Here is a 72,089-nt window from a genome sequence, read left to right on the forward strand (position 1 = left end):
TAATGATATAATAATAGTAATAATAATGATGATGATGATGATAAGAATAATGATAATAATAATAATAATAATAATAATAATAATAATATTAATGATAATAATAATAATAATAATAATAATGATAATAACAATAATTATAATAATAATAATGATAATAATAATAATAATAATGATAATAATAATAATAGAATATTACAAATTCATTTAAAATGATTTGAAGTGAAGAAGCGACAGTGCATGAACATACCTCTGGACTTAAATAATGACGGGTCATTCATATCACCCCCTTCGACCCCCCCCCCCCCTTCAGATGCAAAGTTAACTCTTTAGTGTTTTTGAAAACAATTTTCAACAATGCTAAAGTTATTCATGTTTTTAACGATAATGACTTAGCTAATGAGGGAAATGGTGGGACATACATTCACGTACATGCTTACCGGCACTTGAATTATTATTAATCTTAACATCAATGTTATACCCTCTACCCCAACCCCAGCTCTTCAAAACCCTTCTACACCTCCGTTTAAGGACTGTGTGTTGCTAACTTGTATGATTATGACTACGATATTTCATTCGCGAAATTCCTACGTCGATCGTCCCGATCGCCGCGTGTGTCCAATTGTTCAGTCCGGTCCCGACACGCGCCGCTCACACTCACCCAACACTACGGCGCCGGACTACTGCCCAGATTTCGGCGGGCACGTCTCGCTGAGACCGACATGTACGACGCTATGCAGGGCTCCCCAAACCAGCGCATTGTTAAGACTGGAATATGAGGAAGCGTGTACACCATTTGATATAATTACACATGCTTGCAACGTACTTCCATGATTATAACGACGCTTACGATATACGTAACTGTAAAGATAAATTGACTTTTATTTAAAAAATGAATAAATTGATGAGTGTTCACACCTATATTTTTGTCTAAACATTCTTGTCCACCAACACCGTGTGTCTATTTTACACTCTTTTACACTATATTGTACCATATTGACCTACCACAATATTGCATTGTATGATTGAAAGCAAAAGTGGGGCAAATTTCAACTCAATCACTTAAAACATGTTTGATAAATCTATCATGTTCTTTCAAATATTTCTATTGTGAAAGAGTTGTATCATAATACTTCGTTGCTTCGCCTGAAAGCTGTAGAAATAACTTAAAAAAGAAAATCAGCAGTACAAAAAAAAACTGTACAGAAAATGGATGATGCGTATGCAAACTCTCTAACGTGTGTCAATTTGCCTTCTGTTCTGCATTTATTTATGTATACTAAAGTACCTTATACCCCTGATTATACTCGCTGTAGAGAATATAACATCACATAAAGTTATGTGATTTCCGACCACCTTCGAGTTTTCACTCCGATACGAGCTCTCAAGGGGCTAACATGCCTTGTCAAGAACTTGCTTGATAAGAAGTAGTTCCCAACACGGATGTTATCGTCAGTTTGTGCTCTCTGCTTCAGAACATCCTGAATTTGATGAGGAACGATAGGAATGGAACTTCGAACGGAAGTATAAGAGAGCAATAGATGAGTGACGGAAACGAGAAGAGAGCTCGCGCAAAATGAACAATTTCCTTAATTCATTTCATCTCGTTCATTTTGTGCGTTCTCTCAATTTGAGGACCGTTTTAAGGCTGATAATGATAATCAATGATCTTAAAGGATATCGATGAATTGGGACAGATTCTTGTAAGAGCATGGATGATAAAACTATTAAGTGATTGAGGAATCCGTTCATGATATCCTTATGTACTGCGCTTTTCTGATTAATCATAGTTCTTTGTTGATGAGCAGAGCGTTGCGATTTCAACTTCCTCATATTCCTTTATTTCATTGCCGACAGATTAGAAAATTACAGCACAGAATTTGCGTTTACAAAGTTATGTTATCAATGATTCTCATTTCATATAAGAAGGGAAAATAATATAGTGTATGCTGGAAACATGATCATGATATAATGTGACTTTAGTTCTTAAAAGGTTATGATCTTGTGGAAATGAATTGTGAGAGGATGTCATGTTCTAGTTCGACACAAAACGTTTAGCAACGAAAGGTTGGCCATCCGGAAGCTGTAGAAGAAGCCGACATGACCATGGAAGTATGGCGTGCACATGCCATATACAAGTTCGAAAGGTATAGCATCACTACATCAGTTTTTTTCTTAATATTGTTGGAGAAGCTGGTCTTCTGAACCACACAAAACGTCAATTCCAGCCGATTTATACTCACTTAATTTTTTCCACCTCCCACTCTGATCAAAAGTAAACAAAATGCGACGCTATCAAACCCATATGAATAGAATTCTAAGAGAGAGAGAGAGAGAGAGAGAGAGAGAGAGAGAGAGAGAGAGAGAAAGAAAGAGAAAGGGAAACAATGGCAAAACATATTCTTGTTCAACACAAAACTTTAAAAAAAAAAGTGATGCTTTATGATTAGAAGATTGTATCTATGCGCCCACTCGTAGAGTGCGCGCGGAAACAAAGCACATACAATATCTATCATTTTCACTAATGAATGGAAGACCTAGATGCGGGCATCACAACATAAAAAAAAAGTTTTAAAAATCTCAAATTACAGCCGTGGCCAGACCACTGCATGCAACCATAAAATTTTGCATCGCAGGGAGTACACAGATAAGGCGTAGAGCTCTGTCTACACGGCAGAGAAGCTACCAGGATAAAAAAAAAATTGTAGGAAAAGTAAAGTAAGAAAAAAATGGTCTCTTTGGAAAACATGAGGGCATATCTTTCTCTGGTCGCTTGCTCCATGAGCAATATCATTTTACAGCAACGGACCCGGTGATTCCGGAACTAGAGGAATGGCCAAAGTAATGGAGGCTAGGATCCCAACGTCCGCGACGCTCCCGAATAATTAGTAGTCGCTCACTGGAATCAAGCCATGTTCGACAATAGTGTTTGGAGTACAATGGAAAAGGGTCGAGCCACTATTACGCTGTTGCTTTAAGACTTCTATAATTCGCTTTCATTTCATTCCATTTCATTTCAACATATCTGAATGAGGGTGCTGAAAGATTATAGGGACTTGTTGAGGGAAGTCAATGATATCAAGGTGGAAATTCAGGATTTCCGATTGATAACAACATTTTGGTCTTCGAAACTATTTTGGATCTTTCTCGAGCTTGGGTCCTTTGTTCGCTTTTCCCCTCGCTTCGTTATTATCACACTAAAAGTTTAAGTGTATTTTTTTGTTGCTTTCCTAGAAAACGGTAGGTTGGTATACCTTATGTTGGCATGGTAGGTACTTCAGGAGACGAAGGTAGAAAAGAATGAAGGAAAAAAGAAGAAGGCGGAGAAAATGGGGAAGAGGAGGGTGAAGGAGAAGAAGATCGTGTACATCACCACTATTTAATTTAAGAATACATCGCAGTCGCTGCCTCGTCAATGCGTAAATCATAACTACGTGCGAAACCGTCATGATGTTACTATAGGTAGGCCCTATAAACAGTAAGAGTCGCATGATTAACAGACCCGAAGTGCAAAGACATATTTCGGAGATGCAAGATCATAGTACAAATAGTAATCTTTCTATACGCAACATTCGTTATACCGGTGGGTTTATGATTGCTAGAATTCGAAACAATGATTTAAACGGTGTGCTTGTATTTCATACCATATAATGATTATCTTTTCTTGCGACAACACGAGAAAGTGACAATTGAATACGTCAGAATGAGAAGAAATTATGGAAGTGTTATTTATTATATCAATAATCCTATTCGAAATGTCAGCGTTCAGGATTGAAAGCAGTGTTTTTTATTTAAAATGGAAGGAAACGCGAAACACTGTTGGATGTACACGGAAAGATGAGAAGTAGGCATAGGATGTAGGAAGTGTTCAGTAGAGCAAAATGACACGACTGTTTTCAAACTATTTAATATAAAAATCTGTTTTTTTAGATACAAGTTCGCTTCTTATCCTATACACTTAGGACTTTTTTTTTCTCGAAATGGTCATCGCAGCCGGGTCGAGGAAAAGGATTATGGGTTAATGGGGAATGTATCTTATTGCAAAAAGGACAGGATAAACAAAGGGGTCGGCATGTTCTGCGAATATTCTGCGACCGATCTCAGATAGCTGGATCCGAGCCTCTTCGGTTAGCAATAAATTATCTGCAGTTCGATCACGGATTTGAGGATCCGGTTCCTTGAACGAATACGACATCTCTACGACGCAGCACGACGGCCCTTTCGGTGTTTTTTGCTTTTGTTTTTGCTTTTGTCTTTGTTCGGTCTTGTTTTCTTTGTTTCCAAGACTTCGATAATTTGGTCTCATCTACACATATACATTGACAGCACGGGCGTTATCTTGAATTAAAAGCACAGTTCCATATCAACGTCGGCCGAGAGGGTGTTGAAAAACACACATAAAATTAAAATGCGGTGCAGCAGACACAATGAGCGTTGTCGCCGAAGTTACTCTATATAAAGTAGGTGTGAAGTGAATGGTGCTATGGCATTACCTCTGAACTACCAGCTACAGCAGAACAAGCAAAAACGTAGTCAAAGAAAATTATTCGTTTCATCCTGAATTCATTTGGGCGTTTCGTCGTTTTGAGAGTGTTTTATAATTATAAGATGAAAAATTAATGATTTCAAAAAGTCGAGATATATCGAAACAGATGCTTGGAAGGAGGTGGATGCTAGAACTAACATAGCTGATATATGCTCTCTGCTAGATGTTGAGATTTGTGTACATTTTGTTTGTTTATTTATTTGTTTGTTTGTTCGTTCGTGCTTTTTTTGTTGTTGTTGCATCATCTCACTGTACGCCAATCGTCTTATACAGCATTGTATAGGGTTGTTTGCACTGCACTATGGAAGAGGACAGATGAATGTCAAGTTGAAGTGAAAGTGTATTTTCTTGTTGAAATAGTGATAATGATGTTTAGAGCAAAACTCATTTGAGGCTACAGGAAGAGAATAAGAGAGGGGGGGGGGAGGAGAAAAATGTTGATTGTTCTTGACGAGAGTTCTGGGAAACATGACATTGTCTGATAGAAGGTTGGGCGGAGCTCCAGCGACCTGGTTAAGGGCGGTCGGCGTCGACCGCCTTGTGGCTATTTATGTTTTATTGTCTGTTTGCTTGCTTTGTTTTTAGTCAAGCAAATTGATCAAATATTTAAATTACTGTTTTCTTGTTGGTGGGTCAAACTACTTCTCTGTGATGTCGCGTGTGTTGGGAGAAAATGAGCAAACCCAATAGTGTTATACTTCATAACACTGTAGAACATAACAAGAACTTTTTCCAACCACGTCATCCAATTCAATGTGATCATTACGTGCGTATTGGTCTCAGGCAACATTTCGTACACTTGCTAGGATTTAATAATCTGGAAAAAATGTATTTCGTGAATGTCTGATAATCTTCTTTTGACGTAAACACACAATATTTGTCATTCACTAAAAATGTTGTGGAACATTCTACAGTCAGTTTGCAGTGTGCAGCCGTTACACCACGTTGATGAAATAAACTTCTATACAAGACAACCGTAAACTACATGTAGCTTTTTGTAATGTTCAGATTTCACTATGAAAAAAACCTGGTTATTTAGACATTCAGTGTGTAAATATATCTTTCATCCCTTGTCTTTTTCTTTGGGGGAGGGGGGTGGGGTTTCCCATCGTGAATGTTTATGTGCATGACATTCTACGAAAGTCCATGAAAAGCCCACGATACATCCTCATCGTGCTCATGGCGAGATCATCCCAAAGTCGGCAATCGAAAAATTCGAAGGGTGGTCTGACGATGATTGTCTAAACTAATGCGCTAATGATTACCTTCTTTTCAAAAAAATAAACGGGTAAAAACACTGACCATGAACCCGAAGATACCCACCTCCATTCTTCATGTGTGGGAGCCAGTACAATTCTTTCATGTCCCCCATTATGAAAAATCCGTTTTCACACCTTCGGTTTTTTAGAAGTTTTGCAAGAAGCTGCCCGCACAAGAACCGTGTAGGACGTGTGGCGACAGAATTCCCACACAGACAATAATCTTGGTGCATGCATGTGAGAACTTTTTCTTGAATTGTACCTAGATTATGGGGTTGCATTCACCATCTCCCTTGCCAATGACGCATACATCTCCATTGCACATCTGTTTCTATTCATTTAGAAGACAGTTAATGTCTTCCAAGTTCTCCAAGAAAGATTTGCATGTAGGCCTATACCTTGTTGTTTAAGGTCGTTCGGATTTCCGTTACGTAGAGACCCCCAAATCAGCGACAAAAATACACACACCCTTCGAGTGTTGTGTATATATGTTGATATTATTGTACATGTATATGCTGTTATATATGATGCCGTACGTTATGTGTATATCTTATTTCATTTAATGGCGATTGAAGCATTGTGTGTACGCAAACTATATCCGTGCTCACTGCGTGTGTATGCGTTTTGAGGTATAGATACAACAAACTTTCCCATTCAACAGACTGATGCTACATAATTGATATGAGAGCACCTGTACGACAGCGGTTTTGACAGAGGAAATGCGTTGCCATAGAAACGTACTATTCACAGACTTAACAAATAAATCTTTAGTTCCAGTATAAATCTAATGGAGAATGCTGCACACTTTTCGAGATCGCACTGGTTCGCAAAGACCAAACAATGGCGCAAAGTAGTTGCTGAAAACCACAAACATACGTTTAGTCATTCATAAAACGGCCGTGATAATGATAATGTTCTTTGGAAATATACCTCGATTTCATGTCAGAAATGGACAGATAACACATTGCTCTTCAAGCGCTTTTCTTGTCTAAGCCAGTCGTCTAATTATTTTCTACACGATGCCCCTCCCTTTTTTTCAATAAGGTAACTTCTCCACAGACACTTGAACTGCCAGATGGTGAGATCAGTTACGAAAATGGTATTGTTGACAAAAAAAAAAGTTTCAATGATTTTGGAAGCCTTAATGGTGAGAAAGTTAAAAGTCTGTGTATCTATATAAAATAGAGGTGAAAAGAAGAGATTCATTTTGTGAATTGATGACCATGCCCCCCCCCCAAAAAAAAGACAAAAAACAAAACAAAAACAAAAACAAAAACAAAAACAAAAAGATGAAGAAGAAGGAAGGAGAACAAAAAAAAAACAACAACAAACTTTACATTCAAGGGTACGATTTCTGCTATAGTATCTCAGGTATAAAATATGTCTATCCACCGGTTTGATCAGTATTTTTTTAGAGACAATAATTTAATTGTCTTGATCTAGTAGCCAATATAATGCAAGATGGATTGAGCTTTCAGAAAGCTCCTTAATTGCCTATTTTTCTTTTAACTGAATTCGTTAATTTGTTACATATTATTGTAAAAGATTACAGTCCCTGATTTTCCTCTATCCCTCTGATTCTTTTTAGTTTGCAAATTTGGTAACGTTATCAAGTTCAATCCGATAGGTCTGAAATAATTTATAAGATATACAGTGAAATGCATAAGGGTCAATGCAATACAGTAATAATAATGACTTTGCCATCTCTTGGAATATGTTCAAGTTCTTGTGGTCTAAACCTTAAAAGACATAATTTACTATTAGCACATGAAACAAAAACCAGTGTTTTAAAAATAATAGTTCTAAAATGTGTGTTAGGGATATATAGAAACAACCACTGTAAAAATATGATTCAGCAAAATCGATGTTAAGTATTGTTAAACATACAAAATGTGAATAATAGTTATAATAAAAATGCTTCAGACTAGTAAAACCGTTTACATTTACGGTTTATTGAGACGTCTATATCTCCTTATATTTTAGGTTTTATCGCGAAAATTTGTATATGGTAGGATGATTTGTGGTACAACAGACCTATACAATAATATGCATTAAATGTCATATCTTGAAATCTTTTTATATCACTGTTCTCAAAGGTAAACAGGACCTTTAACACTATGTGGATGGACTTTGTTGAATGAGTTCGAGCATGTAGAATTATAGAGGACCTGCAGAAAATGAAGGCTCTTAATACTGTAAAGATTATCCAGCGCTTTGCTAATTGACATTTCCTTAATTCAAATGAAAGACAACACAAGATATTGTCCAGATGGATTGGAAAATTGTATTTGTCATTTTAAAGAGATCCAGAAAGGCTTCTCTTGTAGTGAAGATGATTTTGTCCTTATAGGGAGCAGGAAAGGCTAGTTTTTAGCCTTCTCTTTTTAGTGTTCTCTGCTACCAACAACTGGTGTGATCGTTGTTTGGGCTCGGACTCACATATCTTGTTGCTAGGAAAAGGTGGCAGGGGCTTTATGAAATGTGATACAAAATTTTATTGTACTGTAAATTTTGATTAGGCGATTCTTTTCTCCACTTCATTCTGCCCATGTGATGAATGTATAATGCATTCAGAAGGCTCTCATTTCTGATCAGCCATTTTCTTCCAGCATGATGTAGCTCGGCAAGCACAATTTTATTAACGTCCAGAATGAGAACAATATTTGCAACAAGCTACAACGAAATCCCACGGTTTCATGAACCAAAACCATTCGAGTCCGTCTTCGCAGCATGCGTAAGTGGGTGTTACTCCTGACCAATGGGGAAGCGGAACGGAACATTTACGGCTGATTTTGGCACGCGCACTGGGCATAACTTCCCCATCCTCGCGTGTCGGTCACACTTAAAAGAACTCTAAGCCCCGCCCTTCTATTTTGTCCAGTGGGCGACAAGCGTAGGGCGTACTAGCCATTGAGATTAAAAAGCCTATTGTTGTCTGCTCGACTAGAGTGTTAATCCGTGTTCCCATTTCCACGCTCTCCCTCCCCCCCCCCCCTCCCCTTGGTGGTGGTGTATAAAGAGGGTGCCCTGTCCGGGATGGCTGATTACTTGGAGTCGAAGAGATCCAGCGAAGGGGATCCGGCTCACCCTCCAATCGCCTCACCTATCAACCCAGTCCCAGAGAGGCAAGAATCACCACCCCTCCTGGATACCGAACCATCTCTATCATCTCGGCTATCCCCTACTCGGCCATCTTCTGCATCACCCATACCACCACCTGCTGCGTCATCCCCCCGGGCATTACCCTCTCCAGTCGAGCGGAAACCCTTGTTGCCTCTATCGCCGGAGACCACGTCGAGCGCAACTCCGTCGGCAGCTCCTCACTCGAGCGCAGAGTCCTCCGTCGTTCAGTCTTCGTGGTCGTCCGCCCGGACGTCGATCAGCATGGTGCAGAAAGTCACGCCCAAGCACGAGATCGTGAGCGCGGCTGCGGTGGCCGCCTGTGTGGTCAGCGCACCGGCGACCGTACCAAAGTCGTCGGCTTCTACTCGCTGGCAGGACAAGGGAGCGAAGGGTCGCAGCAAGAGTGACAGAGACGACTGGAAGAAGGCTAAGAAGCTCAAAGTTGAAAAGGTACATTTCTGTCGCTTATTGCTTAAATCGATCTAATTTCATGATTTTCCCTCCCTTTCCGACCTTCCCTCCATTATACTCAATACATGTATTTTCTCATTAGCGCTTTATCTTTATCAGCTTCTAAGATTCACTTTTGTGCCTAAAGAAAGTTCGGTATTTCATTTTGCGCGAGTCTGTTTCATGGGAATGTTCCTTGCGAAATGATGACAAATTTGACGTGGTGTGACACCAATGGTTATTAATCAGTCATGATACAATCATTGATATCTGTCTATAGGTTAAAGCCCTTGACTAATATTTGCAGATGAAAAAAAAAATCCTAGCTTTTGAGCTTCAAAATGGTTCTAAAATGAGATTTAGGGATAAAAACGACCAACATGAAAATGTTGATCACTGTAATCAATGTTAAGAATCAATTATACAACATGTGAACAAGAGTTTTATCAAAAAAAAATTTCTAGAATAAATCGCCACGTTGACCGTTTGTTGAGAAATTATTGATATCTCCTTATATTCAACGCTTTATTGGGATTTTTTGCTTGTTTGTACGGTATACATGTAGGGTTCTTTTGTGATACAACTGAACTATACATATGCATCAAATGTGACAATTCGGACATTTCTTCTTTTTTTTTTTAAATTGCTGCTCCCTATGTTAAATGGTGGCTTTAAATGTGTCACTAATATAATCATTGCACTCAAATTGTCCAGGGATAGCCAAATGAGCATTTCATTTTCTAGTATTTAGACAGCATATACAATGTATCGCAAATTGAGCAGTTTCTCATTTTTTTTTCTTTTTATTCTCAATCTATTTGTCGATCAGTTCGATGACTTCCAAGAGTGGATCGATGGTGACCTCACAATGCGCTACCATCCCAAAGATGTAGACGCCCGCAAGCATCTTAGTGGGTGGGCCATGCGCAACACGAACAACCACAACAAGAAAGTTCTGAAGAAATCCTGTCTCGGTGAGTCTAACTTTCGATCAACTTCGTCTGTATGATGTGTGTGTATCGTGCTAATATCGCTAGTCTTTCGATCATTTCATTGCATCAACGACGTCAAGAATTCGCCATGTTATTACTCACAAGTGCAAGAGAACCATCAGCAAGCTTTATTTTCTGTGAAGTCCATGATGCCCAGTTGTCCTAAGATTTTGCACGGTGGCAAAAAGGTGTAAAAGAACGAAAGAAGATTTTATTTAGTACTGAGTAATAATCTTTAAAAAAGGACATTCACATAGCATAATATCGTGTGCCAAGAATCTCGCCATAAGTCAACACCAGACTTTCTCTAATTTTCGTCACAAATTATTGTTGAGACCAATGAGATCAAAGAAGAAGGCGTTTTTTTGTTTGTTTCAAAGATTCTAACGAAAGGGAAAGTAATCGTCTCGTGTAGTTTGAATATAGATTTTCTGGTTTGCCCACCGTTACCTAAAATCGCACTCTAGGAATATTCCCATACCCATTTATTCATGGTTGCAGCTCTACTATTCCAAACTTTAAGGTATTCGTGGGACTGTGTACGCAGGCTAAGACAAGATATAGCGTTTACACGATTAATCACATTAAACACAATGTACAGGGCACAGTACTATTTATCTGCCATTCTTGGACTGTATCAGTCGGTACTCTTGAAGATTTTCTTGTTGTGTCTGGGAGAAGGACTGGTCAGTCTGAGTTTCTCACGGTCAGGGAAGTCGGACCTTCTTTGAAACTCCTTTCATGCGGAACGGACAGGGAGCGCCCTTCAAACGAACAAAGAGCGCCCTCAAAGCCCATTCATGTTGGGCAAGTTCAAAGACTGAAAAGGCGCCTTAGAATCTCGGTTTCTTCTTTTTCTCTTTCATAATAGCATTGTGTCTCTCCCTTCACCTGGCGCATACAAAAGCGTGAGAACCGGGAACCTCTAAAACCGTTAAGGGACCCTAGGAAGCACTATTCACTGTTGTTTCGTTGTTTTCGAGTCTTTCTCCTTTTGTTATCAAGGATGCGATACTCAATAATAGCATGTGGTACAACACACATCAGCTTTGTCCAATTTTGCAAGTCGTTATAATAGCTGATATGGTGCGACGGTTAGTCAAGATGTGTCACAATTGGTAGGTTTGTTTATATGAATTCGATTCGGCGTTTCTTACATGTCTCATGAATGCTTGCCCTTAGAGAGCTACCAAGAAGATGTAACCATAGCAACTCAATTGAGTCGAGATTCTTTATTGACTGGCTTGTTTCGGGAGCCATTGCTGTAGCGGGCACTTTCTTTGGTGAACAGTCTTTGGGACTTTTCATACACACTGACTCAAAGATCCTGAAGATTTTGAAGTCTTATATAGTAGTCCAGTCTTTGTTAGGTTTGGCACATTTTCGCAATATTGTGTAGCAAACAAACAAGTGTTTGTAAATTTTAAGATGTGCCAATAGTCTGGCATGATCATCCTTTTTGTTTTTCTTCATTTACGAGTTAGATCTTCATTTACGAATTAGATCTGCTTATAATCATATACGATACTTCCAATATATACATAACGTCTTATACTTTTTCTGTCCTTGTGCATTTTATTTTCACCGTGATAAAGCAGCATTCTTTATTTCTTGCGCTGCTCCTTTTCCTTTTTTTTTAAATTTACAGTGCATAGACCTTGCCAAAGATGCATTAGATAAAATTGTCATTTATTAGTATCGTCTTCATAACCACGTGTCATTCTCAATTCTATGTATCATTATAAGTACTGTAACATTGTCGGACACGAAAATAATTAATCGATCTCTTCTTCTTTGTTCTTATCCCAGGGGTGTTCATCTGCTCAAAGCAGTGCCGGACCAGCACGGGCGATATCGTCACCGTACGCCCGGCCACCTCCGATAGAGCCCGCCGTAAGCAGGCGGACAAGAAGTGCCCCCGGACGGGCTGCGACGGGAAACTCGTTCACCAGATCTGCGCGGGGAAAAGCGGATATCCGGTCACGCACTTCTGGCGAGTCACGGGTAAGTTGTGATGCAGGAACTAGGAACTCATCTATCAGTGTTCATTCCCCTTAGGTTTCTTCTTCACGTATAGTTTGATTTCCCGTCTTCAGTTAAGTGGATGCATTATACAATGCGTTACTGCTAGGAGAGAACTGAATAATAATCAGTTTCGTCAAAACAAACAAACAAACAAGTGTCCCTTCATCTTCATACATTTATGTTATAGGTCGATTTTGCGCATTATTTCCTCTTTGTTCAGTTTCATCATCCACTTTTTTTTTGTCAGACATGACAATGATATAGACCTACACTGTATTTTCGTCTTAATGTTGATGACAGCTTAAACCGAAATTGAATGATATATTGCTTTGAGGGGACCTTGTGTTCGATTTGTAGAGAGTGTGTGATACGATGTTGTAGAGTTGTTGAATCCACAATCATTCACTGTCAACTTATACCCTCAATGGAAGGATTTTTTTTTTTTTTTTTTACCGCGGTAACAACTTAAAGCATATTGACATCGAACGGACGCACACACACACACACACACACACACACACACACACACGTATGGCTGAATGTTAATAAAAAGAGTTGGCGAGCTAATACCGTACGCCACCATTACGTGTGGACACGTGGCGAGCTGGTGGCGTGCTAAGAGCAAGTAACTTGATAGCGGGCGTGGGCATAATTCGTGACGATAACTCGAAATTTGTATGTTGCTGTAGCATGCATTCCGCCGCTCTCTCATCTGGGTTATACTCTATAAATATACCACTTGAAGCTTTACTACTGCACGGTGTTAAAAGGAATAATAAAGAAACTGTAATGGGAGGGTTAAACAGAAATATGCATGTTACGAATTGGACGGTAATACCATTTACAAGACAATGATTATTACCAGGGAGGTTGCATCCTCTTTTAATATCCTCACTGAGTTAGTAATTTAATATTATGCATTTGTCCTTTTTACGGAAATGTATTGAATTCCTCACACGAGATTTGATGACGAAAGTGCATCCTGATTTATCATGATACAATAATTTTGTTATGACATGATCTGTTTATAGTGTGCTTCAGTTTCAGCGTTTCACATTTTGCTCGCATAATATAACAAACATTCACTAAGTTTTACATCGCAGTTTATAACGAACGAATGAACAAACAAACAAACAAATAAACAAACAAACCCATATATATTATCATTATAATGCTTATGATGATGATGATGATGATAACTATGAAATTGATGATGAAGGTGATGATGATGATGATGATGGTGGTGATGATGGTGGTGATGATGATGAAGATGATGATTAATGTTCTCACTGTTATCATTTCAGACACGGTTATCCTCTTCCAAGCCAAGGGCATCCACGACCACCCAAGGCCTGACGTTGTCAAGACAACGTCCCAAGCCAAAATGGCGCTTCTGGAGTACCATCGCACACACAGACACGAGAGGCCGAAGGAAATCTGCAAGAAGGTGGTTAGTACTGAATTTCCCTCTCTTCGTTCATTTTCTTTGACTAATTTTCGTATTATTTTCATGCATTGGTATCTAAAATTCAGTAATATGGAAATAATACGAACGGTATAATCCCAATACACTCATACACTTTAAAGAGGTGTTATATAACATCGTTATTCACCCACTGATGCAGCTCTATCAATAAATAACGTGTGAATAAATGCACCGTGTTTAAGGGCATTTATATATTAATGTTTCCTTCTCGGCTATGCTTGTGTTACAAAATGAAGACATCAAAGAAACATTACACCACCAATTACTGTAATAATAATTAGGGTTCATCTCTAGGTCATCGCTAATTGATATTTCACAGTTGATATACTTTTTTTTCTTGGTTACATTACCCTTAGAAATAATTACAATATAATGTATCATATTGAGACCAGTCATAATCTTACATATTGAAGTATCCAAAGTATATTTGTTGGCATTGGAGTGAAGTAAGGAGTGTTTAGATACGCACTAAAGTTCGTCGTTTTCTTGCCAACCTTACAGGGCGTTCACATTCACAAGTCGTTCAATCGCGTGGACCGCGTTGCGCGGCAGCTGCGGGAGGTGCAGAACACCGATGGGGGAGAGGCCCCGATGGAAGTGCCCAAGGAGCCGTACACTCTCCGCTCGCACCTGCGCTCACTTTGGAGCGGCTCGGCCCAGCGGCAGGGGGAGGCGGACAACCATCAACTCATCATCGGACAAGGTGAGCCGAAAGATCCGCCTGCACTGTGGTCGTGTTTGGTGTCAAATAAATGAACCTGCCGCCTCGGTCATTTATTAGATAATATCTGTGATCAGTTCTTCCATCACTTAATAGGCTTACCCGTCTTCACAGTTTTCAGAAGGTTAACATATTCCAGGTTTACTTACCAGTGCTTACCTCGCGGTCCTACCATATATCACTTTTCCCTTCCCAAATCTATTTCTCTCTCGACACACATTGACCCATTGCTGTTGATGGCACAACCACATTTTTTTTACTGCCTGTCTGTCTGTTGAATTATATAATTATCTATATACCTGTCTATACACGTCTATTCATTTCTCCCAGTACCTTTCATCTCTCACACATCTCTACTATATCTCTTTTTTCCCTGCTCTCATTCAATGCTACTTTCCATACTTATCTAAATATCAAGATTCCCGACGTTTGTTCGCAGTGCTTTTTCTATTGTTTTGGATGTTTTGTAATCAACAACATAATTACATACATATGTCTCACTTAACGATGTCTGCTTTTTCGTTCTTTTCCAGGCTCCTTTCAGAATACGTACAACAGGCAGCCGGGCTACACCGCCTACACCTACCCAGGGACGCAGCTGGATGGGTGGGGACAGTACACCGCGACCCAGGATGACTATTCCGCCTTCATCAACTACAAGCCCATCGACGGCCACCACCAGTCCGCTCCGATGGCCCCCTACCAGCCCGGGAACTACACATACAGCGCGCCGCTTCACTCCAGCGATGGGACGACGTACGACTACAACTTCAACGGTAACGTTGTGCTCTCGGCGCCCGCGGCTCAGGCGACCGCGAAGACACACGAGGAGCTGGAGGTTGGAGCGATTCATGGCGTGGAAAATGCACACAAGCAGAGTTTTCCCACTGCTTATCCAGGCTACTCGGCCGATTTCGGCCTCATCTTGCCCAGCCAGGCTTCCCATATTGATCTAACACCCTTGCCCCCATCTTACATCGAAAGTAGCACCGCGAGTCCCAACCACCACAACGGGCACACCACCGACATGACGCCAGTGAAGCAGTCGGGACTTTCCCCACTAAAGCGGCCGGCTCCTCCCGACTTACACTCCTTGCAAGAGGCCAAGCAGCCCCGTCTGAGCGAGGAGCAGAGCACCTCCGTCACCGCGTCTGCCACCATCAAGCTCGCCGAGCACACGCCGTCCATCAACATCGACCTATCCAGCTTCTCCGACATCTTCGACATCCCCGCTGGTCTGGGCGACGAGGGTCTTGCTGGTAGACCAAAGACCCCTGTCTACCAGTCGCTGTCACCTGCTGCACCGACCCGAGATGGCGACTCCGCCGCCGCCGACGTCCCGCGCTACTCTCACGCCAACCAGGGGACCGAAGAGGATTGCAGCTCGCCGAATCTCACCGACGACAACCAGCCACTCGCCGAACAAGCGGACGGGAACTCCTCGACGATGAGTAGCCCCATGGGTAGCGAAGAGAGTCAGGCGTCCGGATCCCACTCGTCACCCCCGCCATCCTCGCATTCGCCGCCGAACGCGGGGCCAGTACTAGCCACGCTGAGCACTCACGCCCCGTCCAACGTGCCCGTTACAACAGCACCGGCGTCCAACGACAAAGACAATTTCATCGACCAACTCGTCTCCATGTACTTGGGCAAGGAGGATAAGTCGATCTCGACAATGAAAAGCGAGCTCCACGTGTACACGGAGAGTCAGACTGGACAGCGAGCCTACGCCTACCACGGGGTACCGGATGATCACGCCCACGCCCACGTCCACGCCCACGCCCATGCTCATGCCATGACCTCTCAAGACCACTTCCGGTCCCCAATTACAATGACCGGTCACGGTACCAGCGGCCACTTCGATTACAGCTGGTCATCAGATCGCAGCCAGGCCTACCGGCCATCCACCGGCCTGACGCCCGTCACCGATAGCCTCATCAGCCCCCTCATGTCCGGTCACTTCGACTACTCCACGTCGATCACGGACTTCTACAACAGCCACCACGCAGCCGTGGCAGCGACGTCTAGTTCGCACAGCGCTTCGACGGCCTACGCCCCGTCCTGTCAGAGCCCGACCACTCCCATAATGTCCAGTACATTCAGTCACGTGACCACCAGACATCTGTTCTAACTGCTTGCACTTCGATTGCCAGAACAATACTAACTTCAACTTATACTATTACAATCACTGTTTCTTTCTTTTTGTTTTTTTCTGGGACGAAACTCCGTGGTTTCAATTTCTAATAACAGTACATGTGGAGAAAAATTATATCAATGAAGCTTGATTGTGAGATAACTTAAATCTTACATTTGATTACTGCGAACTTCCATTTTCATTTGTTTCATTCCTAGTCTGAAAACAAGTGGGTTGATGGGCGACTCGCTTCGACGCAGATAGTGAAGGCCACTTGGACTGAAACATTTTTATCGTGTTCGTCGTGTCACAAGGGAAAAGGTATCACGTCTTCTTCCTCCTATGTGAGCTTCGTTTATTTTAGTTCAGAATCGCATCAGACTGTTGAAGTAATGGCACGGTACGGAAACATCGCACATTCACATTTAGCATTCGTTTTAGCGTTCGCTCGCGTCTGCGCGTCGATCGTCGGACAACGGCGTTCGAAACGCGTTGCTGAAACATTGCTTTTCCTCTATGTCGGGGGCCATCTGACAAAATGCTCTGAATGTGAAATGTGGTCTTTTTTATATACTATGAAGATGGATATTTTTCATCTTGAATCATTGTTGGACATCTTAGCTTGCATCCACGGTATTGCTGAAGATTTTGTAGAGAGATTTCATGAGATACGGCCTTCTTCTCTGAGTTGTTATATCGGCTTGTAGAATAGGACTGTTTAAAGTGGTGTCAAGAAAGAGTGATGCCGTAAACTTTTCCCTTTTTTAGAAGGAACAAGAAAGATGTATAGAAAATATTATTTTGTATATAGTCTCCTTTTAGTTTATTTCTGGAGTTATTTGCTAATTCGAACTATATTATTTATAGTGTTGTCACTGTGTAATTATATTGTTTAACTTGGTGCTAAATAATGTTTATAGACTTCCATTTACTTGAGATTATGAAATACTTTATGTACAACGTGATCTTGGAAAAAGAGGATAATTTGGAAGTAGAGGCTGGGGCATAGTGCAATTATATGTTATTTCCATCTCCTTTTTTGTAAAAAATATTGACTTGACAAAATTTGTATTCATGGTATTGTATGATAAAATAATTGGTGAATAGAATCACGCGTTCAACAGTTTTCCCCTTTGCACCTTCCTGTTGCAAAGTTTCAATGAAAAATTATTTTGTTACAGATCGTTTTTTTTTTTCTAATAGTCGCAATACTTTGTGCCTTATGAGTGACGCACATTTGAATTTTGCACCTCCCAAATTAATCGAAATTATTTCATCTTGGAAAAACTCTTATTGGAAAGTGATGAGGAGCAGAGTCAATTACTGAATATGTAGATGCGTAAATTACTATTTTATTTCATTTCAAAATACACCGAAACCCGCAAATTGCTCAAAAATATCTGTGTTAATTTCGGAGGACATCAGCATTTACGTTCTGCCTACTAAATGCAGAACTTAAAGATTCCTGACATTCTTTTTGCTGCTAATCACGTGTACCAAACACCGCCTTCAAGTAAAACCACATATACGCTGATTACTTTGTCTAAGTGGTTAAAATATATTACCAGAATTGGGTTTATACGCCAGGGATAATTACGTTATATGTGTTGTTCTCTTTTAATACTACGCCTGTATTCCCAGCATCTGATTCCCACCTTACCTTGACAGTCCCCCAATGTTTCTAAAAGTACTGGACGAGTGTTGAAGATCCGTGCAATAAATATTGCTGAATATTTAAACTCTGAATGACTTTGCTCATTTCACTCAATGTGGCTTGCAAAAAAAAATAGGAGAGCTAAGCAATCTCTCCACCTCTCTCTCTCTCTCTCTCTCTCTCTCTCACTCATATATATATATATATATATATATATATATATATAAGTTGTATGTCTCTCTCTGTCTCTCTCCATATATATGCATATATATATCTATATATATATGTATGCATGTGTTTGTGTGCGTGAAAGTATAATAGTAGTAATATACAGATAATAGTAGTAAAATAACGATATAGCTTAATCTTTCTCCCTCTTCTTTCACCGTCTCTCTCTCTATACTTCTTTATACAACTGTATATATATACATATATATATATATATGACACTGTATGTATATAATATTCATATCAAATATATTATACTGCATAATATAAATATATATACATATACACACACACACACACACACACACACACACACACATATATATATATATATATATATATATATATATATATATATATATATATATATATATTATAATAATATATATGGATAGACAATAGATAAAGATACATACTACAGGGGTAGCAGTATACTTGTCTGTGTGTACCACCAAGTTAACAGAACTAAGAACAAAGACAATTCTTTATCAGGTATTATGAAATTGATGAATAAGGGCATTCGAAAGTGATCTGATACTACTACATAGTGACAACAACTCACATCATGCGGAAAAGCAAAGTTAAAGTCATCACGTTACCCTATAGGAAGAATGTCATGCACACTTAAAGGAATGGTATAGCTTTGGTTGAGATGGGGATTCTGGTTTGAACTTCTTGTGAGGTAATTAGAAACCACTTCTATGAAATGTTGAAAACCATCTAATTTTTAGAGGAATTCAAAGTTTATGTGATGAAAATCGGTTTTGAAATGACTGAGATACATAACAAAAAAACAAAGTTAAACTAAGTAGTCCCGATAAAAGCTGGGTCTCACCTGCTATTAGGACCCGCTTTGTTTTGTTGTTGTTGTTGTTTTTTTTGGATATCTCAGCCATTTCAAAACCAATTTTCATCAATAAAAGTATGAATTCCTATTTATATTGTATGCTCTTTTATATTTCATAGGTGGTTTCTCATTACCTCCTAAAAAAGTTGGAAACCTGAAGCCCCATCTCAAATAAACTATACCATCCCTTTGATAAGTTGCTCTAGTCTACAGTGGTGTAACAATGGAAGCAGATGATGGTTCTATGGCACGACGACGGTGAAAGTATTTTATTACATGTATTCTTCGCGATGAATCATGATGAAAAGGAGACATTCACAAACAGCCACATACGCGCGCACGAGAGATACATGTCCACGCACCCCCCAATCTCCATTGCAGTCAAATGAGTAGAAAGTTGTTTTGACGTCATTGATGCAATAATACAGTAATATGAAGAGTTTGACTGCAAAAGGGTTTAAAGTGTCAGCTATATAACATTTTAGAGTATCTCCACCATCAGATAGAGCAAAATAAAACCTACGGTACAGTATCTCACTTCTTCCATAACGAGGAATATTATTGAAGTTAAATATCCAATATTTTCATTATTTCTTTCATTTTTTTTGCAGGTTTAATCGTAAATATCTCAAAATGAGCAAAAGAGAAATTAATTCGTTTTGCAATCAAACTTTTTATAAATGACAACTATAATTATGGTCTCACTTACCCAGGGTAGCCTCTTCAGTGTTACCACTGGTCTCCCAGAGGGCCCAGCCATTACATGTTTCATTTATACATTGTACCCAAAGATTCCAAAGGTACCCATTTTTACACTTGGTTGAGAGGGACATCATGGGTACAAATAACAAACAAACAAACAAACAAACAAACAAACAAACAAACAAACAAACAAACAAACAAACAAACAACCGACAAGCAAACATCTTGTCCATGAACGCAAGCACTTGGCACGACTCGACCGTGGAACCTCCATTTCGAAGTCAGGAATTTTATTCATTATACCTCAATATCCCTATATGATGTTCCACGATTTAATGCTACTGAAGCAGTGATAATGTTCATGATATTTGCATAATTTCCCTTTTTAATCTTCAATGTTTTGCTGCTCACATTTCATTGATTTCATTGAATTCACTTTCTTCTTTATAGACACATTTACCTTCAACAATAGGGCATAACTAAGGTGAGCAAAACAATTAACAACATATCATACACATGTAGAGATTTTCTTTGCTCAAATTCATTTATTTCTTATGTAATAAATAACATAATATATGACCTCCTGACGATTCATATATAGCATTCTGTATTAGTATATTGCCTCTAGTGAAACATCACATACTTGTACAACCATTGTTACAAACTCATACACAAATAATGAATGCACAGGAAAATATTAAACAATGTCTGGCAGGGAATGAACACATATTCCTAACATAATCTGTTACACTTTACTCCCGCATATTATCGACAAGAATGCTGCAAAAAGATACCAGTAAACATATATAATTTTTGGACATTACCGAGGGTACTTGTAGATGTACACCTGCAAAATACTAGGTGAGCACAGTCATTGTATTTTTCGTGAAGTTGGATTTATCGTTATTTTTGTGTTTTGAGTGGTACTGTACGGAGAGTGGAATGCTTTGCCTTTTCCTTTTGATTTCCTTCTAAAATCTAAAAATATTGCATGCCAAAACATTTCTCTGGGTTTTAAAATAAAAAAGTCTTTCAGGTGTCCACATAACAGCAGAAGTTGAAAAATGACTAACACCTTGGTATATTTCCTCTGCAATTCCTTGCCGATGCATCCATCTGATCAATGAAATAGAAATTATTTCGTTACATTGTGCACATTCATTACGACTTTGTACTGCTTCATCATGTTACAAAACCATTTACTGAATGATTTATTCTAACATGACCGTTTCAGGGGAAATATTGAGTACGGAAGATCCCGCCACTCACAGACTTTACTTTGTTGAATTCACTTCCAATCCCGAATGTTACCAAAGTTTCATATTTACACAACATCAGAAACTGCAAGCAGCAAATACAACAATGCCGCTCAAATTTTTTTGTATGGAAACTGAAAATAGTGTTAAATGGTGCCTTAACGATTTGCTGTTGATTCAAACCACACGAGAAACTGGACCAACATACAGCCAACCTTGCTTAAGTCGACCTCGCATAAGTTGAATAATCGCTCAAGGCAAAGGTCTTTTCAAGTCCTCTTCTTTTTATATTCTATTGATTCTAACCCCTCATAAGTTGAATTTTCTCTAAGTCAAAGCTATTTCTTCAGTCCAAATAGATTTGACTTTGACTGAAGAAATAGCTTTGACTTTGGCAAGGTTGACTGTAGTATATAAACTGAAGATGGAAATGTAATCCATACCTAGATATGGTCATTTGAGACTGGCACTGACAATACATCTGAATGTCAAAAGGGATAGTGCTCTCTTCAGCTCTACTTCTTATGGAATGTACATCTTAAAGGTGCTTGGGATGACTTCGTGCCATGACGTCAAGATCTCCACAAGCTGAAGCCAGAAATAAATCACATCATTATCAGGTCATTTCTTTATTTTAGTACAGAAAAAAAAAATGACAAACAGGTCGCCTGGACCACCAAATTTATCATCAAATAATCTATTCATCATAATTAAACGGTACCTCATTGCAAACAAACTTAAAAAGAGAACAACTAATTACAGTCATGGAAAATGGGGACTGCCAAATTCACCTCGTTGAAAACGACACTTTGTTGAAAGCAAGCTCATTATGATAGCATTTGCTAGGGTGACCCATCGGTGGTTTATACAGTACTCTCCGCATAATCGGGTAAGCTCGGGCAGAGCGTTTCTTACCCAATTAAGCGGAGTACCCGATTAACAGAAAAATACATCTCGTTCACAACGTTACTGACACACACAGTATGTGTTAACATGCATTGTATACTGCACCAAACACCTACATTGCATGCTTAACACCCGTGCTTGCACGGCACATTATAAATACCTTACACTTGCTCAGTCACAAGCAATATAATTTACACTCTTTTTTATGGACAAATATGTCTTCAGAACACTTTGTTGTTTGACTATAGACTCCTTGCTAACACGCAGACGTTTTCCGAAATGAACACGTATCTTTGCATGCACAAGTCACGTAGAACGTTGGATTACTTTTCGAGAAGTTACTGGGGAAAAGCAAAATTATATTGAGCTGGCCAGATGGTGCATGGCCTGATTTTCGTTGCAAGCTTCTCGTATTGTGAACATTGTTGCGGAGCAAGGCAGGAGCGCAGGTGTGTTCAACTCCTGTCTGTCTATGCAGTTGTGAGTGCCTGCTACATTTGTAATGTTTGTTTTCGTGTGGCAACTCAGTACATGTACAAGTGTTTGCATGTTTAATCACTCCTAAAATAATCGGTCTTCTTTGCAAATCAAGCAGACATTGTGATTAGCCGTGAAAAATTTGACATGCATGATTTCGTGAAGTGTTATATCTGCGATAAAATGTGGGTAGAAATTAGATCACAAGAAAATTCTTGACCTGTTTATGCGGAGAGGCAACCCGATTATCAGGTAATTTTAATGTGCATTGGAACTGACTCTGACAATACTACCCAATTAAACGGAGTACCCATTTAAGTGATACCCGATTACGTGGAGAGTACTGTACCCTTAATTTATGGGAACCCTGCTACAATTCATTCGACACAGACAAAATAACAAATTAATGGCATGACTATTTACCACATTGCTGTCTATACGAACTCTATGGACTCAGTGCCTTTACTGCCTGCAAACCAAAGCTACAGTCCTTATACCGTAAATAAACCAACTTCACACTGAAATCACAACCCATGCAGAAAGAAACAACACTACGGTCAATGATTTGCTCGGGAAAAAAACATTTCAGTTACAAAACCGGCTAAAAGGTGCCTTCAATAGTCTTTAAAAAATTACTACAGTCAAAGTAGATATTTTCCTCTCTATTTGAATAAATATGATATTATTCAATTTAATCTTTTTTTTTTTTAAATCAAGGTATACATACCCTGCAATTCACAGAAAGATTCAAATTGACAGCAGTAGTCATTTATACGGACAGAGACATTATAAAGAGGCCTACTGTAAAAGTGGAAATTTTCGCGGTGTTGAAATTTTCGCCGCAACCAGAACCTAGTGTGAAAATAAAAGCACACAAATATTTTTGCTTGCCATTTGTTCCAGTAGTTGATGTTTTTATTCCACAGAATTAAAAACACGCGAAACTCTTCTTACCCGGCTGAGCACAAAAAATTAGTCACGTGAAAATATCCAATTTTACAGTATTGCCTTTGGGAATGAAAACATGGAGAGAACATGAGAAATTTTCAACCAGTTGGTCACTGGTATCAAGTTCAGCTGATGAAACATTTACAATTCCACTTCATCAGTATTCATCATACTGTTTGTTTGTATTTGTTTTTTTCCGGGGGGGGGGGGGGGAGGGTAACCACATAGTTTTGTGGTCGAGGTTCATGACCAAGAACCAACTGCCAAGATACAAATGTAAGAGATCTCTAAGAATAACTGTTTCTCTTTTTGAACATGGATGTCTAGAGATCAAAAATAAAGCAAAGAATGTGAACAGAATACAAGTGTCTTGACTTATAATGTAGGCAGGCATAGAAAGTAGCCCCCCCCCCAAAAAAAAAGGACTGAGACAAACCATATCACCCAGAGGCTGTTATCCAAGTCAAGCGAATTACTCATTGGTAACTGTCTCCTCCATCTATATACCTTAAGATACAGTGAACTATATGTACGTATACCATACACATAATCATCTATTTCTTTTGAGTGCTCTTGTTTACATTTTGCTGTGAAAATTGTTGATTTTGTAAAAACGATTTCATTTGTACAAGTGGAGAAATAAAACAAACTGAAACTGGAAAACCTAATAAAAAGATAAAAACCCAAACCAAGCCAAAATAAACAAAGAAAAACTGTGTGAAGGCATTGAACAGCGAGTCGATGTAAATTGATTTTTTAACTGATGAGTACTTAAACTTGATACAGCTTGGCAACTTTACAGCAGTTCCCACAACAACTGAATATCTCATCACTCCTCCTTTGATACGTACAGGAGCGAGATCTACATCATACCAGAGTCCTACTAAACCACGCCCACTAAAAAAAAGAGACCACTTAATATTTGGTGGAGGACATCCCTATACTCTCTCCATGGGCGGTTATCATGGTGGTCCGGCCCAGTCCTGGTTGAGATGTTGTTTCCATGGCACCTGAAACTGATCGATTGTCTCAGCTGATTTCGGGTTCGCGAGGAGGTCTCCAGGGGGCGTTGCGTTTCACGCTGTCGACCAACCAGTCAATGCCCTCGTTGACGCCCTCTCTGGGGAAAAAGGAAGAAATGGATACCGTGTGGATTGCATCATCATCTTGGTTACTTTGATCTCGATAGCTCTTGTGTGGTAGAGTCGAGCAGAAAGACATGTTGGTAACATCCTTCGCCAACAATCACAGAGTGGTGTATGGCCTGATTTTTCTCGTCTTTGGAGACTGCATTCAATTGAAGCTTGTGAAACATTCATGGCTGATTTCTTGTGATCCCACTTGGATCCTTTTGTTTTTCTTTCTTTTTTGAAAGGGAAGTTTCCTCTGCAAAATACACGCATCTCCAACACACTGACGGAATATGATAAATAACATTGGTGAGTTGGAGTAATGGAAGACTGGAAAAAAAAGAATGGTAAACTTGTATGTTTATTTGTTGTACGAGTTACATTAACATTTTTAACTGCACTAAAAGAGCTGGGCCATTTCTTTATCCCCCTTTTTTTCAGTAAATGGATTTAAAGATAATGAGGTATGCCTCACACATTTCAAGATGAGTCAACAGTGGATTTTAATGTCACATGTGGCCACAATGCTTCAATACAGGAATTTTTTTCAGAGATATTTAAAGGACAAGTTCACCTTCGTAAACATAAGGATTGAGAGAATGCAGCAATATTATTAGAACACATCAGTGAAGGAAAATTGAGGAAAATTGGACAATCGATGCAAAAGTTATGAATTTTTGAAATTTTTGAGTTGGAAGTGCTGGATGAGGAGACTACTACAGCTTGTGATGTCATATGAGTACAACAGTATAAAGAAAATGTAAAGAAAATTCGACATATTTTCACTTTTATTCGCACAACAAAAGAGCATTTGACTTGCCTCTTTCTAAAGGCAGGGGGAATAATATTACCCATGACATATGTCGGTAACAAGTCAAGGAAATGTGTACTTTTTTCAAAAGATGAAATTTTGTGAAATTCTCTTTATATTTTCCTTATATTGTTGTACGCATGTGACATCGTACATTGCAGTAGTCTTCTCATCCAGCGGTTACAACACAAAAACTTCAAAAATTCATAACTTTTGAACGGATTGTCCAATTTTCCTCAAACTTTCAATGATGTGTTCTACTAGTATTGCTACATTTTCTCAATCCTTATGTTTATGAAGGTGAACTTGTCCTTTAATAATCAGTGTGGTTGAAGATCAGCAACCCTAGTCTTCCTATATTGATGATGATCACAGTGCTGCTCTAACCATCATTTCTTGTATTTTACCCCAGTGTAAGGCAGGAAAAGCTTGCAATGCTGGCGGAAGAAAAATGATGGCGCCATTGCAAAAAGCAAGAAAGCGATAGTGGAGTAATCTAGTTTGTGCAATTATCACTGCAATAGTTATTACCATTATCATTATCATTACTTCGATGATAACTGATAATAGTAAATTTTAGTCACACAAATATCACTATCATCATCATCATTATCGTATGCGTGGCATATTCAAAGAAGTTTTTCTCTTTGTTAATTTTGTGAGTGGACTAATATTTGTAAAATTAACAACATGCACAAATATTTCCTCCTGTAACACAAATGCTTTATGTGTGTGTATACTGTATGCTGTATCCAAAGTGAAAATTTACACTTTTTCATGTTAAAAGTGATGACATATGCACTTCTTTCTGCCAGTGTGGTTCTCACTTGTGAATAACAACCACTGGCAAAATTGTAACACAAGTCGTGTTTCACAGAATAAGTGGCAAACATAGTGTCATTATCATCAAGACCATTATTACCCTGTAAGCGCAGAAACGGGCTGCATATGGCAAGCTCTATGACCGATCAGTTTGGCCGTCTTGTTGAACTCTTTCTTCACCTCACTGGCTGGGGCACATCCCTGCAGAGAGAGAAAAACAACAACAACAACAAAACAACTGTCACATGACCAACAATCAAAATATTCTGAGAAGCTTGTACAGTGCAGATATCCATACCCGCAAAGTTACCCATTCACTCCGTCACGATTGCATAGAAGGCGTCATAAAACGGACAAATATACAGTGGTGTGATTAGGTAACAGACTGCTGAAAGCCATGTGCAATTGTTCTTAAATTCCACATTGGCAATTGCTTACACTACTGCTGCCAAATACACTACAATGAATCACTAAATAAGGCAGAATTTTCAGTTGACACCATCTTAATTTCTCCCAAACTATAGATGCTTATTTCATTGCATATTATGACCAGTGCTATTGCTGATTTTACACACTATAACCGCTCCTCAGCTTTTAAGTTTTTCTTTTTCTTTCTTTTTTTTTTGTCAGAAAAGGGTGCGACTTGCGACTTGCAACAGTGTCCCCTGCACTGACAGTCATACAGCTTTAAAGCCTTGAGATGGCAAAACAACGTATCTACATCCAACATCGTTTCCAGTAAATCGAGTTTGAAGTTTCGCAAACCTACAGTTCTTTTTCTGTTTTCGTTAAACACTTCATATCTTATCCTAGAAGGACCAACAGTATCAGAAATACAGTGAATGTAAATTGATTTCACTAGACCCTTTATTTTTTAGAATAATTTGCATTTATTCAAAACATACGTTGTTTTGCCGTCTAACATAACCACGCTATTGCCATTGCTACGGCAAAACAACATAAGTCTCGATCACTGGCGCGCGTATAATGTCCTACAATGTCAATATGCGCGCGCAGCCTACCACTGCGTAAACATGTAGATGGCAAAACAACGTATTACATGTAGATACGTTGTTTTGCCAAGTCCATGCCCAACATGTGTTGAGCAGGGGCAAGCGTATTGCCGCTTACGTTGTTTTGCCAACAAAATTTGAACAATTTCCAATGGGAGGGAGCATCATATCTCAGTAACGGAATGGGTTCTGATTTCAAGATTTGGTCAAGAGTTGGATTATACTGAAATAAGCTGAAATATGTGACTAAGTCAGTTTTCATGAATATTCGACATACGTTGTTTTTCCATCTCAAGGGCGTACATTGCAAAGCTCTTTTAAAACCAAGTTCTTTTGATGCTAAGGAGAGAAAAAGTTTTTTAAAGGGATGGTACAGTTTTGGTTGAAATGGGGCTTCAGGTTTCTTATTTTTCTTTTGATGATTTTTTGATATCATGAGAAACCTCTTATGTAATATGAAAGAGTATATAATTCTAAGAGGAATTCAAAGTTTATTTGATAAAAATTGGTTTTGAAGTGGTCAAGATGTCCAAAACACAGTGATCCTGATAAAAGGTGGGGCCCATCTTTTATTAGGATTGTTTTGGTTCGCTTTGTTTTTGGACATCTCAGCTATGTCACAACCAATCTTTATCAAATTGAATTCCTCCTCGAATTGTATTCACAAAGTGGGTGCTAAGTATCTTGCAAAAAGTTATAAGCTGAATCCTCACCTCCACCAAAACTATACCATCCCTTTACGCTATACACACAAAAAAGGAAACAAGGAAATAAACAAGCAAAAACTGAATAGTATGAACACACGAAACGTGCATGACTCACTGCTCTGGTTCATCTCAAACAACACTGACCACTGGCACTGCTTCCTAATTTTGCAAGTAGTACTGTATACACCATATATTTCGCAGGGTTTATATTTTCACAAACTTCCCAAGTCGGGAGCTATTTGCAAATTTTACAATGCACTAGACTATCAACTCTTATCCCACAATGAATGTGACATGCACACATACATTTCTCTGTCCAATGCTGTACTCCATGATAGCAAATTTAACCACTCAAAAAATTGCGCGAAGTCATGACTATATGGTGTACACAGTAACTTACTCCAACCTGGCTTTTGGTTACCGTAGAGATGTCAGACATCTTACCTCAACATCCTGCTTGTTTGCCAGAACTAGCAGGGGAACACCGATCAGTGCATCACTCTCCAGCATGTGTTCTGTGTAAGGGGCGAGAGTGTAAGCAGACTCGCTGATTACAATAGTGTTTGGTGTTATGTGTAATGTGTGGGGTGTACTGTTCACCATGTTGCATGCATACCACATCAGTCATGGTGTAAAGTGCAATGCAAAATGATGAACACTGTAGTGTTAAACACAATACAAATGTGTTCAGTGTGTACTGTGTCAATTTGAGCATGACATTTAGTGTCAGAGTGTCATGTTGAAGCATTCAGATCAAGTTGCCTCTTTGATTTGCCTGGAGATTAAAAAAAAAAAAGAGTATTTGAACATAAATTTCATTCAGTGCACAAAGATTCTATGTTAGAGGGATCGTACAGTTTTGGTTGAGACCTAATTTCAGGTTTCTAACAGTTTTTGGTGAGATAATGAGAAACCTGTTATGAAATATGAAAGAGCATGTAATTCCACGAGGAATTCAACATTTATTTGATGAAAATTGGTTTTTTCAATGGCGAAAATATCCAAAACAGAGCGATTCTAATAAAGTGTGGGACCCACCTTTTATTACCATCGCTTTTTTTTTACTTTGTTTTTGTATGTTTCAGTCATTCCAAACCTGATTTTCATCAAATAAACTTTAAATTCCTCTTAAAATGGTATGCTCTGTACAATTTCATAAGTGTTTTCTTGGTATCTCGCAAAAAGTTCAAAGCCCAATTCTCATCTCCACCAATACTGTACCATCCCTTTAAACCCATCTCAGGATTATAATTTGTCATGCCAATCTGCCAGAAAACTATGAATGAAATGTTTTTACAGAAGCTCACCTCATGAAGTCTTAGGTTATGCTTAATGACGAATCATCCATAGTATGTCACAAATTAGTGCTACAAGCTTGTTGAAGCTGTACTTTAACCCGTTGAAGACGAGTCCTGAGCATACTCGGGCAAGTGTCTATGGGACAATGGGTTAAAGAGTAAAAAAATCTACAACACTGCCCTGGTCAGAGACTAAGGGTGGGGTGCTCTATGGGAGATAGGAGTTTGTTTTTTTGTTTTTTGTTTTTAAATTTCCTTTGCTTTCGCAAAGTAGTTTAAAGTGTGATAGTTAATGCCTTATCCATAATTAGGGTTAAGCACTTGTGACATTCTACGCATCTTGGTCACTGTTGAATTGAATATTTAATGTGCTGCATTTACCAAAAGCTATTCTTGATTCTCCCAATCTGTCTGGATCCGATGAATCGACAACGTAGATCACACCATGGGACTCAGCGTAATACTGTAGGGTAAGAATAAAAAGTGCATGTAATGTAGGGTTGAGAAGCAGACAAACTTCAATGTAAAAATTTGTTGCATGTTGAAGCAGAGTTTAATAAATGGAATAAAATAAATCACACAAGAATTGTAAAAATGTCATTAGAAATAGCCATAAAATGACAAAATTATGAAATTCTTTAATTTTACATATTTTTCACAGAAAAAGGGTGATGTGGGTCACAATTGCACTCATGAATTAGACAAGGCAAGGCGCTCGAGGCCTTATACCTCTCCAATAATTTGTATATCTATAGACATAAAAATAAAGATTTTGTAGTTGGTCGCTAATCCATAAACAATGACCCAGCGCCCTTCGAAGGTCATCACCGCTTAAATTTAACAACTCCACAAAATCTTGGATGTGAAGGACACAACTTATTCTGTTAAGCAAGACATTTTCGTGGCATGAACAATTCTCAAACTGGAGCAGATGGCCTGTTCTGCGGCATGAAATTTTCGAAATGGCAATTGGCATTCATACATGTAGTGTAGACAAGAACTTTTGTTGCCACACGGTGCACACTCTGAATGATCTGGTCGGGAGGGACTAAGTGTCTTCATCTTTTGTTATGGTGACACAGGTCAAGAATGCACTCAAAAAAAAAAATGCACATAATCTAAGTGGCCTTCTGACAGTAAATGTATATTGCGCAGTGATTGTTATATTGTACAGCTATGCAAAGTTATCCTAAATACCGGTTTCTTGATGTCATTTCACAAGCAGTTCAGTGACAGTTCATCTAGAGTTTGGGTTAATGGAATATCAGTATTCATTTTAAGGACAAATGGCTGTTGTGATGGTATATTCTATAGCAAAACAATTTGTTACACGCATGAAAAAAAGTTGAAACAAATAACAGAATAGTAATATATCGACCCATTATTTTTTTTTCATTTCATTTTCAATTTGGAAACTCAAAGACACTATCTTTGGTCCTCTGATTGGCCTCAAGTAATGTTCATGTGCATTTTAATTTCGTGAATATCGCGACAGCCAAGATTCGTGAAATTAAAATGCACATGAAAGTTCTTGTCTGCACTATATGCAATGAATGTTAGAAAATTTCATGCCGTGAAAAAGGCCGTCGGCTCCAATTCGCAAAAATTTCATGTGTTTTACAGTAAACTACTGATGATGTCGAACAAACCTTGTCCCACAATGCCTGCAGCTCATCTTGGCCTCCGAGGTCCCAGAAACACAGCCTGACTGAGGAGATGTCGATCTTTCCAACTGCGCAGGAGTACAAAGGAAACAAAAATGGGAACAGAGTGTTAAAATGATGATAGTGACGACGACGATGATGATGATAGTGACAATACTGATGATGACAGCAACACCAACTAAAATAATAATAACAAGACTATGATCATCATTTTTCTTCTTCTTGATGCTATTTCATGTGGGCCTCTGTTTTCCAAAAACAGTTATTTTGTTCAAACAATTTTATAATAGATCTCATGCACTTTCTTATTTTTCTTTTCCACTTTCAAACGTATGTCCACATACTACTTTTGTATTACACTGACATCTTGTAATTATTGTAGTTGAAAGAATTCACGTAAAATTGGGAATAAAATCTGAATTGAAGTGAACTGAATTATCATGATTATTTTCAGCCTCATGAATCCACTGGCTAGGACTCTATTTCCTAAGAAATGTTACAACTTTTTCTTCTCTTCACAATTGCACAAAGGCAAAAAACAATGAAGCAAACTAACAAACTACACACAAAACAAAAACAAACACAAAAAATAAAAGCTTGGCAAGAGAAAAGCAGCTGTGAGTATGTTGGTGGTTGCTATGGCGACTGCAAGAATTTAGATTGACAATCAGAGCAAACTTGGCTATAATTGTATGAAGAGGTTTCCAAGGGGCTGCATGTGAAATTTGCTATTCAGGGAGTAATTCCTAAACCTGCTAAAACTATTGACGTTCACTTTATTGCAATTTTAGAGTATATCCCAGCAATATATCCACACTTTAGCGCAGGTATCGAACTGGCAGTGTTTTTGGTGTATTTTCATTTGTGTGGTAAATGTTTGTCTTTGTTTCATATGAATGGAAAGAGTCCTGCCACGTTGGGCCATTCCTACAAGTGATGCTTTTTTTTTAGTGAGCTAGGGATGGCTGTGGCATCAATGATACAATCTATCCCCTGAGCCAGACAGCCTTTGGTATCTAAACCAGCACATATTTCAGCCACTGCCCTAACTGCTAAAGTGAAATCCAAAACCATGCAGCACCTTGAAGTGTAAGGGGAGTTCCAATGTGGCAAATATGTCTTAATTCTGACATAGGTCAGCCTGACATCCTACAACTGTACCCTGAAAATATCCTGATGCACAAAAGGGCTTAAACGTAATACTGAATGCAGATGCATATGATAGAAACGACATGCATACTATTTAGGCCGACAGTGGTGGTGATCTTGTCCAGAGCTTTCCCCTTGTAACTCCGGTTGAACTGCATTTGAGCCTGCTCCAGAAAAGTCTGCGGAGGCAAAGTGGTATTAAGGTTCCATGGTCACCGCAGAGTTTGGACAATGTATCAATATGGATGATCACGGCCCCGTTTCATAAAAGTTGTTATCAATTACAAGTTACAATATTATTTGTGCTAAGCTACTGACATCCTTGCATCTGATTGGCTGAGAGCAAATTTGTCATAGAAATGTGGCAGTTGTAACGGATAATAACTTTTATGAAACGGGACCCACGTAGGAACATTTTGGCTGCTTGTCAGAGCTGGGCTTGACAATATCTAGAAAAATTGATGCAGTTCTGACAAGGAAGTGACATTAAAGATGGTCATAATTATCTGTGGAATGACATAGGATTAGCATTTCAGTTATAATGCATATCAATTGTGCGAAGTATAAAACTACAAGTTTTTAACATACAAAGTGCACAAAGTGAAATGGCAGTTTAATGGTGAATGATAAGATATGCATTTAAGGAATCTCCTGGTACACTGTAATACTGGGATATCATCCTTAAATGGCACAAGATATATCTATACTCTTGGCATCATCTTAAGTATCATGTGAGATTAGTCAGTGTCTCAAAAGAGATAACATCATCATTATTACAACATTTTTGTGAAGATATGAACAGATTTTGTGTGAGTCTAGATCTACACATACTTACAGTTTTCCCTGCATTGTCTAGACCAAGAATGAGGATGAAGAACTCATCTCTGCGGAAGAGATACTGCCACAAGCCATAAAACAGTGAAAACATGCTGGCATTTCTGTGGGTAAAAATCAATAGTCAAAAGTATTGTTTTCTTTCTCAAGACACTCAAGTCATTAAGAAATATGGCTTGATAATTCAAAGATTAGGTGGTGGTTCATAATTTGTCTACATATGGCACAGTATTCCGTTTCTCTGCCTGGAAGCCTTCCAGTGCTTTCTCCTTTAGTGCATATATGTTCAAGGATAATCAATATCACTAAATGATATGCTGCATATCTTAAATAGATGTATATACTTGCTTACATGTATTTCGAGAGCCAAGGCTTACGAGATGATTTCTTGAGCATTGTGATCGATCAGGGTAAACATCATATTGAGTACACGATATTATCCCTTTCCAAGCAACAAAATTAGCAATTTACTACTTGGAGAAAATTACAGTGCATTTGTACCATATGGGGGGGGGGGGCAATATTTGGGAAATCATTATTTTTGTATATGCCACTCGGCTCGGAAGCTTGGGTTGGGAAACTTGGGGGAGAGGATCACATAATAATTAATACAGAGACTCCACCTCTCCCGCTTTCGACGGGAGATCTCCCGCCAGTAGCCCATTTTTGCATAATCTCCCATTCTCCCGCTTGAGATTTAATTTCTCCCGCCCCTGGCTCTGTGTCTTCCGCTTGAAATGATTTCTTACTTAGTCAACTTTATTGTCATCGTATGTAGAAATATAAGCCTGAGATAGCACGAGAGAGCATCTAGAACCCTAGAGCTTCCAGGGCCCTTAAGTGGGCCATGGACCCTGGTCGCAAGGAACTTCACGCACATCAAGTTGGAGTCTCCCGTTTGCTAGGAGTTTCAGACAAGAGAATCTCCAGATCAGAACAGAAGGTGCTTGGGGGTGGAGTCTGAAGTTGAATATCTAATATAATACATTTATTATGTACAGACAGCAGGACAAAAAAGTTTATGTACCGGTACTTACACGTAAGTTCAACCTTGTCGTACGTGCTAGCTGGTGAATTTCATTTCTGTTACTTATCACTTTTTGAATGATTTATGGAGTCTATGAGATGGTTTAAAATTTAACACATTCAAACTAAGGTTGTCAGACGTAGACGTCTGTCTTCAAGTACAGACACAGACGTCACACTCAGCTCACAGTGCCCAGTTTACACTGAGTAGGTCTAGAGTAACTGCGGCAGTAAGCGGCCGTGCAGCCGTTCGCGGCAGGTACAACGTACACGGTAATATACTGCTAAACAGAGCATTGCACTGTTACATGCACACAACACACTGTACTAACACACTAGCAATCAACAAAAACCAACCGATAAAATGGGCACGATCTCTGACAAAAGTGAAATTTTCTCACCTAAATGACAACATATCGCATCCAAAATGAAATTTTCGGTACTTCTTAACATAACAGTTAAGAAATAATGGTCCAAGAAACTAGATTTTTTGTCGTTTTCCCGATGCTCATGGATTTTGAAAACATACATGTATCCTCACATAAAATAGAACTTTCGCGAGCTGATATCGACCACCATTTTTGTTCGGAAAGTGTATGTTACCATCGAAAAAATTCAGAAAAACACGAGAAAGACATCAACAACACCGCCAGAATTGCGATCTTGTTTGCGGCCAATACATGTGTGCCCGCTATTTTCACATGCTTTCGCAATGGGAATTGGCGCTTACGCAATGTTCGCGAGACATGTGAAGGCATTCAGCTAAAGATCGCGGAGCACGCGCGTATTGCATAGACTAGGGATTGTACATCGTGCCGCAAGCAGAAATACTACGTCGCATATCGCCCTTATCGGCGAAAATTGTGCCGGGTTTTGCCCTGATAAATCATGAAAACTGCGTTGGTCAATGGTAAATTTCTTTTATGAAAACAATTGCGTTAATGAATAATCTTGTCTATGATATATGAAATGGTTGAAAATAATTTGCCTGATTTGTTTACAAGTTGGAAAAACCCTTAACAATGCTTAAACTGCCGCAAACGGGATATTTTACTCTATATAAAGGAGGAAATGACATTAAGAATCTTGACCTATAATCAGAATCAATGCCCAGTGCCATTTGTAGCTGCATGAGAATATGAAATCCATTCCCATTGCCATTGGCATTGCCATGCAAAATTCATTGGCAAAAAAGGGAATGGACGTGATGGATGGATTTCATTTTCACGCAGATTCAGACTGGTATTTTGAAACACAACTTACTTTCAGAAAAGTAAAAAAGTTAACTCATAGAGCCAGGCCCATAATCGTCCAAACCTTCATTCCTTTTACATACAAGCCTCTTTCTTGATTCTAAATAAAACTCTAACGTTATTTATTACGTGTCTTTAGATTGGCTTGCCGTATCTGCCAACACTAAATCGAATGGGTGGGACAATGAAAAGCAATAAGCCATAGGCATAGGTCTAAGACAATGAAGTGGTTTAATTTGATACAATGAATGAACACTGTTTCTATTAGAAGTACATGTTTAGAATTCACTCACATGTGTCGTCGAAAGGGAGAAAAATATATCTCCTACGTTGATTTTTCCAGGGCTATTTTAGTAGAAAGAGAAAGTGCAGTGTCAAGTACGAATACGTCAGCTGTGTTTGCGAAGAAAACATATCAGTTGCTCACACGTTTTGGCCGATTGATGGCGCTTGACCGAAACACTGTCTTCAATCTATCATTCATCGACACCGTAGATTGGTAGGCCTACTTTCAGTTAGTACTTCTGTTTTGATTTGTTTTGTTTTGTTTTATTTATTTATTTATTTATTTATTTATTTATTTATTTGTTTTTTATTTTTTGCCGACGACAACCATTGCATATCTATTGAGTAATGTTCGGCATTTTGTGTTGGTTTGAGCTCAGTTACACACAACAGGGTTTTTTTTTTTTTCAGATTCCAATATTCTTAAAATTATTGAAAAAGAGAATGAAATCAAAATAAAATAGTGTATGATGACATCTTTCAAAATCTGAGAACCCACGCCTCACAAGCATCTTTGCTGTTGTTGTTGTTGTTGTTGTATAGTTTTGCAGGTTTATATACACATTGTCTGAATTTCAAATATGAATATGATATACTCCAATCTGTAACTTTAATCATTATGTAGAGTTTATTCAGTCTGAACTTTCATTAGTTTATGCCCCTATATCATTGTTGCTATTGCTTGATCTATAGATCTATGTCACAAATGTAATCTTGGTGGAACAAATGATTAATCAGTGAAGTATAAAAATAAACGAACATGGAAGATCTGATTGACTTGGAGCAGGAAATATGAGAATTTGTAGGCTAAATTCGATATTTGTCATCAGGCAATTTATCACGCTCGAAAAAAAAAAGAGATATCGCTAAATGATGAAATCAATGAAATCGAAAGAACAGACAACGTTTACGTAGAATGGTGAATGCCCAATTATAAGAAATTCAGCATTTATTCTACCTCTGACGTTTTGTTGGATCTCCAAATATTATTCCGTAGGAACAATGTGCTTGTTGCTCAACCTTAGTTAGATAATTATGTCAGCATGTTTTCTGCACTTGAACATGATAGGCATCATCACGTAGTCATGGAAAAAAATTCTAAACTTAGTAGGGCCTACTAGCCAGCTATAGGGCAAAAATTTCCGCTGTCTCGCGTGTGGGCGCAACAACTTCACTTCCGGGAAATGATACGGAGCGAAGGTACGTTCGGATTTGAGAAGTTGGAACGTTAGGGACATTTCGTGCAATAACACAAAAAAGAAAAACAGAAAAAAAAAGGGAAAATAGAGGCGTGTAAAGGGCTGACATTTACAGTCCCGATCTATTTCGTGGTGCTCATCACGTGCCAAAACTGATGAATCATCGACATACGTGTGGGCCTAACCTCACTCTGCATTGCAAGATTTTCCTGTTTCGCCCCCTTCAATATTGTTGCTGTTGTTGTTACAGCTTTAATCTCGGAATTTACCACTAATCCGATACATATCAACTGAGCATTTGAGTTGCACATTTAGGCCCTACTTCTTCTTTTTTTTCCGCGGATAAAGATTTATCGTGTAGTGAATGATTTTGCTGAAAGAACGGTCATGTACAACATGCATGATCATAATGATGATCAAACAAGTAAAAAAAAAATAGACAGATGACTGACTACAAAGAACAAATCAAGATAGTGATTATTGACAATAATGATGATGATGATGATGATGATGATAATAATAATAATAATAATAATAATAATAATGATAATAATAATAATGATAATAATAATACATGATAATAATGCTAATGCTAATAATAATAATAATAGTTATAATAATGATATTAGTAATAATAATGATAATGATTAAATATAGTCATAAGGATTATACTTATAAATACGGCAATAACAATGATAAGTTGAAGAAAAGGAAGAAAAGGTAGAAGAAGAAGAAGAAGAAGAAGAAGAAGAAGAAGAATTCGAAACTGTTTTTTTTTTTTGCTCAATTTGATAGGCTCTTTCTAAATAAAAAAAAATTGTCTTTCTTTATACAGACACCATTGCATATTGGAGGGTTTTCATTGTCATTTCTACCTCGTCTGAATGCAAACCTGTGCCAGGGATTTTGGACAGCGCGCGTGTGCAATGCTATCAATAGGATTTTCCATACCTGATTGTCACTCAAAACACACATGGGGTAAGGGAGAAGCTGAATTAGCTGCAGCGATATGAAACATGCAGTTTGAACGTAAGCTAGTTTCATGGTGCCAGGTAAAAATGCCAGAGATAAAAATGTAAGAGGTAAAAATGTCAGAAGTAAAAATGTCAGTGTCAGAGGTAAAAATGTCAGAAGTAGAAATGTCAGAAGTAAAAATGTTTTACTTCTGACATTTTTACCTCATTTTTACTTCTGACAGATGTCAGAGGTAAAAATGTTTTACCTCTGACATTTTTACCTCATTTTTACTTCTAACATTTTTACCTCTGACATTATTACACCGAACAAGTTTCATCTCTATAATTATATGCAGAAAGGCATTGTTCTCAGTGTATTAGCACTTGCGTCATACTTACAGCCGTATTGTCACGATTGTATTCAAGTCTGGCATCGACTACACGTTGTCCTAACAACAACATTGTTCCTATAAACGTATAAACCTTCTGCTATACAGTATAATATCAATAGAGATACAATCATAGCAGCGGAGGTGAAGAATATCAGTGTATTTGTAAACCAGTCACCCCTACTGATTCTAAAAAAAGGCATGGAAAAAAAAAGGAAGATCAACAGACTATGTTATTTCTTGGCAAGTATCCATATGATGAACGTCTTACATTTTGGATTACCGAAAGGTTAAAGGAGAGATTTCCCCAAACTGGGTCACCAAATACACATCTTTTCTGAAAGTTCTTGTATTATATGAGCTAGAAAGAGATCGGTGAGAAATGATATTAGCCAACAAACTCGAACGATATATCAAATGAGGATTAGACAATATTCAAACAAAATTTCTATACACTGCCATGACGACTGATGTATGTCACTGCACAGTCTCCTTTTATTGCCAGTAAGGTTCACGGCTGGTTAGTTTGATTACGTCTGCGGGTTTTCTGGTCAAAATGACACAAACAAAATACATATTTTAATCTGTTGAAGTATGTTCTTTGTGTGCATGAGTGGTCAAACTTGGTTATAGCGACACTGTCTTTGTCAGTGTATCTATTGCTAATGCTGTTCTTCTGTGGTTACGACATTGGATGATTAATGCGTCACTGCACTTCACTTTCGTTTCGCATACACGGAATTGGACTTATTCATTTCAATCATGATTCTGAAGAGAGATGCTGTCTTATTTTTTTTCAGGAATCTGTTGGTGAGACAAGACGTGACACGGACATCTTTTCACTACGCAAGGGAGTTGCTCTTCATTTATTTGCTATTTGCTAAAGTTCAGGGGCATGTTTAGGTTTCTTCGAGAACAAAACAAGCGATATCGTAGTCACGTTGGGACGACTTGTTTTCTTGGGTCTGTGTGCTATCTATACTTCAGAAATCTGCCGACGAATATTCTGCAAATTTTGATTCAAAACAAGTTGCTCTTCGTGATAGCCTCCCAATTGGAAAGTAAATTCTCTTTCGAACCGCTGAAACATTTTGTTGAAGAAGTGTCGGTAGGTAACATCATGACATGGATTGTTACGCAGAAAGAAGGACGTGCAAAATGTCATGAGCTCAAAGCGTGTTCGACTATCGATAACATTCGCAACATCTGCGGACCAGCCAATGAGAGGCGGCGAATAAGGTTCATTCTTAGTCTGTTTGAACAGCTGATTATAGGGGGAATTTCTTAAGAGGGAATAATAAATTCATTTCTTGACGTTGCATGCTGTCTTGCTGTGGCAAACACATTACATTCATTTGGAAAAAAAGACTGCGCATTACAAGGGAGAAAATTAGTGAACTGTCGTTGCCCTGAAAAGAAATGTTTTGAGATACTTTCATCTCCAAGTATACAGTACCCTGTCTGCATGGCCGTAAATCATGACGTCAGTAGGTTGAGTGGATGTTTCAATCTAAATGTTATCATTTCCGAATTTGAATTATTTTTATGGTCATAATATCACATTAAAATGGGAGTATTAAACTCTCAGTTTCTGGTCGCTTCATGTGACGAAGTTTAACACCACTGCCAGCTGGAGGCTGACTGCGCCCCTGTACTATAGCAGCTGCTGCCCGTTCCTCGCGGGGTCTTTTATCAGACCAGGGAGGTGAGACACCTCCCTGATCAGACGCAAGTAGTCCAGGCTAGGCTCCATAGAAAGTGCACCTAACCTTGTTTTTTGATATATACAATGTTTTTTGATGGTTTCTTGTCAATTCGAGGGTGCTGATTCCAAATCCGATTGATGCCACTCGCGTAACCTTGAGCATTTTCGGCAAAACGCAAAAATCCAAAATGGCCGCCAGATATGCTAATTTGGCCATGATAATCCCAGTTATGTCAATTTTATGACAAATTATTCCATCAAAGTTTTTTAAATTTTTGTTCCTTGAGTAATTCTACTTGCACATGCAAGAAATTTTTCATTTGAAGAGATATATTTAGTATTTTAAGCTTATTTTCAATTCAAAATGGCCGCCACTCCTGTACTCATGTACTATATGAATGGCCACAAATATGCATAGAAATAGAAGACGAATTTTCAGTCACATACCTACGCTTTTATCAAGTTTTGCATGTGCAATGCAAATCTGATGAGTGCCACTAGCAAAGCAAGCAAACAAACAAGCAAACAAACATAAAGTTTATTGTTTTTAGGCTTATTATATTCTTCTTAATACAAAACTTCAAAATGGATGCCACTCATATACCCCTGCACAATATGAACGGCAGAGCGTGTGAAATAAACACATTTTCTTTTTTTTTCTGTCATTCAGGTACACTGTTTACCAATTTGTGTGCTGATTAAAAATCAGAAGGTTGTTACTAACAAAGGCTGTTTTATTTTTTGATGCAAACATCCAAATTTGCTACCTCAATCTGAATTTTTCCGTAGGTATTTGGAAAAATCCACCAAAACTTGAATTGACGCCAACATCAAGATCGTTTATCAGGAATTATTAGATATGAACATTTGATACTTACTTGCCTTGAGATGTTCAACATCAAAATATTCATTCTGATTTACTGAATTAAAAGGCTGAATCCTAGATGACACAAATGAAATTTCCAATTAATAGCTGTCCTGTTCTACATTATCTAAAAGCGATATTATACAAACTTTTCTGTCCCCTCATCCGAGAAAGAACATGAGGCAGGGGAAAGTGCAAAAAGGGACCACCTCACTTCCTGTTGTCAAATCTCTGAAATGAAAACAATGCCCCAAAGTTTTTAATGTTAACCCAGATGAATTATATATGGTAGATGAATTTTACCACCGTTTTTTTTTCGGAGTGAATGTGTTTGAGTATAGGCCTATGATTTCGAGGGAGACTCTGAGATCTGTACAGTGCTGCCTCATTCTGAAAGCAGTGTTATAACAACTTCACACTGCTTGTCTTTAATCTTCAGCATTTGCAGATTCAGGATTGCTCTCGGTAACCAGACCAGCTGTGTTAGGACTCTGAATGATGGCCTCCTTAATGGTGGCTATAAACTAACTCCACTAGAGGTCTTTTTAACATAATATTTGGTGACATTACATTCACTTCACGTAGGAAGTTTGCAGATGATCTTGCCTTTACGTCTCATAGAAAGTCCTTGGATGACATGAGCCGAGTACTGACCCATCTCAAGACAATAGTGGAGTACTTCATCTTTGGGATACTTTGCCCCAACCTTTATTAGATTATCATCAGACCCATGCCTTCCATCTTAGTAACCATCTTGCCAACGCTATGTTTAAGGTAGCCCTCTGTGGCAAGCCTTCCAAGCATTGGCTAAGGAAGTCCACCATCCTTCACTGGCACTCGATCACTCTCCCTCACACTGGAAGGAAAGGATGGCAAGTGTCACCAGTGCCGTCAACGCATACCCTGACCTTCCAAACACGATAGCATTGGGGGGGGGGGGGGGGGGCATTTCATGAAGCGTTTTGTCTGACAAATTTGCTCTCAGCCAATCAGATGCAAGGATTTAATAGCTTATAACAGTTTCTCAAAAAGAAAAGATCTGCCAAAACACTTCATGAAATGCCACCTTGAACAACCTGCCATCAATGCGCCTGAAATCCCACAAGCCTAGATTTCCCTACTGTAACTTTAAAGCTTTGACCCCAAAACAGGTTGGGACATATGCTGGTCTGATGTCATCTCTGATACCACCCAAGTTACCTACAACACTGTCTCTGGCCTGGCAACAAAGCCACAGGGCTTCAACGGGTGGTGATCAAGCAAGTCTTCATGTCTTCATCCTGTTTCTGTGGCAAATAATCGCCCTCTGACCCCTGAGGAAATGCTGAACATCACCAGATGTGGTTGCAATTAAAACAATTGCAGGACTGATATGCATCTTTAGCCTGAGAATTCTGCAAATTTGGGGCTGATGTCGCCTGCTGCTAAACATAAAATTAAAGGGTTCTTTAAAGACAATAAAAATGACAGTTTTGGTTTTAAGACAAGACTGAATGAGATCATGATGTCAAAGTGTATATTATCAACACCTTGGAACTGTGAGAGAACTGAAAGAGGCACCTCACATTGCTTCTTGGTTGATGTTTAATGAACAGTTTGTACGGTATTGCATTAGCAGGGGCAGATCCAGGGAGGACCGCAACCGGCGCACGCCCCCCACCCCCCTTTATTTTTTGTTGAAACACAAGAAATAAAAAGAAAAAATGGGGGAGGGGTGCGTGCGCCCTCCCCCTTTAATTTTGTAAACGCGCCCCCTCTTTACGGAATTCCTGGATCCGTCCCTGCATTAGGACAGTTTCATTTGCCTTCAACAGTTTTTGTTGTTATTTTAATTCAAGAAGAAAATCAGGTTTGCTCGATACTATCAAGGCGGCACTTCTAAATTAAATCATATCAAAGTAATGGAGGTTATGATCCATTTCGAACTCGCCTCAGGACTCCTCCCTCCTCCCCCCCCCCCCCCTCAACTCCTTGCTGGAAAAAAAAAATCTACAATGTAAAGGGTTTTTAGTTGTGTCATTAATGTCCGATGTGTTTTTGTCTGCAACCATGTGTCTCTGCACTTACTGTATAGGATTTTTCTGTACTTTGTTAGTATGGTTTTAGGGGAATGCATAATACAAGCTTTGCTTTATAGCTTCCCCTCCATTTTCAACATTATTTGATAAATACCATGTATCTAGGCTCCTTAATATATTGTGTTAGTATTACATTTTTATATTCAACCGGCATGTAAAATATGGTGGTATATGATTCCTTGCGAGACGTTTAGTGAACTCAGTATATTGTTGAGACTTTTTTGAGACAAAATGAAATATATAAGAAATTGTGTTCAACATCGTAAGGTTTATGAATATTAAATGCTCATATATGGAGAGGCCCCCTATATATTGTAAGTGACACCCAACATATTGCATGTGCAACACTTTATAATAGCGTATATATATGTTTTGCCATTCATACAGTACATAAGCATAAGAATGGCGGCCATTTTGAATAAAAAAATGAGCTTTAAATGCTTAATGAACCTATATGAAATGAAAATTCGCTTGCAAATGCAGATGGAGGAACTCTAGGAACAGAAATGTACAAAGTTTGGTGGGATCATTGGTCATATAATGCACATTACTGTGTTTATCACGGCCGAATTAGCATATCTGGCGGCCATTTTGGATTTTTGCATTTTGCCGAAAATGCTCAAGGTTACGCGAGTGGCATCAATCGGATTTGGAATCAGCACCCTCGAATTGACAAGAAACCATTAAAAAACATTGTATATATCAAAAAACAAGGTTGGGTGCCTTCTAGCCTGGACTACAAGTGGCTGGGCTCGCATCCATGTCATTCGGTCTGACGAAGGAAGGACGGAATGAGGACAGAGATAAAAATGGCTGAGAACATGATGACGTACAAAGAAACAAGATTGGAGAAGAAAAACGAAGAGGAATGAAGATGGTAGTGACGATGATGACGATAATATACTGACAATAAGAATGAAAATAATGATAACAAAAAGTAAGTGACAACGAGATATGAAACTCGTCACGCTGACGAGTTAGGTGATACGCTTGGGGTCATCAGGTGTCGGTCATCTGTGATCGACAAAGAAAAGAATGTGATATAGGCACCTTGAAGTTATATTGAGCGTGCATGCAAAACCGTTTCTCTAACCACTCGGCCACGGGACATCCCCGGAAATGGTAAGGCAAAAAAGAAATGTATAGATATGACAGGGAGAAAAAGTCAATGCCCACTCAACAATCGTGGCCGCGTGAACATGTATTGCATTGCTAGACGGAAATGAGGCCTTGTAACGACTGATGTCGCTATGCCATTTCTGGCAACTTGGGAAAAATACGCGCCGTAGACATAAAGCCTATAATCGGCTGGTTTTGATACCTTGTCTTTAATCACAATTTTCAGTGTGATGACGTCATCAAAGTACAAAACAATGACATGGTCTTGAAAGACATTTTTTCAAAGTACAACACCTCAGTCGTCGTCATTACATACTATGATCGGTTTGACAAAGTCAGCCTGCAAAGTTTTGCAGCAGTCGAAGCAATGTGGTCTCCAACACAAAAAAGAGGGATATGGTGTGTGTCTGTGTGTCTGTGTGTGTGTATAGGTGCGTTTATATACGAACGTGATTTCTACATGGACGAATATGTAATACAAAATTGAAGAAAAAAAGTAAAATAGCTAAGTATTTTGTTTCGTGATCTTGCGGGGTTCGAACCCGCAACCTCACGTCTCTGAGACGTCGCCTTTAACCGCTCGGCCATACGTCTCGGCGAGAAAATATGAGGAACGTAAACTTATGTATGTGAAAGCTGAATCGGGAATCGTTTTGTCCACATTCCATTCTCATTTTCAGTTTTAAACTGCAAAATTGTCAACCTGATGATGAGATTTCAAAAAATAAAATGCATGATTACTGCAGCTTATTGTCTCAGCTACAACATACTAAAGTTTCAGAGGAAATGAAGCAAAATCAGCTGAGATAAAGGTGCTTAAACGTTGTCAAGTCAATGCATGGTTTTAAAAAAGATCCCCTCCCATAGACATAACACGTAAACTTGTCCGATTTTGCGTCTTTACCTTTAATCACAATTTAAAGTATGATGACGTCATTAAATTTCAAAACCATGACATGGACCTGAAAGGCAAATGTTCAAAGTACAACATATCTGAATTTGGGATAATATTGAGCTTAAACAACAGAGATACGAGCAAATGAATGTCAGAAACAGTACCTCAAAAAAATTAATTCCACTTTTTTGATTTCAGATGATGATATGATGACGTCATAATGTAATTATGGAAATATTAATACTTGAAACGTTATTTCCAATTCATATGTTTTTGTAATATGCAATAAAAACATAGGGTAACCAGACGTTTTAAAGAGCTATGGCGAAATAAACAAAGACATGTTTTTCGCTATATTTGCACAAAGACGCGCACACGAAATTTCAACTTTGACGCCAACGCATTCCTTTGTTATAGGTCAAAATTGATCGGAAATCAATGGATATTGTTACTTAATGTATCAGGAATCCAAATCTGTCAAAAAATGTGCATTTTCAGTTTGCTTACGCGCACTACGCGCGAAAATGTGCGGACGGACGCGAACGCGCGAAACGCTTAAAATTGTCTGAAACTTCGAGATTTCCCATTGGTAAGTTGTTTTGAGCCTTTTAAAAGTTTGACGCGCGCGTACGCGCGCGTAATAATGTCTTAGGTAATTAGCATTAAAATGTATGATAGAGCGTGACCTGAACTTAATGTCCGCCGAAAATGATACAGACATGACCTTTAGATATGAAGTTATGATCGATCATGTAACATGGTCCGAAAATCACAAAATGGCGCCTAGATGACGTCATAGATATGTTACTGTCATGAAAACCTTATTGTGGCTAGATTTTGTCATGAGACATGTTCCCTGAAAATGTCATGTTATTCCGTAATGTCATTCTTGAGATATTGATGACACAAAATTGTCCAGAAAGAAAGAAGAATAAAAAGAAACGAGATATGAAACTCGTCACGCTGACGAGTTAGGTGATACGCTTGGGGTCATCAGGTGTCGGTCATCTGTGATCGACAAAGAAAAGAATGTGATATAGGCACCTTGAAGTTATATTGAGCGTGCATGCAAAACCGTTTCTCTAACCACTCGGCCACGGGACATCCCCGGAAATGGTAAGGGAAAAAAGAAATGTATAGATATTACAGGGGGAAAAGTCAATGCCCACTCAACAATCATGGCCGCGTGAACATGTATTGCATTGGTAGACAGAAATGCGGCCTTGTAACGACTGATGTCGCTATGCCATTTCTGGCAACTTGGGAAAAATACGCGCCGTAGACATAAAGCCTATAATCGGCTGGTTTTGATACCTTGCCTTTAATCACAATTTTCAATGTGATGACGTCATCAAAGTACAAAACAATGACATGGTCTTGAAAGACAATTGTTCAAAGTACAACACCTCCGTCGTCGTCATTACATACTATGATCGGTTTGACAAAGTCAGCCTGCAAAATTTTGCAGCAGTCGAAGCAATGTGGTCTCCAACACAAAAAAGAGGGATATGGTGTGTGTCTGTGTGTCTGTGTGTGTGTATAGGTGCGTTTATATACGAACGTGATTTCTACATGGACGAATATGTGATACAAAATTGAAAAAAAAAGTAAAATAGCTAAGTATTTTGTTTCGTGATCTTGTGGGGTTCGAACCCGCAACTTCACGTCTCTGAGACGTCGCCTTTAACCACTCGGCCATACGTCTCGGCGAGAAAATATGAGGAACGTAAACTTATGTATGTGAAAGCTGAATCGGGAATCGTTTTGTCCACATTCCATTCTCATTTTCAGTTTTAAACTGCAAAATTGTCAACCTGATGATGAGATTTCAAAAAATAAAATGCATGATTACTGAAGCTTATTGTCTCAGCTACAACATACTTAAGTTTCAGAGGAAATGAAGCAAAATCAGCTGAGATAAATGTGCTTAAACGTTGTCAAGTCAATGCATGGTTTAAAAAAAAAATCACCTCCCATAGACATTACACGTAAACTTGTCCGATTTTGCATCTTTACATTTAATCACAATTTAAGGTATGATGACGTCATCAAATTTCAAAACCATGAATTGGACTTGAAAGGCAATTGTTCAAAGTACAACATATCTGAATTTGGGATAATATTGAGCTTAAAAAACAGAGATACGATCAAATGAATGTCAGAAACAGTACCTCAAAAAAATTAATTCCACTTTTTTGATTTCAGATGATGATGTGATGACGTCATAATGTATTTAGGGAAATATTGATACTTGAAACGTTATTTTCAATTCATATGCTTTTGTAATATGCAATAAAAACATAGGGTCACCTGACGTTTTAAAGAGCTATGGCGAAATAAACAAAGACATGTTTTTCGCTATATTTCCACATAGACGCGCACAAGAAATTTCAACTTTGACGCCAGCGCATTCCTTTGTTATAAGTCGAAATTGATCGGAAATCAATGGATATTGTTACTTAATGTATCAGGAATCCAAATCTGTCAAGAAATGTGCATTTTCATGTTGCTTACGCGCACTGCGCGCGGAAATGCGCGGACGGACGCGAACGCGCGGAACGCTTAAAATTGTCTGAATCTTCGAGATTTCCCATTGGGAAGTCGTTTTAAGCATTTAAAAACTTTGACGCGCGCTTACGCGCGCGTAATGATGTCCTAGGTAATTAGCATTAAAAATTAAGATAGAGCGTGACCTCAACTTTATGTCCACCGAATATGATACAGAAATGTCCTTTAGTTACGAAGTTATGATCGATCATGTAACATGTCCGAAAATCACAAAATGGCGCCTAGATGACGTCATAGATACGTTACTGTCATGAAAACCTTATTGTGGCTAGATATTGACATGAGACATGTTGACTGAAAATGTCATGTCATTCCGTCATGTCAATGTTCAGATATTCACGACACAAAATGTGCCAGAAAGAAAGAAGAATAAAAAGAAAGAAAGGAAGATTTTGACAAACACAATAGGTGATACGCTAAAAGCGTATCACCTAATAAAGAGAGATTTTGACAATCACAATAGGTGATACGCTGATAGCGTATCACCTAATAATAAGAATGATTCAAAAAACACTTTCTTCTTTTTTTCATGTCAATCATTATCATGAGGTTACACAATTATTGTATATTCTTTTAATTTCACATAATTTTACTTACACCTTATTCTCTGTTACCAAAGAAAGTGATGTGCATATGTTTTTGTCCAAAACAAAAATCAAATAAAAGATTTGAGCTTGAATTTGATAATTAAGTAATTTTCATAGTGGTTAAAATGATGATGATGATGGTGATGATGATGATGATGATGATGATGACAGTAACGATAGTACAGACTGTACTATGATAAAGGCAACGATTACAGCACTGACTAGTGCTTTCATCATTATCATTACATGTATTATCATTATTATCATTATTGTTATCACAATGTTGTCATGTCCATGTCTACATTGCATTTGGAATTGTCATTATTACTTTGTTTTCCTCATTGTGAATGTGTACAATGTTTTATAGGACGCTCACGCTAATCAACCATTTGCTATTAAAACGAAAAAGAATTTCAAGAGCGAAATTGTTTACATAGTTACAACACAGATATACTATACAGCATACAAGCAGAAGTAGTGTCAAGAGAGTCAGAGTAATAACAGTTTAAGGATGATAAGAATAGCTGCAATGACAATACTACTTGTAATGATAATGATTACAATAATAACGATGTTATAAACACCAAAATGTTACTGATAATAGTTATACTATGATTCATTCAATTTAATCTAATTACATTTTCATAATTTCCTACAACAAAAAAAAAACAATTGAAATCAGTACAATATGCCTATTGTAACCGTACACGTATGTTGTAACAATGCTCTATCATTAAAAAAAAAGAAAAATACTCCGAAATAAAGCGTAATAAATAGGCCCTTATACTGTGATTTTTCTGATTACACCGAATCATTTTTTTTTGGGGGGGGGGGGATGGAGGGGACTGCTGAAAAGCGATAGGCCTGAGTATTACAATGAGAATACTATGATTGTATTGTCATTGTACTCATAAATATTACAAAGAAGTGATGAAAATATCATAAGAAACAAGAGAAGATGTGTTGATTATTAAAACAGATCGATCCAACACCTCCCTGACCTATTCGATCGAAATCCTCAGCCAAATCCTGTATTTACCGCCCTCAATAGGCGATCCGAGTATCCTCTCGGATCATTTTCAGTTTGGTCTGTCTCTTTTTCTGCCGTCCTTCATAATGTTCGTCTAGCCAAGGAGGTATAAATACCTCTATTGGTTTAGCCGATAAGATAGCCTCATTATGTATGTGTACACATGCCTAATCTGGCACGAAATCTGAAGGTCCCTCACTCACAGCGAAGTCATTATTGGCAAGCAGCCAAAAATAAAAAAAGGTAAACAACAACAAAAATATGGGTGTGTGGTGGAGGCGAGGTGAATTTATGGCTGACACAAGATGTCATATACATTTTATAGTTTTATGTTATTTGCAAGTTGCAGATAGGCCTACATCAATGAAAAGAGTGATTTTACAATAGCTCACGGTGTCTTTTTTTTCATTGATTTGATTGATTGATTGTTTGGTTGTTTGTTCGTTTTTATTCATCAAAATAGAGAAAGAAGACATTTATATATATAAACAAAAAAAATGTTTCAACATTCTGAAACGTAAGCATGCTTTATTTTCGAATTATCGAAGTATTTTTCAGGAGCGTGCAGATTTTCTACGAACTCGTACGCATCAGTTCTTGATGACTCTTTTTCCCCCTTAAATGAATTCTTTTGTTCATACTAGCAGAACAAAAAAGTAACAAAAAATAATTCTTTTGTTCATACTAGCAGATAGTACATGTCAAGTAGTCTCTCTTTCCACTATTAAAGGTAATACTCAGCCATGTTTTCTGATAAATGCAGATGGGTAACAACGACCCGTTTAGAAAGGAAATGGTTGAAGTTCAAGTTCAATATATTTTATCAAAGTATTTTTTTTTCTTTAAATATTGATCCTCAAGGGAACCTATAATGCACAGTACGTGATACAGATCGATATTTGGCAGTTTCTCCTAGAAATATTTGAATTTTGATCTCAAAATAACATGAACATAGCTTAAAGCACGGAGCGCTTACATCATTTCCACTCTCACATTGCGTGTTGATCACGTGTGAGGACGGTGTCCCTGGCTCGGAAGTGATTGCCTGTTTTAAACTCAACCTATAAGCTATACGGTTCGCGTGGATGAGTTACTGAACAGTTTTTTTCTCTCTCTCTCATAATTTATGAGTCTTTCGTCAGTAAAGTAACCATGTCGAGTTGGCTATTGACATAGAAGGACGCCTTGAACCGGGAAACGTGCATGGAAATTTCAAAGAAACACGCGGAGAATGATAATACAAATTGTATCACAATGCAGAAGAAGAAAATCATATTATACTCGACACAGTTGATAATGGGTATAACATGGGCGAAGTAAACAATGTCACTGTGCTGCTCTGCCCTACTTTCTCGGATACAAGGACAGAAGAACAAAACATACATCGATAAAGATAATGTCGCTTTGACCATGACCACTGATGCACTCGAGGAACATGCTTCAAAATATACAGTATACACATATATTGTTTGCGTCCTTTTGACCTTTACCCGCTGACGTCATCAGAGTCACCAGCCGTGAACCCCACTGGTAATTAAAGGAGCTGTGATATACAGTGTACATCAGTTGGGAAACTTTGAAGTCGTATATATATATTCTTCATTTTTTAATGAACACAACTTTAAGTGAATTGAATATTTATGAAAGATGAAAGTAGAACAACATTTATCACCAAAAATCAAAAGTCTTGGTTAGTCATGCCGAGAATATATACGCTTTGAACATTTTGTTGCATTGTGTTTCCAGTTTACTTGAAAAACTCAACCAACCCTTAACTGTGCTATATGTCATTCAGTAATATATTACCTTTTATTTCATCCGTTCTTCTTTTTTTTACGTTACATTGAATACTTCTTCAAATTATATATGTTTCTGTTCTCTTATTTTTTTCATTATAGTATAATTTGTGATTTTACTGATCTTTCACATGAACTACCGGTAGTCTCTGCATTTCCTGTAACTTCAATGACAGAACAACAAAACTAAACCAAACAACACAAACTACTCAGCAGGACGCATCGCTCCGGCCCCTCCCTTCCCCCGCCCCCATTCCTCCCTCGCCCTCTTTCCATCGACTCTCTCTGCGTGCGTGCAGATTGATCCACGCGGGATTTATAGCAGAGGAGAGGTCACGGTTAACTGTGTCAGCGTCGTGGCGATACAAGGTCACCGTCTGCGCATGGACGAGACTTTGACCTGATCCAATGGATTTAGTTCGCCAGCTGCATTAAAATATCACGAGTCTTCGTTTAATTTTAACCCTCACAAACGCGGAAAATATACGAGAGGATTTTGTATGCAATATAAATTATCTGATGTATACGCGGTATATTTTGATGATGAACTTCCTTGAAATGTATACATATTACATGCATTATTATGGTATATATTCAACGTGTATAAGTTATTTAATTTCATTTCATTTCATTTATTTCCACATCCTGATAAAATGCATACAAGGAATACAGGAACAATTATACACAGTAGAACATTGGAACAATACAGGAAAATGTTCAACTTATAACAATTCCACACCAGACAAACACAACATAAAAGCAGTTATTTCAGTTTGTGGGGAGATCAACATAGACCGTTGGTCTTTCTAGGGCTGATCCCAAATATTACAGCTAAAATAGTTACATAAATGGAATGCAATCAAGAAAACTATACTACAGAAGGAATACAATACATTTAAGAAGACAAGAGTCTCCAAAGTGGCATGCTTATACACTGAATAAAACTTGGGACTTAAAGTATATCTTTATGAACATGAAAGAATGTGTATCTTCTTTTGAATATTGAAAGTCTATTAGACAACTTTATTACTTAGTAATACAGCGTTTTATCACAAAACAAGTTAACTCCATTCTCGTTGTGATATTTGCTATTAAAACTGCTGAAAACATAGAAAATGATATGAAATGTGGGATATTTTGAATTATATAACTTAAAGAGTATAACTTAGTATTTTATTGGTGAAGTATCACTAAGAATGGCGCTCAGCCTATTTTTGGCTTTCAAAATCTATCTATCTATCTATCTATCTATCTATCTATCCATCTATATGTATATGAACACTTCTTTTTCGTACATTCAATTTAAGTTGTAGTTCAGTTTTAGGAGCACAAATGAAATTACATGATCAAATAAAGGGTCAGTATACAATGCAGTGAACATTATACTACTAATATTACTATTACAATATTAAATCCATTTTCAAATATTCCCTCCTGTCATTCAAAAAAAATCAACGTATTCGGGGAAAAATGAAAAATTACATATTCTGTACGTCATAACCTGACTGACGAAAAATATCGATACATTCTTATTGAAGACTATTGAAGATTATTTGCTTTTATTCCCTTGTCGCGCATATTCAAAGCGCGCAGTGTTGGCATAATTAAATATGCCTGCATTGAATACTCAAGACTATATACCGTGCAGTTTGTATATGCGATAACTTACAACTTCATTATCATAATGAATCGTAAAATGATTTTTTTTCCTTCAAAATAAGATGAGATCAATAATATTATTGAAGGTATACATGACATAGCAAAAATGAAATGGGACGAAAATCACGTGAGTACCTCATGTTTGGTTGTCATCTGGGCAGCCGACAAAGTCGTGTTCATGGAAGTTGTACACTATATACGGATATCAATATGAGGTGTGTGCGAGTTATGCCTGCTATATTATCTGCTGTGACCGATAGCAGCCCTGGCGTCTTTTGTTTTTTATCCGATTTCGATACTGATGTTTGCCCGTCTGCCGTTCTGACCGCTTGTAACGTGCTATCGATCCACGTGATAGTCGCGACCGCTCTCTTGATTACAGAACAAGTTGATCTAATCAAATAATGAGGGTCATGTCAATACATAATACAAACACTCAAATAAAAGTTTGACTCGTTTTAGGGGAATCACACGCGCACACACACACACACACACACACAAAACAAAACAAAACAAAACAAAACAAAACAAAAAAGCTGCGATGATTAGTTATTTTGGTTGACTGGTTGACGCTTCTCCAGCTTAGATCATTAGTCATTAGAATTTCATTTCATTTCATTGATTCAGTTTCATTTTCAACAAATAATATAATTGTACAAAAATATCAAGCAAAAACAAAAACAACAACAACAATATACAAACCAGAATAATATTTTTTACATCGTTTATATACATGATGATTGATTATTAATTTGTCTAAACGTTGAAAATTGTTGTACTGTGAATGGTACCTCGAATATAACATTATGTTAGATATCATGTTTTCTCATTGCTAGTATCAAAATGAACACATTACATTTAATTCAGGGTGATGTTGAACAAGTACACTGATACCTCAAAAACCATTTGCCACAACGAAAATTTGGTACAGCTTGTATAGATCTAGTGATTGCGGTTGTTGTTGTTGTTTTCAACGCTTCAGTCTGTCCCATACGCATTGCTGATATGAAAGGTCACTTCTGGGCATAGATGTTATCATACAACCGTCTTTATCAATATTTACCAGGGCGTAGCATACTCCACATAGGGTTACGAAGTCCATTGAACTACATGTAGTGTCACGTGCTGAGAGTATACTGTTTGTAACAGTAAGTAGCTCCGCAATGATCTTGTTGATTGTCAATAATAGTGTCACTTATGCAATGAATGCATGTAATGCAGGGGGCGGAGCCTTCCAAAGTCGTTAGTTTTCTTACATATCTATTAATTGTCTTTGATTATCATTTTCTTTCTTTAATTCAAAAGTGTGTGTGTGTGTGTGTGTGTGTGTGTGTGTGTGTGTGTGTAGGGGGAGGGGTGGTTGCATCTGCCCACCCTTCCCCGTTTCGCAATGATTTTTATAATGCACAATTCACAGCCATAGGACAAGAGGACGATACGACAACGCAATAAGAATTACTGGATACATCAGAAAAGCATTTTTTTTTTTTGTAATGATAATATTTAACAGTATCTATAGGGCCTATAATATAATAAATTGTTTTCTCAAAGCTTTCATATAACGCGTACTGTTATTTGTTGGCAGTTATCGGATTGCGATGGGAACATTTGGATATCAGTGCTATGATTATTGTTGTTATTATTGTTTTTTTATAGTCATCGTCATTATCATGTATCACTATCATTGTTGTTTTTCATTTACCCCATCATTATCATCATTATATAGTAACTATTGTGTTGGCAGTAGTATATCTTTTGCCATCATTATTATCACAATTGAACATTTTCATTGTGAGTTATATTGATAATAGTGATGATAATATAGTGACGCTGATACTGAATCTTATACTATATAGTAATCAGTTTGTACCTCCCTGTCATCAAAATATGAAGCACATAAACCATAACCGACCTACATAACTATGAGCTGTGTATCTAAAAATATAACCAGGGTCACGTGATGTGATCCGATTACACAATATTTATTTCATCGTGGTATACGTCGTCGCGTCTGTTTGTTTAATAATCTTGACAAATTTAGCGCCGAGCATCGAATAAAGTTCAGAATTCTAAAGGCTGGTATAAAGGACACGTTCACACTAGAAAATATTATAAAAACAAAAATGTATATCACTTTGTATTGAGAATATCGTTCCATGACACTATGATATTTTCACCTTTTAATCGATCTCCACGAATAGATAATGTGTGCAGAGGGGGAGTGGCATGCAGCGAGAGATTGTTGTGAACCGGGTTTGTGATTGGACCTTGATCGCTTGACATAACCCAATCATGCTCCGACGTCGTGCTTCACTTGAACCGAAATGTTATACTGGCACGGCCTTGCGCAGAATACTGCAGCTGTTTGCCCTACTTTGCCAGATACTATACAAATCTAATGCTCATAATCACAGAGATATACGATTGTAATTTACCTAAATGTATATAATACCAAGGAGGTATACTACAGTACAATAGGCAAAGTTGCCTAGTAGCATTCCTTGGTATATTACCATTACAAAAGCAGCGCATGACAAGGCATGCATAATCCTTTTGTTGTACTCATTAAAGTGTATTTCCAACATTACCTCTTTAAGCGAGAAATCAAAATTATATTGCACGACTGTGCACTATTAGCAAAACAGTGACTGCCACGTGGTACCGATTCCACCAACCCGATTTGTGTTTTACAAAGTCTGCCTGCTCCAACACAATAAGAATAATTGTATAATATGATATATCAATTTCACACACTTTTTGGTCCTGATTTAATTCCTTACAGCAACCAGCGATCGAGCGTTCCGGAGTAATGTACAAAAGTTTATGGTTTTCGTTCATAGCAATCATGTCAAATACGTATCTTTTCAAAACTGCGTTTTATACAATACAATCTGAAAAACAAACACAAAAACATAAACCTCACTCCAAATAGCTGGGAGTGCACTGTCCGCTTTAAGAAAGAAAATAATTAATTTAAAGCAAGAGAGAGAAAGAGAGATGGGGAGAAAGAGAGAGGGAGAGGGAGAGAGAGACGTACTCTTTAAATGAAATACATGCACGCACCCAATATGACTGTATACATGACATGCATGCTACATACATAGGGCCTACATACATACACAATTACGTTTACACAAGCATATAAAGCAAGGAGCTTCAAAGCTTCTACATACATACATACATACATACATACATGTACATACATACATTCATACACATATACATACATGCACCCATACATTTTATACACATCAACACCATAAACACAGAGACGTTTCGGAGTGCGACAGACATTGGACATTAATTTTCCGTGCATGTCTGTGTATAATCTATAACTACAATAAATTATGTGTGTTTACCTTAAGATTCCCCATGAATTATGAAGTTCTTTTTTTTTAACATAATGTCCGTATTCATGAACTATTCCAGGGCACTGTCGATTTCAGTGATCATGATGATATTTTGCTACTATCTCTCCCCTCTCATTAGGTCAAACTTTCCTTTGTGCGAGTTGATAACTACAATACTCTGATACTTTTGTATCGTAATCGTTCCTTGAGTGTAATTGTATACCATGTTGTGATTATGGATGATTCATTAAAAACATGATGAATAGAAAAGAAGATAACAGCAATAAGGCTGAGTCTTAGATTAAACAAAGAACGGTATTCAGTGTTTTATTCAAGAAATATATTGTCTCACAATCCCCATATGGTAGTCAATATATCTTTAAAGTGTCCAGCAGCCTCTTAAAGTGGTGGGCGGTTCCAGCGGTGACGCAGCGTCCTCGAGCGTCCAATCAGCGTTGAGCTGGCAATCACACCCCATGGCCATGACCGCAGTTTGCGAGGTATTGTTTTCAGTATACTATCTCCAGCTGATCTCCGTGTTGTCAGGCTGGAATGTATATATTGCCATGTCGGCTGCCGACAAGCGTGACAAGAGACCAATATCGTGTTTTATGTTTTGCCTTCTCTCTCCCTCTCTCTCCCTCCCTCTGTCTGTCTGTCTGTATGTATGTCTGTTTGTCTCACTCTCTCTCTCTCGTCCATATAGTTGCACACATGTAGTTGCACATACTGCAGTTGCACTCAACAGATTTTCATCTACATAATCCAAAATCTCTTAGAGCTCACAGGTCAGTGAGGCATCACGGACCTGATACATGGAATGCTTTACCTGACTCCTTAAAGACACGAACATCTTTGTTTTCTTTTAAAGCTAGCTTAAAGAAATATGTTATGTTAACTCAATATATTTAGTGTTATAATGTATAATAATTTGATATGATTTTGTTTGTTTAGGTTTAAAATTGTTAGTATTATTGTATTGATATACTGAAGAATAATATATATTATAAATGGCCCCAACACAAACATTCAAGTCACCTATTGCACTCGCACAGCACTCACTCACATCTCTTTCCCTATAAAGCATACTATTGTAACGTAGAAAACTAACAACAACAACAACCCCCATGTACTTTCTATGAGAGGCAAACCAGAGTTATATTTCCCAATGAGGCCATCAGCCCAGTCGAGATATGCTTATGCTGACGGTCTCGTGCTTCCCTATTTAATCAAATGCACTGCCTTATTTGTATTATATGTAACAATCAATGTTTTACAAAGATTTCTGTTATGCATATAGGATCAACTGCACTTTTGTTTTGTACATTGTATTGCTCTTTTGTTATTTGGTTATGTTTGGTTTGAATTTGTCACATTGATGTTATTCATTTTTTATTTGATTTGATTGAGAAGCAAAATAAAATACAAACGAACGAACATATAATTTCACAGACAGAATGTTTCGCCGGATACACATGACAATGAGCAGTGATGCTTTTCAGCTATAATTATAATTATGTTCACATCTTTAATCCCTTTCTTGTTTACTCTTTTCCATATACAAACCATGTCTTTACACAGTTTTAGATGGAAAATTATTAGTAGTATTATTCAATAGATATAAGGAAAATGAATACATTAATCATGTATCACTTTAATCTGTTTGATTCCCGAGGACGAAATTAATGTGTTTTTGTTTTGTTTTATTTTATGTTTTATAATCTTACTTCAATTATTTTTCTATTGTGTATGTGTGTGTGTTTGGTTTGTGTGTGTGTGTGTGTGTGTGTGTGTGTGTGTGTATGTGTGTATGTGTGTGTGCAAACTGCACTGAGATTAAACACGTAAAAACTTTCCATTTTGTAAGGTGTCCGTGACAGGAAGGGCCGGAATCGTTTTACAAACCATATGACTCCAGCGACCAAAGATAATACTTGTACTCCATCAGGAATGTGATTATGATCAGCTTACGAATCTTCTCAGATATTCGGCTGTTTGTTCATATTAATATGAGGGCCTATAGTAAACAAACTATTCCTCCCTCTGGCCCTAGTACTTGATGTTGTTATATCCGTCAAGTCTATTGATCAACTTTGTTTTGTGTGTAGACCTATTACGAATGGATTATGCATTATTAAGTGGCCGTCCTTCCACTCTCTAGCTTGTTCTGTTAAAAAGATTATACATGTTTCATAGTTTATAATTCTGGTGGTGTTTTGTTGCGATCTACTCATGTATTCCAATTGTTGAATATGTGAATTATAGTTAGATATAAACATAAGTAAGCTTAGTAATTATTACGATAATATAATATATATATGTATATTATATTTATGTATATATATATTATATGTATATATATAATATATATAATATATATGTATATATAACAAATATGTATATACATATAAAATAAGTATATATATATATATATATATGATATATTCTAATATATATACATACGCATAAACATACACAGCTTCATAAAATACATGCTATTAACACCTAATAGTTGCATAATATTCGCATAATGATTATAACACATCGTGACTGTAGACATTATGCGCTTGCAAATCTAGCCAATAATCTTTCTTTATCTTAGCTGATGATCAACACTGACGAGGACAATGACCCCTTTCTCATTTAATGAGTGTGTGAACGTGTGTGTGTGTGTGTGTGTGTGTGTGTGTGTATGTGTTAATATTATATGCAGTCATATAGCGCAACTTGCCACGCCCTCTGACTAATACTTTCCATGTATTTATCTCTCTTTGACTCGCCACGGACAGCTCGCTGAGGTAGACATTAATTATGTCGCGATGTCCGTGACATTTTGCTCAACGTAAACCCTATATCTTAAACGGATTGCTGCATCATGCCGTTGTCAAGTGGTGATGGACATATCAGCTCCGACCCTTCTAAGAACGAGGCCGGTTCATTATATTCAAATCTAATGGCGATATATGTCCATACACTGATATATATATATATATATATATATATATATACATACATATATAAATACTATATATAACAGATATCATGTTCATGCTGTCAATACCAACATTTTATCTTTTGACACAAAAATAAAAATAAATAAACTGTTGGTACTACAGCATGAGCTTCAGTTCTGTTCTAATCTTTATAATATTGTAACAAAACGTGGACTACTCATTACTCAACATATATATTAGAGAGAGAAAGAAAGGGAGAGAGAGAGTGTGAGTGTGTGTGTGTGTACATGTAATATAGTATGATTCAATATGATATAGCATAATGTAATATAATATAATATAATACAATATAATATAATATAATATAATATAATATAATATAACCCGTTCCATACGGGAACCTTGTGGCTTTGATTGCAGAATTCAGTATGGAATGGGATAATATAATATATCATAATGTAATCGTCGGCTGAGATGTGTCGATTGAAATAATTTTCATTTTCAGTAAAATGTTAAAAAATTAAAACCACAAGGGCGCTATCTTACCCTTTATTATCTAAAAATTGCTTATAAATCTACCCATTTGAGATTAACTAAACGTTTTATTTCACGAAAATATATTGTTTCGTATTTATTTACGCTGAAATAGCAAATCACGATAGCGCCCTTCTGGTTCTCAGCTAATGATATAATACAATGTTATATTACTTAAGTTAAAGACATAATTTACCATTTGCAGATGAAACAAAACCCCAGCATTAGTGCTTTAAGATAGTTTTAAAATGTGAGTTAAGGATAGAAACAAAAAATGTAAAAATTTTAATCCGTATAATCGATGTCAAGTGTTGTTAAATACACGAAATGTGAACAATAGTTATAATAAAAATGTTTTCAGACTAAACCGTCTACAGTTACGGTTTATCAAGAATAACAATGATATCTCCTTATATTTTATGCTCTATTGCAAAAATGTTATATGGTAGGATGTTTTGTGATACAACAGACCTACACATAAGTTCTATGCATCAAATGTGATATCTTTAACATTTTTGAAATCACTGCTCCCAAAGGTAAACTGGACCTTTCATATGATAATATAATATTATGTATAAGAATTATTTTTGGATTGTCTAGGATAAATTTTGATAGACAGGAACAACCTTATTTTAATTAGGGTTTGCGTGCAATTTGAAGAAAGCAGTCTACCTTGTAACTGCAATTCAAGAGAGAAAGCAAACTGCCCCTTATTGTGCTTTGCATCCCGATTGGCACTGATGTCTGAAAACTTACCGTCAGCGAAAAGAGATTACCCATAACCCATAATCCCTATTGTGACATCACGACCTTCCTGTTGGATTGCAGCGCATCGCTTCACCTGAGTGGGCGCGTCTGGTCAATCCACAACCTTAGATCGCTGAATGCTGATGAAATATTGTACAGTTTCGGTTGAGATGGGGCTTAAATGTTTCCACTGTTTTATTATGATGATTTCTTTGAGATAATGAGAAAACTCTTCTGAAATACGAAATAGCGTATATTCTACGAGGAATTCAAAGTTAATTTGATAATAATTGGTGTTAAAATGGCAGAGATATTCATAAACAAAGCAATCCTGATAGAAAGTGGGACCCACCTTTTATTAGGATCGCTTTGTTTTACTTTGTGTTTTATATCTCAGCCATTTTAAAACCAATTGTCATGAAATAAACTTTGAACTACTCCAGGATTGTATACTCTTTAACATTTTATAAGGTGGTTTCTAAATATTTTCTTTAAAAAAATTTTAAAAGCTGAATCCTCACCTCAACCAATAGTAAATCGTCCCTTTAGATACGCTAAGCGCCTTAACACAACGGGCTAACATAGATGTTTCGGACAGTGGTAGTTACAACACTTATGCGATGATTACAACTTTGACATTAGTTAAAAATGAAAATCCCTTTTCCGAAAACTGGGCATCATTCCTAGTAGATGGTTTTGTGGCATATGGTTGAACCTAGATCGCCAAATATTTCAAGGAGAGCCAAAATTGCGTGTGCCAGATTACGGCTGCGGTGTTTGGGTGTGTCGAAAAATCATCCAGCATTTTTATTTTTCATTTTTCAGAAATAGATGCAGCCCTGTTGCTCGATTTTCCTGTCGTTGACAGGTTTTCGGTAGGTTTTTATTTTCTTTTGAAGGATTCATGTTTATGTTGGTATTAACCATATTAGTACTGCTGCTACTGCTGATACTGGTAATGATAACAATAATCATAATGAAAATAAATTTTGATTGTTATTTTCATCATCATGATAATCAGTGAAAGCATATATATATATATATATATAGTATTATTATTATTATTATAATTATTATCGTTATTATTATTATTATTGTTATTATTATTATTACAATTCTCGTTACTTTGCAGAGATAAATATCAAATCCCAATTCATTTTCTCATTTGATTATAAGTGATCTGTTATTCTATCATATGATTTTATTCAAAGATAGACTTGATTCTGGAACCATAATATAGGCTACTCCTGTAACACCTTCTTTACTGACAAAGCCATCAAATATTTTCAAGTTTTCATCATTTATCGGGAAATATACAGGAATTTTAGATATGACGGCCATAGTGGCGGTCATCATAAATATCTCAAAACCCTCCATGGATGCAGGAGTTGCTTCATTCAGAATGGAATTCAGCACTTTTAAAAAAGGGCAAAACCATCAAAAATCGTTGAGCGCGCTGTATAATGATAAAGGGGTATTCCAGGGCTGTTGAAAATTAATCTGGAAAGAAGAAATAAAGATTTCTTAGCACAGCAATGAAGATTAATTGATGAAAATAGGATAGAAATAAGGAAGTTATAACATTTTTAAGTTTCGCTAATTTTTCGGAAAAAAGTTCTTGAACAGACAATATGAATATGCAAAATAGTGAAGTGATGATGTCATTCCCTCACAACTTGCAATATCGTTTGTACATAAAATTTTGACATTTCCAGTTTTTCATTCAAACGCAATTACATCTCTGTCTCAAATCCTGATTAATGAATAACGTACTAGTCATTATCTTAAAGTTATTCATCCAGGAATGACCTCACATTTTACACTTTAATAACAGAAAAATGGAATTTTCGGCATTATTTTATTCATGTTCAACGGAAAATTTTGAGGTGATGACAACATCAGTTCACTCATTTGCATATTCATATCAACTGTAAGAGAACTGTAATGTTATTCCGCAGAAATCAGCAAAACTTCACAATTTCATAACATCCTTTTTTTTTTGTCCGATTTTGATCATATTTCTAATGTTGTAAACTCAAAAGATACAATTATTCTTTCTTATCAAACTAACTCATTACTGGACTGAAATTGCTCTTCAAGGTTAGGCCTAAAATTTGACTTTGACACCCAGAAAAGGGTCACAGAGGATACAGTGATATGGGTTACTTATGTGTGTTACCACACAATTATATGATAAAAAGTTCACAAGAGAAAAAGGAAACATTCCTGCCACTGTTCTTGTACTAGAGGAAGCTCCATATTCAGGGCAAAGTTCAAGTTCGTGACAGATATTTGTATAACAGTATGCCATCTATTTTTGTTTGCCAGTAGAGAGCAATGTTCTCGAGCGAACTTACAAAGTCATGGATAGAAAATCGCATAATTTTCGAGGGATGCCACAGAGTGTGGCTTCTCAAGCAATCGATTATACGTTGACTCTGTTCAATGCATAAGTGATGATTAAATCTACTCGATCTACTGTATCTATCTATCCATCCATCTATCTATCTATCCATCTATCTACCTATCTATCTATCTATCTACGTATATAATCTATCTATACCTATCTTTCTATTTGTTTATCTTACACCTCCCTCTATGTATATAATTATTTTCATCTCTATATATATACATATATAACTTATTTCAATCGATCTATCTCTCCCCCATATATCCATACGTTGTAGTTTCATAAATGTATTAAGCTTAGCTTCTATATCATGACCCAAATTCATGATGCCCCCCCCCCCCCCCCCCCCCGAAAAAATCCCATTGCGACTACTGTCAAAAAGGAGTGTGTTGCATCCCGAACTACTTTTAGTGAGAAAATCACATAGATGATATTATTTTCCACAAAATTATATAGAGATACATTGATATTCCTATAAATTCATTTCTAAATGTAGACTTTCTTGACCAAATCATACAGATGTAATGCTAGGCAAATTAGATTTGACAATTGACTCAAATGGTTCACAACTCTCTATTTAAACAGTATAAGGCTACTCATAAATTAGTAGAACTTTAAAATATTATTGGATACGAATTTCTTAACTTGGATACTATATCAACAGGGGGCTTTATTCAAAATTCATACGAAATTCATAACGAGACCTGTCGTGCACTGTGTGTTTCTTTGATATATTTACTGAATATAAATTCAACAAACACACAAAGTAGAATCCCAGGCATCAAAACTACAAATCGCCAAAATCCAAATCTAAAAATAATATAGGTACATTTTGTACTAACGAACCTTCGAAATAACGAACTCCAACCCCCCCCCCCCCCCCCCCCCCCCCCATTTTCGGATTAACTAACCTTCTGAATAGCGAACCTAATTTCATTTCCGGGATAACGCTAAGCCAAACAAACTGTAACCGGCTATGCAACACTCCCTGACCCTTTTATATTCGTGGTCCGTGAAATACATATTCCAGTGGTCTGAATTAGTGCTAAAAGTTTTACACCCCGTCCTAATTCTATAGGTGACCATTCCATGGGATCAATCTTAATCGCAAACACTAAAGTATTACAGAGCATTGCCCCACGATTTCATCACACTCTGATGCGGAAAAAGCAGTACTGGTAGAGATTCACCGTAGACAACGGCAACCACAGGCTATATTATCCACATCAGTCATTCTTGTTTGATCGGCGCGGTAACCATGGCAACACGAGACCGTGCTCCGCGCTGTTTCTGTTGTCATCCACGCTTCTCTTGTGAACGGGAGTGCATGACAAATAGCCCAAGAATCGGCAACAATAGAATCTATATACTATTGTAATCCAAAGGCTTCATTCTATCAAGAGAGAATTAGATGAGTAGACAGCCGCTTGAATTCTTGAGATACGTTTCAGTTTAAAGGTATATGGCAATTACACTGCACGTTGTAGGAAGAGAAAATGAAGATGGATGGAATAGATGGATGGTGAGAATGAGAGATAAACTAATAACTAGTTGGACTGATGGTTAGGATAATACACATAATAGCTTCAGTCTATTATGACGATATAAAGTACCAACACAATCGATTGTATCAAAAACAATGCGCAAACGTGAAAACCATTAGCGAGGAATTCCGCCATGATTGCAAACAGAGAGCAAAGTCAATGTCAAGCTAACATCATTTTAGAATCTGCAGCAGGTTGAAAATGTATTACTGACGATGACAACCTATTCACCATTGCCTTTGCCACGGAGAGCCAGCTGACATAGAATGCAATTTTGTTTGATGATACGCAAAATCATGAGCTTTCAAAATACACAGGTTCACCTCTGCAAGCTATTAACAAAGTTAACAGGATTGTGTGAAAGAAGCTGTTCCATTTTAAAGAGGAAGGAAGCGGCGTGGCCGCGAATACGACGCCCAAACTGGATTGGTACATGATAGTCTTGTCCAAGGAAATTACTTGATCAAAAACATTGTTCTCGATAAGTATAGTCTGTATTGCTGTCAAACCATAATTATTCAAAAAAGGAAACTTTGCCAAAATCACTCGAGAATAACGATGTCAGGGCAACCCTAATATTGAGACAGAAAGAAGGAGGAGAGAATTAAGGAAAGAATGGAATAAGATATTCAGTTCATTATAACCACCATTTTTAAGCTATCAATGTGATAAACTCCTATCACGTCGTCTGGGTGGGAGCTGATAGCTCCAACGTGACAGTTAATTGGTCAAAGATGTTCTTACGTCAGCTGCTCATACTGTTTTCCATACATGCTTTCGCATTTTCGCATTTTCTCACGGCTGGTTAAACTGTCATGAATGACGTCCTTCAAAGGATCAATCCTGTCTGTACCTCTGCTGCTTTTTCCCAGTCCCTGGTCATGGTTGAAAATATTTGGGCAAGTATATCGCCTTCATTAGCGTTAATCACAGTAAAGACAACTATGTCTATGTCTATTTACCTACTCTATTGTACTTTAAAAAAAAAATCTTTTCTCTAGGCCTGTGATCATAATTGTTTGTTTATTCATTTGAGAATTTACTTTCAAATTTTGTTTTGTTTTGTTTTGTTTTGTTTGTTTTTTGTTTATAATACACCTCACTATTCATCTATATATTTATTCATTTATTTATTTATCAAGTCTTTTTTTAAAAGCAGGGTAGTCCCATTCAGTGCCACAAAAGCCTGCTTTACAAGGGAGCCCTGCGTTGATATACATTGCAATACATGTGCACACAATAGAAAACGAGAACAAAACTAACATAGATGTGATACAGCTAAAGAACAATCGATTAGCATAAAACACATAAGAAAGAACATTAAACGAGCGGAGAAAATAGATATCTGAATAATGCATAGCTACTGCAAAGGGTTCATATCAAATGAGAGATTGATGTTGGCGAACGCACGATTCCTAAATGTTTGCAATGAGGAGGCTGTTTGAATAAAAATTGGTAACTCATTAAATGATTTGCTTGTAGTATATGAGAAGGAGCATTTCTTATATTCAGTTCTAGGTATGTGAATCAAATTAACATAATTAAACAAACAGCTAATCTTTCCATATCTTGTACCCACCCCACCCCCCAAAAAAAGCCACATGCCAGATTCAAGCATCTCTTAAATAAAGATAAATTTTTTCTTTTACAGATTTTTAAGCTTCATTTCTCCCATTGTATGAGACGTTCGATCTCAATGATGAATAAAGCACAAATAATCTAATTTGCTGTTTGTTCATTGTAAAAATACAATATAATAGTTTGATATTGACAAGATAGAAATTCAGTGCACTTAGTCATAATTATTCTTAACAAAGATTATTTCAGGGGAGATGTCAATTATAGTACATAAATTTACTGTAGCATCATTATGGGTATGTCTTAAAATGAAATTCCATATTCCAATGACTTCTATCTTTAAAACAAAGTAAAATCAGACGATCACCAGAATTGCAGAAAATCGGAAAAAGAAAGTTAGACAAGCATCTTAATTTATTTTATGCCAAATATTGGTCGCATCCATTAGTTTAATCGAGAAGATGCTACAACTCACTTCCACATTGGTTTGTGAACAGAAATATCATATGAATCGCGTCTTAGGTCCATGATTTAGCAACTTCAACACTCTCCCCTAAATGTCATCGACTAAATATGGATGCCAAGGATATAATTTTTCTGGTCGGTTACCAATTAAACAAGGAATTCTTCTGTGAAGATTTAAAATGTGCTTGCTAAATTTAAAGATTAATATGGCGACGATATGACCATGTTTATGTCATTTGCATACAATGGTTGCAACAAATATTATTCTTTCGTCAAAAACATGAGAAACTTACTTAAGAATGCCATAACTGTTTTATTTGTACGGGTCGGATTCCGGAGCAAACTACTCTTGTTTTTCATTTTGCTCTATACTACTATAATCAAGGTTAATTATTAGAATATGATGTGGAATTGAAATCTAATTTTCATCCTTCCACAATGTATAGGTATTGTTAACTCGTGGCTATTCTTAATTCAAGATTCAAATTTATTTATATTTCCATAAAATAAACAGAGAAATTATATACAATGTATAAGCAGAACATATTTGTAATAATTGCACAAACGTGAATTGACAAAATACGTGTGAAAATGAGTAACAGTGAAGAAAATACAATTATATAATTATTTTTTTCAAATATATACATATGCATATAGTACAAACAAATTAAGGATGGGAATGGGAATGGAGGGTCCCACTAAAAAGCAAAGCTTGTATGATGTGGGACCCTCAACAAATACATAGAACAGCGAATGATGAATTAACGAAGCTACAAACCGATATAAAACATAATCAAACGAACCAATGTCAACTGATATGAAATAAAATTGGGAAGGAGAAAAAAAAAAGAAGAAAAAAATAAAACTACAACACGTGTCATCGTGGACGCAAGCAAAATGGATTCCATGAGATAAGAGTAATGACAAAATACAACCTAGATCGAATATATTGCAAAGAATTGTGTACATAATTATACCGGTAAGAATGCAGAAAAACGGATATAAACGTATGTATACGACCTCATGACTGTTCTTTGTATTCATTGTCTGCTGTATATTGTCATTGTTCACCCTTGATGCCGCGTGCTTCACAAATTCAAACTAACACATCGCTGACCTGCAATCATGGGCGTAAATCCCGGGGGGGGGGGATGGGGGGGATATATCCCCCCCTGAAATGGAGGAGGGGGGGGGATGGCCTGTACAATCATCCCCCCCCCTGAATTTTGAAAAAAAAAATGGAGGAAGCAGAAATGTGATTTGGATATCGCATGACGTTTGTACGCCGGCCTTTAGACAGGTAACAGAGCTGAACAGTATTCTATCTTGTAGGAAAATACATACATAATTTTCTCAAGCGCTCGCTCGCTTCGCTCGCTCGCGAAGAAAGTAACATCGACACACACTGTAAGGTATGGCTCAGACGTTGACAGCGTCAAATAGTATAGGCCTACATGTAAACATGCTATAACGCGAGTAACTGGGGACCATCTGCAAAATATGTACGAAAACAAACAAACAAACAATAACAAAAACTATATCGCCATAATTGAACCCCTTCCATTTCCTGAATCATTCCTGAGAAACGACAGAGACTGGTGACTCAGTCAGGATAGGCCTACATCTATGGGCATACCCAGGGAAGATCAGGGGCGTCGAATCTAATCTTCCGCCCCTACGGAAGTGTTTAGGCAGACAAATCATTCATCCCCCAAGCAATTCCCGAGATGAGGACAAATCTCGAACTTTCTTAATGGAAAATTGTCCAAATATCGGCAGAACTATGCACCAGATCGTTGTATTGCAATCATAAACATGCAAAAGCTCCGCTATACAGGATCCCTTTCGATAGACTTTGTACACTTTTGAGATTGACATATATTTCCCTAATTTATCAAAGAGTGTGCAGCAGATCTTTCACTTAACAAAAGCACCCTCATAATGCAGAGGCGTCGATGGGGGGGGGGATGGTTCCCCCATAAAAGTGGGACAAACAAAAGCGAAAATATAGCTACAAACGGCAGTTTTTGGAGTGTAAAATGTCAAAATCTTAAAGCTCGCTCGCTCCGCTCGCTCGCATTTAATCGCTATGCCATTCTCCTGATGTTGCTGCCAGTGACTGACAGCAGTTGCGCCCGGTGCGCCTCCCTTAATTTCCAAAGCGAAAAATATAGGTACAAACGGCAGTTTTGGGACTGTAAAATGTCAACATTTTGAAGCTCGCTCGCTTCGCTCGCTCGCATTTAATCATTATGCCATTCTCCTGATGTTGCAGCCAATAATTGCCAGCAGTTTTCGCCCGATGCGCCCCCCTTAATTTCCAAAGCGAAAAATATAGCTACAAACGGCAGTTTTTGGACTGTAAAATGTCAACATTTTGAAGCTCGCTCGCTTCGCTCGCTCGCATTTAATCATTATGCCATTCTCCTGATGTTGCTGCCAGTAACTTCCAGCAGTTTTCGCCCGGTGCGCCCCCTTAATTTCCAAAGCGAAAAAATACAGCCACAAACGACAGTTTGGGGGACTGTAAAATATCAAAATTTTCAAGCTCACTCGCTTCGCTCGCTCGCATTTAATCGTTATGCCATTCTCCTGATGATGTTGCCAGTAATTGCCGGCAGTTGCGCCCGGTGTGCTCCTCCCCCTTAATTTCCAAAGCGAAAAAATACAGCCACAAACGGCACCTTGGGGACTATAAAATGTCAAAATTTTAAAACTCGCTCGCTTCGCTCGCTCGCATTCAATCGTTATGCCATTCTCCTGATGTTGCATGCTGCCAGTAATTGCCAGCAGTTGTGCCCGGTGCGCCCCCCCTTAAATTCCAAATCGAAAAATATAGCTACAAACGACAGTTTGGGGACTGTAAAAAGTCAAAATTTTCAAGCTCACCCGCTTTGCTCGCTCGCATTTAATCGTTATGCCATTCCCCTGATGTTGCTGCCAGTAACTGCCAGCAGTTGCACCCGGTGCGCCCCCCTTAATTTCCAAAGCAAAAAAATACAGCCAAAAACGGCAGTTCTAATTGGACTGTAAAATGTCAAAATTTTCAAGCTCGCTCGCTTCACTAGCTCGCATTTAATTGTTGTGCAATTCTCCTGATGTTGCTGCCAGTAATTGCCAGCAGTTGCACCCGGTGCGGCCCCCCCTTAATTTCCAAAGCAAAAAAATACAGCCACAAACGGCAGTTTTTGGACTGTAAAATGTCAAAATTTTCAAGCTCGCTCGCTCCGCTCGCCCGCATTTAATCGCTATACCATTCTCCTGATGTTGCTGCCAGTGATTGACAGCAGTTGCGCCCGGTGTGCCCCCCCCCTTAATTTCCAAAGCGAAGAATATAGCTACAAACGGCAGTTTTGGGACTGTAAAATGTCAAAATTTTCAATGTAAAAAGATTTCACCGTGGGAGGGGGAAACCCCCCTACCATACCCTCCCCCCCCCCCTCGCTTGCATCGCTCCCTCACGATCTCATAACCGCTCCCCTATAAGATCAAATCCTGTCTACGCCGGTGATAGGCCCAACTATTTAGTAGACGTTCGCAGTGATGTCGCACAGGCGGAGCAAGAGCTGAAATACCACGATTTAGTCATTCAATAATATATTGTGAATATTTCATTTTCTATTGTTTTTTTTAAAGAAAAAAAAAACAAAAATTTCACCAAAAGTGTGCACCAGATCGCTGAATTTCAGGTCTGAAAATGCAAAATCTTCCTCGTGTGGGAGAGGGGTGCACCCCCTCCCCCTACACACCCTCCCCCCGTTCGGTCGCTCCGCTCCCTCTCATATTTCAAAAACAAAAAATGTCTTCATACTTTTAAGGTCTGATTTTCCGCCGCAAGTCATCTGACAAGCAAAAAAAAAAAGCAACAAGAAGAACAAAAGGTCTTGCTGCCACTTTCCTCCCACTTTATATTTCATGCCAAAGAGTGGGACATCCGATCCCTGTAAAGTATGCGTGTGTGTGTGTGGGGGGGGGGGGGGGGGGGCACCAAACTTCTCTCCTCCCCCCCCCCCCCCCCAAGGCTGCGCCGGTCCGGTTATGTAGATGGGCTTGTAATCGTGGTGATGGTGACCATCCCCCCCCCCCCCCCCCCCCCCCACTCCTCAGTACGGATTTACGCCGTTGCCTGCAATTGTCAACGGAGAATTTCACTTCCGCTTTCTCGGTCAGGTATAACACGGGCAGGTCACCGACAGTCTTGCTTCCGAAGAGCGGATATCCGAAAAGTCAGTTAGGATCGTGACCTCGTAGAAAGTCACAGTCTAATGAAAACACTCATTACTGTATCAAATTAAGTGACAGTTGCAAGCTGCGGCATCCACTTCTCCAAATCTCCAAATTTCTGTTGTACCCAAATTCATTACATTCAGTGGTGCATGCTTACAATTATGGATGAATATGATAAGCCAGTGCGTTCAAAGTCGACTTGAATTATCAGGCTTAGCACGTTGTAGACCATTGTACATCAGCGTACGGTTGCATACAGACGATGCACTCGTCAATGCTTGTTTCAATTTCGAAACCAACCACTTATACTGGAAGTCCTCTGTAAACATGCCAAACACCTTGCGTGTAGCTTGTGCAGCGCTGCGAGGACTTGCTATTGTATCATGTGCCTTGCTTTAGTCTCCTGTTTTTAGTAACATGACATATTAAACCCCTCAAAAAAGTTTGGAAATCTGTGTTTGATCAATCATTTCTCATTTTTCCTTAGAAATGATTTATTTGTGCTTAGTACCACACAAAGATTATTTAATTCTTTTTAAAATGATATCATACTTGTTATGATTATCATATACATGGAGGTGCAGTGCTTACAAGTATGAGGTAAAGTCAGAATTTAAAAGCTGCAAAATGGCCCAATTTTTGACGTCCCTAATGGAGTTTCCTCGTTATGAGTGAGTTCCCCATCGTTTCTTTGGTGTTCATTTACTGTAACATCAGCATTTTTATGGAGTGAAACATGTATGCGTTCAAGCAAACAGATAAACAAACACACACACACACTCACACACACAGATAAAAACGATTATGACTCAAACCATTTTATCTCACAGAACCTCGCCACATAAACCACAACAAAGACATAAAGAAGTGAAATGGCATGGTCTTGGTTTTATTGGAGTTTCATCTTTATTTTGTCTTCATTTTGCGTTATTTTGTCTTTACTTTATGTTTACTTTGTCTTTATAATTGCCAATGAACATGATCGGGGCTCAGTATCTGGTGGACGACCCAAGTGCTTGCACCACCGCCTGGCACCGTGTCTTCATGCTGTTGATTAGCTCCGTGATTCCGCTGCTGAGGAATGGCATTCCACTCGTCAACAAGTATCTGACGGAGTCCTGCCAATGTCGTTGGATTTGTGACCCTCTTCCCCACAGCTCAATGAGCTCAATGAGCTCATGGTCGTAAAATACGAGGTGCTGCGTTGGACAAAATTCGTGGCGATGCCAGGGATGTGAGGTGCTCTCAGTAGAAACACGCTCTTTGAAATGTAACATTTCTAACAAGACAATTGTGACGTCACAAAGCAAATTTGACGTTGCGCACTGCTTCGTGCCGTCACCCTGTGAAATGTAACAATTTCTTACAAAACAATTGCGACGTCACAAAGCAATTCTGACATTGTGCACTGCTTCGTACCGTCACTCTTTGAAATGTAACATTTCTAACAAGACAATCGTGACGTCACAAAGCAATTCTGACAATTGCGCACTGCTTCGTACCGTCACTCTGAAATGTAACATTTTCGATCAAAATAAGATCTGAAAAGTTATGACATCGTGCCCTGCTTCCTAGAGTCAGTGCATGATCCTTTCACAACATCGCATCCACCACACGACTTCTCGTCTCGCATTTTTCCATTTCCCCTTCATTTGTTTCAATTTTTATCCAAAATATAAAACAAATATAAT

At 37.9% G+C, this 72,089-nt stretch overlaps 2 protein-coding genes across 2 annotated transcripts; one reads left to right on the top strand and one right to left on the bottom strand.

Annotated features, from left to right (window-relative positions):
• The first annotated feature begins 9,171 nt into the window (after positions 1-9,171).
• Positions 9,172-16,730, top strand: LOC139714784 (uncharacterized). Its single transcript, XM_071626473.1, has 6 exons — positions 9,172-9,375; positions 10,205-10,349; positions 12,177-12,371; positions 13,697-13,842; positions 14,380-14,581; positions 15,133-16,730. Exons 1-6 carry the CDS (start codon positions 9,187-9,189, stop codon positions 16,728-16,730), a joined length of 2,475 nt encoding a protein of 824 aa, XP_071482574.1. The 5' UTR covers positions 9,172-9,186.
• A 7,764-nt stretch (positions 16,731-24,494) lies between these two features.
• LOC139714889 (ADP-ribosylation factor-related protein 1-like) lies at positions 24,495-35,769 on the bottom strand. The gene is made up of 8 exons (XM_071626564.1): positions 35,752-35,769; positions 33,181-33,283; positions 32,437-32,524; positions 31,182-31,264; positions 29,914-29,995; positions 28,679-28,749; positions 26,615-26,715; positions 24,495-24,871 (listed from the first exon to the last, which is right to left on the bottom strand). The coding sequence occupies exons 2-8, from the start codon at positions 33,271-33,273 to the stop codon at positions 24,781-24,783; spliced, it is 609 nt and encodes a 202-aa protein (XP_071482665.1). The 5' UTR covers positions 33,274-33,283; positions 35,752-35,769; the 3' UTR covers positions 24,495-24,780.
• Between the last annotated feature and the right edge of the window lie 36,320 nt (positions 35,770-72,089).

The sequence above is a fragment of the Diadema antillarum genome, unplaced genomic scaffold, assembly GCF_040938485.1.
Source record: "Diadema antillarum isolate AM-2024a unplaced genomic scaffold, OU_Dant_1.0 scf00000006, whole genome shotgun sequence".
Classification (NCBI taxonomy): Eukaryota; Metazoa; Echinodermata; class Echinoidea; order Diadematoida; family Diadematidae; genus Diadema; species Diadema antillarum.

Coding starts and splice junctions, on each gene's coding strand:
- LOC139714784 (XM_071626473.1), top strand. CDS start 9,187: ATGGTGCAGAAAGTCACGCCCAAGCACGAGATCGTGAGCGCGGCTGCG. Junction 12,372..13,696: donor GCACTTCTGGCGAGTCACGG/GTAAGTTGTGAT, acceptor TTATCATTTCAG/ACACGGTTATCCTCTTCCAA. Junction 13,843..14,379: donor AGGAAATCTGCAAGAAGGTG/GTTAGTACTGAA, acceptor CCAACCTTACAG/GGCGTTCACATTCACAAGTC.
- LOC139714889 (XM_071626564.1), bottom strand. CDS start 33,273: ATGTTTTCACTGTTTTATGGCTTGTGGCAGTATCTCTTCCGCAGAGAT. Junction 32,525..33,180: donor TAGACAATGCAGGGAAAACT/GTAAGTATGTGT, acceptor TTGCCTCCGCAG/ACTTTTCTGGAGCAGGCTCA. Junction 29,996..31,181: donor TGCAGGCATTGTGGGACAAG/GTTTGTTCGACA, acceptor CTTACCCTACAG/TATTACGCTGAGTCCCATGG.